This window comes from Anguilla anguilla, chromosome 17 (genome assembly GCF_013347855.1).
Source record: "Anguilla anguilla isolate fAngAng1 chromosome 17, fAngAng1.pri, whole genome shotgun sequence".
Classification (NCBI taxonomy): Eukaryota; Metazoa; Chordata; class Actinopteri; order Anguilliformes; family Anguillidae; genus Anguilla; species Anguilla anguilla.
The window spans coordinates 24,651,669-24,723,265 of NC_049217.1; the positions used below are offsets into that span (position 1 = coordinate 24,651,669).

General features: G+C 45.7%; 4 protein-coding genes across 13 annotated transcripts; 1 reads left to right on the forward strand and 3 right to left on the reverse strand.

Annotated features, from left to right (window-relative positions):
- Positions 1-15,058: 15,058 nt before the first annotated feature.
- On the reverse strand, positions 15,059-34,263 carry map2k6 (mitogen-activated protein kinase kinase 6). 2 transcript variants are annotated; one of them, XM_035398919.1, is made up of 12 exons: positions 33,928-34,263; positions 28,186-28,252; positions 26,859-26,907; positions 25,712-25,825; positions 25,035-25,154; positions 24,191-24,307; positions 23,670-23,721; positions 23,303-23,430; positions 22,755-22,832; positions 21,922-22,061; positions 21,128-21,173; positions 15,059-20,721 (listed from the first exon to the last, which is right to left on the reverse strand). In XM_035398919.1, the coding sequence occupies exons 1-12, from the start codon at positions 34,016-34,018 to the stop codon at positions 20,644-20,646; spliced, it is 1,080 nt and encodes a 359-aa protein (XP_035254810.1). In that variant the 5' UTR covers positions 34,019-34,263; the 3' UTR covers positions 15,059-20,643. The 2 variants fall into 2 exon arrangements, with proteins under 2 accessions (XP_035254810.1, XP_035254812.1); XM_035398921.1 differs by lacking the exon at positions 33,928-34,263 and adding an exon at positions 33,751-33,878.
- Positions 34,264-35,478: 1,215 nt separating this feature from the next.
- btbd17b (BTB (POZ) domain containing 17b) lies at positions 35,479-42,425 on the reverse strand. Its single transcript, XM_035397382.1, has 3 exons — positions 41,925-42,425; positions 38,794-39,079; positions 35,479-37,686 (listed from the first exon to the last, which is right to left on the reverse strand). Exons 1-3 carry the CDS (start codon positions 42,016-42,018, stop codon positions 36,582-36,584), a joined length of 1,485 nt encoding a protein of 494 aa, XP_035253273.1. The 5' UTR covers positions 42,019-42,425; the 3' UTR covers positions 35,479-36,581.
- Positions 42,426-49,618: 7,193 nt separating this feature from the next.
- On the forward strand, positions 49,619-60,100 carry LOC118216191 (G-protein coupled receptor family C group 5 member C-like). Of its 9 annotated transcripts, none has more exons than XM_035397260.1 (7): positions 49,888-50,284; positions 50,634-50,684; positions 52,250-52,341; positions 52,628-53,684; positions 56,330-56,430; positions 58,053-58,178; positions 58,521-60,100. In XM_035397260.1, exons 4-7 carry the CDS (start codon positions 52,643-52,645, stop codon positions 58,551-58,553), a joined length of 1,302 nt encoding a protein of 433 aa, XP_035253151.1. In that variant the 5' UTR covers positions 49,888-50,284; positions 50,634-50,684; positions 52,250-52,341; positions 52,628-52,642; the 3' UTR covers positions 58,554-60,100. The 9 variants fall into 9 exon arrangements, with proteins under 9 accessions (XP_035253155.1, XP_035253151.1, XP_035253153.1 ...); XM_035397262.1 differs by having other exon boundaries at positions 52,320-52,388; XM_035397259.1 differs by lacking the exon at positions 52,250-52,341.
- A 7,778-nt stretch (positions 60,101-67,878) lies between these two features.
- Positions 67,879-71,554, reverse strand: ccdc137 (coiled-coil domain containing 137). Its single transcript, XM_035396964.1, has 6 exons — positions 71,403-71,554; positions 70,741-70,874; positions 70,143-70,371; positions 69,516-69,598; positions 69,262-69,341; positions 67,879-68,722 (listed from the first exon to the last, which is right to left on the reverse strand). The coding sequence occupies exons 1-6, from the start codon at positions 71,471-71,473 to the stop codon at positions 68,522-68,524; spliced, it is 798 nt and encodes a 265-aa protein (XP_035252855.1). The 5' UTR covers positions 71,474-71,554; the 3' UTR covers positions 67,879-68,521.
- Positions 71,555-71,597: the final 43 nt, after the last annotated feature.

Here is a 71,597-nt window from a genome sequence, read left to right on the forward strand (position 1 = left end):
AAGGGTACAGTGAACACTTCTCACCATCAGCCTCCTGGTTACAGGCGCAGCTCCTCCTCCACCCCTCTGTGCCCCTCTCCTCTTGACAGGGGGGAGGGGGCTGCAGGCCGGAGGGAAAATGAGTGAAACCCTGCTCTACCTTCGGGGGGGGGCGACACACCTATGCCCCTGGGGAACTAGGATATAACTAGTGCTCTTTGGAAGCCTGGGGGTTCCCACGGTAACCAAGGCTGCGAGTACCTGAGAGTGGTACACAGTCTCTGAGTGAGTCACAAGTCACAGCCCAGCTCAGCGCACAGCTCTGCACTAAAAGCACTGCAGTGCGTGTCTGTGTGTGTATGCGTGCGTGTGTGTGTGAATGCGTGCATGTTTGTGTGTGTGTGTGCGTATGTGTGTGTGTGCTTGTGCACGCATGTGTTTGCGTACGTGTGCGTGTGTGCGTGCGCGAGTGTGTTTGCGTATGTGTGTGTGTGCTTGTGCACGCATGTGTTTGCGTATGTGTGCGTGTGTGTGTGTGTGTGTGCGTGTGGGCGTACATGTATATGTGCAGGCGCTTGACTATGTAAGGATGTGGGCCTGCGGACATGCACGTGGGCGTCTGTATGTATGTGTACGTGTATCTGAGCATGCATGCTAGCATGTGCGTGTACAGTATGTGTGTGTGTGTGTGTGTGTGTGTCATGGGAAACAGGGAGAGAGATCCTTCACAAAGGCACCAGAGCATGAGAGAGTGGATCATATTCCCGGGTTCGATTTAATTTCATTTGAGGGTAACAGGGATTAGCAGGTCCAATCGAACGAGGACATGGAAGACAATCCTGCTGAGGGAGAAGAGACATGGTCCTCTAATCACCACGGCCACCATGATATGCACTCTGGCAGATGGTTCATATTACCTTGTATTTTATTTAAAAAAAAATTTTTTGCAGTTTGATTAAGAGAAGATTGATTTTAAGATAAAGACCAATAGCCCCAGCTAAGGGAACTAATCATACTCCTATTGCTTTATCAGTGTTAACAGCAATTCAGTAACAGATGGTTATGTGCAATCTCACGTTGCCACTAGTAAAAATGTATCAAGTCACTATAAAAATTGAGTACACTCTCCTCTCATCCACTGTCCCCTCCCTCTTTCCTCTCCTCTCCTGCTCCCCCTCACTTCTTTTCTAATCACCTCTCCTTCTCGCTCCTCTTCATTCTTTCTCACGCATCTCTTCTCTCTGTTCTGCTCTCCTCTTCCCCTCCTTTTTGCTCCTTCTTTCTCCCCTCTCTCAACAAGAGGATTAGTGAAATGCGTCATCTTTGCAATTTCACCCCTCGTCTGTTTCTAGAAAAAGAAACCACCTAACATTAATCTCAGGGGAAACGGTGAGGAAATACAGAGTCCAGTCACTCTTTAAATAATAAATAAATAAACTGAAAGACACATCGCAAGACCAAAGTGAGACATTGGTTGCGAATGCAATCATGATATGGAAAGATTCCCTTATTCTTCTATCCATCCATCCATCCATCCATCCATCCATCCATCCCTCTCTCTCTCTCAGCCTCCTGAACGGTGCATCTTGTTGAGACACTTATTCTTGGTGCAGAGATGACAAGCTTTGCGTTGCTGCATAGATCCGTACTGTGTAACTCAAGGAAGGAGGGTTTCAGTTGGCAGGATGTCAGTACTAAATAGTGCCTCTGCTGTTTTAAAGAATAGTTGTGATCTACCTGCGCTAAATGCATCAGATTTACAGTCATCTGCAACAGCAACCGTGCCCTCTCATGTGACATTACGTTCTTTCAGGGATGAAAAACAGGGTACATTGCTGTAGGAGCATGTTTTGATCAAAGCGCTCAAATAGCTTAGATGTACTTTTTCTTCCCATTTCATTAGTCTCTGCGCTACATAAATGGTTTCAAAGGATCTGATTGGATAGGACTGGATTTTAATTTTGGGGTTAAAATACATACGTTGCAAAAAAAAAAAAAAAAAGCATGCATTTTTAATGAAGCCTTGCTGAGCAGTCTTATTCAAATGACTCGCATTCGCACCGTTTCTCATATAGGCCACCGGCCCCTGGGCCCGTGACCATGTGAACAGCGCAGGGAATCAACGTGACGCGAAAAAGGCACCGTCTTCGATGACACCGGACAGGAGGTGCGAGGAAAGGAGGCCCCGGGTCTGATGCCGTCAAGAGCGCTTGTAAACAGAGAGGAAAGGTTTTTCCATAACCAATCTGAGGAGCAAGGTAACAGGAGAGGACCACTCTGCACCACCACACTGTCCCAGGATGTTTGAGAAGATAAGGGGTGTGGGGGGGGGGGGGGGGTGTTCCTGTTACATTTGACCTCGTGTAATCAATGCCTTTCCATGTCCACTGCTCTTGTCTTTAAAATTACACCCGACGGGCACTTCACAGGACATACAAGGCAAGTGTACAGCTGTAGTTAGGAGGCTGGAAGCATGTTGTGGACATTGAGGGATGAAACTCCAGCGCAGGGCAACTCATCAAATAAAGGAGCACGTTACCTTATACACTTCTGAATTCATGCACCTTGGGTTGCAACACTTGTAAATGTAATCCAGATTAATTTATCAGCCTAGGCTACTTTTTTAAAAGTGTGTCGTATGGTGCTTTCTTTAACAACAGTTTTTATTACTTTACTAAATGCCAAAATTAGAATGGGATGAAATCTTTCATGGATGGTCCATGCAATTAGCATCTTAGAATCTCAGCAGATCAAACCAGGTTTGAAGCGTTGGGCTATATAGGTATGGTGCATGCCCCACCAATCATGACCTGATGGTTGGCATGCCACTCAAATTCAGTATCTGATTATACTGTAATTCGCCCAACCTTTGTAACAAAAATGATCTATAATTTTGTTCGATATTGAAGTGGAAATAAGAATGCTACTTTGTATGTTCCAGGTGTTCACTGCCTCAGTAGTGCAGTTTCCATTTGGAGAAACCCAGCAGCACAGCTGTATTTGAAGTGGTGGGGCTGAAACAAGGCCCTTCACTCAACAGGACAGCAATGGCACAGCCAGCTACTTGCCAATGGGCACTACAGCGCAAGACAAAACAACCTTCGGGTCCAACACTTGGCACAGCCAAAGGCCCCGGGCGGCCATGTTACGTAACCATGACGACCCACAAGGTACCGTATTAAATCACGTCCCCGCACCTGGTTACTGATGCCAACCAATTCCCATTGGAGTAATCCCTCTCTGACTCAATTACATGGAGCTTTGTGACACCACCTGACTCAAATCATCACAATAACAGATTGTCTCAGTTTGCGATTGGGAGGGGGGGGCGGGGGGGGGGGGGGCAGGTGGATTACTGCTGTATGATAGGGCAATGCAGCCTCATCTCCTTTCTTGGAAGTGGGGGAATTAATAATATCTAGATTTAAAAAAAAAAAAGGTGTACACATACTCCTGGGTTAAAGTGGAGATCAGAGACTCACGCCACAGGGACTTATCCCTTTCACCCAGAGGTCCAAGCCACTCCTGATTTACTGTTGTCAATCAGATAGGCATGCCTGCAGGAGTAAGATGGCGTGTGTATATACAAACTCTGTATATATAGTGTCTACAGTATATTAGATCGTGTGTATACACATACTGTGCACATATACAGATACACATACATACAGTATACATATACATAAATATACACACACTATAAACTACTGCGCAGCTTTCTGAAGGTCTTATACTGGATGTGAGATGCAGGTGTCGAAGGTTGAGTGTTGCAGTGGGGGTCCCTTAGCCACAAAAATGTAAAAAACTGTGGGCCTTGAGGCAAGCAGGTTTCGGGTACCCCTGCTCCAAACCCAAACCCAGGCCACTGGCGAGTCTCCCTGTCGCCCCGGCTCGCTGACCCACAATGCTTCCTGCTACGATGCCAGAGGAGCAGGAGGAAGTGATGCGTTTTGTAAAGAGAAACCTGCCTCGGCTTGATTTTTCCGGTGGCAGGAGTGACACCGTACACCTGGCTGGAGATACACGCCCCCACAGTGAAACCATTACACCTCTCCTCTCCTTCCTCATTCCCATTAGAAACGGGGATTCACCTCTCTGGCTACCATTACACCTCTCCTCTCCTTCCTCATTCCCATTAGAAACGGGGATTCACCTCTCTGGCGAATTCCCAGCATGGGATGATGAAGACAACATAAGAATGTATGATGAGGAAATCGGGCCGTTCAGTCCATCTAAGTGCCTTATTTCGTCTGCCACCTGGAGACCACTCAGCGCTGTGTCTGGCCTGGTCTCCGTCTGCATCACATGACCCAGCAAGCTGTTCCACACATCGACTCCCTGTGCGAGATTTTTTATTTTTAAGTCTCAGAAACGATATCAGTGAGAAATTTACTTTCAACTAATTTCTACAACACCTCCCACTCAAATATGTACACGTGCATGTAGACACACCCATGACTGAACATGCACGCACGCAACACACAAATACTTATGTACAGATCAGAGGCACCCACACATATGCACATACTCATCTAAACTGATATTCATGAACACACACACACACACACACACACGCAAAACACACACACACAAAACACACACACACGTACATTAACACACAGAGGGCATGCATTTACCCTCTCTCACTCTCGCATTCTGCGGGTTTTTAGTCAAGTGCACCCTCTGTAAAATGGTTATTTAAAAAGGGAGTCTTTGTACATGACAGGGACACGGTGGTTAAATTGCACTTGGGTTTCTATCTTTCAAACTCCAGTTGCTCTTCTCCGCGTCTTTGCCACGCATTAGGCCGAACAGCGGTCACGACAGCCGGCTTAAGTATTTGCTCATGGGAGCAAATTGCAGCCTAATCATCTCAATTAGGAGGCATTGGAACAGTGTTCAGGCCTGCTGCTCTTTATGGGTAACATAAAGTAGCTTTATGGGAGGAAGACTGCCTGCTGCCTGCTTAGAGTGGTCCTTTGGTGGAAGTAAGTGATTCTCGTTCATAGGTGGAACACAAGCTCCTGCGATCAGCCCTGTTGACACTGAAATGGCATTAATAATAGCACTTATGCCTGGCATTACATCACAGTAAAGAAAAAGACACATTTTGGTGCAGCTACAGGCCCTGGGTTAGGGTTAGGCTTAGGCTTAGGCTTAGGGTTAGGGTTAGGGTTAGGGTTGCTCCAATAAAGTGAGGAAGACAATTTAGCAAATGATGATGGTAGTGCGTTAAAACTAACAGGTGATTATTCTAACCCATCTGCCCTGCAAACATAGCTCTCCTGTCCTCTGGATAAAAGTATTGATTGTAAGCCATGCATTTAATAACTGACTCATGCATAAAATGGTGTTGCACTGTGGTTGGTACTCACTCAGCACTGTCTATTCACAGAGGCCTGAGAGACAGTGAGTAGGCTCCTGACGTAGGCTGTGGAAATGATGCCATCAGTGAGGGTGTGTATGTAGTGTGTAAGGGGGTGGAGGGAAGGGTGTGAGGATGAACCAAACAACTGGGCCATGCCATCACGGGGGCATCATGCCCCGTTTATAAACTGACATCAACAACAACCCTCATGGGCACCACCCCTCCCACTACCGGGAGGAACATGTGACCCTTGTGTAGGCAAGGCACACCTCTCTTCTCCCATCCAGCTTAGTGTACCCCGAGAGAAGCACGGAGAGGCCAGAACGCCTCTGACCTTACAAATACTGTAAAAATACACTGCAGTGAGTGACAGAATGAGGGATAGTGAGAGGAAGATAGTGTGTGTGAGAAATGGACTGGGTGATGAAAGGAGAGAGAGAAAGAGAGAGAGAGAGAGAGAGAGACAGAGAGGTGCAAAGATAACCTTTTTTTTTTCCTTTCAGGGACACACCCTCCTCCCCCTGACACTTTGCAACTTGGAGCCCCAAGTGCATTTCTCATAGCTTCAGCTCACCACCGGGGGCCCCAAATGTTTCCAGCTAGGACAGCTGTATGCTAAATTTAAGCAACCCCCCCCCCCCCCAAGCCCACCTTTAGGAAAAGACGGCAGCCTGGGATGCCTCCCCCCCACTTCTCAGCTGGCAGCAGGAGACCGGAACCAATTGGAGAAAAATACAACTCGTTGGAGCGGTAACCACAGAAACAGAATTCTACTTAGAGGAGAAGTGTGTCAATTTGCCAAAGCATGAGTTGCTATGAAAGGCCGATGAAGGCTCTTTGTTCAAGATAAGAACATAACTCTTTAAAGGTTAATGACTCTGACATAGTTGCATCAAGGCTGTGCCGTTGACTGTTGACAAACACGACTTTTTTGAACTTTTAAACTTCAAACTTTCATTTGGTTTTACGTATTCTGAGATGATGCTGATGCTATTGGTCCCAGAAATGGTGTAACTAACCAAAATGGTTAATGTCAGATCCTGTAAATTTCCCATGGTGCAATTCATACAGAGAGGATGAGGAAGCCAGAACTGACTGCAGGCATCAGGCCCCTAAAGACACAGGCGCTAACGTTCTCCTGCTCAGATCCCACTTCGCTCCTTTAGCATTTGACAAAGTCCTGTAGCCCTGTTATACGTTCCTGAAGTGTCATGGCTCAGCCACAAATGAAAACTCTTGTGACAATGCCCAGAAACGCTCCTATTTTATTTTTATTTTTAACTTCACAGATCGGAAACGCCGTCTCGTTAATCGGAAATGGCCTAAATCACATCGAGCCACCTCTGGCTCACCTCTTCGCTGCGCCATTAACGTTTTTTTAACGACGGCTGACGCCATAGACAAGTGAAACGTAGACCCGGGGAAGGCAGCTGAGCTTGCGCTCACAGGGACGGCAGTGGTTGGCTCATTATCACCAGCCTCTTTCCTCCTCCCTCAGGTAGACATACAGTAGCGCTTTTGCTTCAGTCCCGCATTTAAACACCCAGTCCAAACCAGTCGGTAAACAACACATGCAGCACATTTATGGAACGTAGATGTGTCACATTACAGCTAACCTTTCATTCTCTGTCACTCGTTAATCTCCGGACAGGCGGCCATATTGAACTCTCTTTAATGGGACCGAGGAGATATTTCTGACTCCGATACACAGCTGCTTTTACCATTGGAGGCCAGCGACATTGGCACATGACTTATGGGTTGCCAGGCAGATTCAAAGTTCCTCCACCGGGAGACTTTCAGGAAAGGTACCTTGGGGCGGAACCCTGCCCATCACTCACCTGGGCGCCCAGGGCGCACACAGCATGGGTCGGCGTGATTGACACAGCGCCTGGCAAGCTGTGATTGGTGCACGGTTAGAAGAAAGGGGCGCGCCTCAGCTGTGGAGGGGGCCTGGATGTTAGCGATTCTATGGACCAGGTCCATTGTGCCCAACATGTCTTTATCGCCTATATCTGCATGTGGCAATATACCCATCTTTCTTTCTCCCTCCATTATTTCTGATTCCCTTCTCGTACGCACTTCTGCATATTTTTGTCTCCTTTAATCCCTCTCTAATTTTGCAATGCCTCCCTTTCCTTTTCCCTCACTGTGATTTCTCTTTTTTTAACCCCCTTTCTTCTTTCTCTCTCCCTAGCTCTCTCTTTCTCTGCCTCGCCTCTCCCTCCATCTTAGAAGTGTTGCAAACGGATCAAATATTAGCCCCCATCACCTACCTACCTCGGCACTGCTCAGCGTAACCTGTCACTGGGTACAGGGGAGGGAGAGAGTCTAATTTTGGCATCCATTTTATTTCCTCTTTTGAATGAGTTTATTGTGTGTGTGTGTGTACGTGTGTGTGTGTGTGTGTGCGTGTGTGTTTGCGTGTGTTTGCATGCTTGTGTGCATGTGCTTGCGTATGTGTGAGTGTGGCTGTGTGTATGGGTGCATGGGTCCACAGCAGCTGTCCACTGTACAGGCTTGGATTGTACACAATCCGAGCAGGGGGAAGCAGCACAAGAGGGTGACACTGGACACAGGGAGACCATGATGTAAACGCGTGACAGCCTTCATTCTGCAGGGCCAGTCCCCGGCTGGCTCACGTGAGCACACACGTGCCGATCAAATCTGGCGCAAAAACTAACCGAATCAAATCCCACCGCCCGACCCGCCCCACCCCGCCCCGCAACGCCCTCCACCCCCCCACCCCACCCCACCCCACACCCACCGTGCGGCCGTCACGTTCCGCGTGGGCGGATTCGCTCCCCGGATGCAGAGTCTGAGGGCCGCTTCGCCAAACCATAACGACCTCGCTCCCGGAGAGGAACCACACTCGCTGTGAGGTGCTGTTGAGCCGACTGAATACGGAGCGGGAATTGTGCTGGGTACCTTCTCCAGATTAACCACAAACCGTAAAAAATTTCACCTTTTTACTTAAATGATGGAGTTTCTAGAGCCTCCATTTTTCCAGTCTTAATTTCTTTAAATACATTTTCTTACTTCTTCATATGGCAAAGGGTAATCAGAATATTTATGGCATTGAAAAACAAGGCCTCAGTATTCCAGGTCTCCTTGGATTTCTTTTTTTTTTTAAATATTGGCACGATACAAATTGGTAGTTGTTAGGTTAATCTTACTAATAATGATGGGACTCATCTGTGGTGACATCACATCCTTGTATTCCTGAGAGTTGCACTGATGTTCTCCAAATGCTGTTCATCACTCTGGCTGCCAAATGGCCGTCATTTAATATCATTTCTCGGATGTGGCCGAAAGGTTAGTCTAGAAGATTCCGCCCGACCCGGCCTTCTGTCACCCACCTCTCTCTGACCCCGAACTCAGCTGTGCCGTCAGGTTGTTGGGTGTCTCTTCCCTCCTGCAGATGACAGCCGCTGTAAAAATAAAAGGTCAAATGTCATTTCAAACCCCCCATTTCTGCTCTGTTACTGGATCAACTGCTGCGCTGCTGTCCCATGTCCAAAAGTGACTGACCTACATTGAGCGCAGTGAATCTCGATCCTACGTGCACACACACACACACACACACACACAACTGTCCTGCCAATCACCATGACTAAAGAGATTAATACTGGCTCAGTGTCTGTTCTCATGGGATATCAGTATTTATGTTCGTAATAGATCATAATGGCTTGAAAGTCTTTTGAAAATTTTTTCTATAAAGCACTGATCCTCTCACTGTTGTATCAACACTCCCCTTCAAAAAAATAGCCTCCTTATTGGATGTAGTGTTCTGTGAGTGTTGCTATCCATCCATCTCGATATCCTAGCGGAAGAGACTAATTTGGGGCGTAGCTGCTGATGACCTCCCATGTGTTGCCTTGTACACAACAGAACTATGCAACTAGCTAGTACGCAAAGCTTGCCTTCTCATTTTAAAAAAAGGCCTTTTTCATAGAAGAAAAATGGATGCTCATAACCCACAGGAACACACAGCTCAGGGACGAGGGAAGCCCTTCGGCCCGGGACGGGTCAGACAGTGAGGACCGCCCAGCCAGGTCCCGATTACAGCGCAGGCACGCCGACGCCCTCCACGGCGGCTCCAGAATGCCGCGCCGGGATCCGCTCGCGTCGGCACCCCCCGAGTCAGCCCGTCCGACACACTGAATTGCAGGGATGGGGATAAATCACGTCACATGTCAAAAAGTCACATGTCCTTAATTAATCCTGCAGGACATCAGGAAAGGGGGCGGGGATCAGGACCCTGCTGGAGTTCTGACCACCCGGTTCTTCATTATCCCAAATGAGTGATTATCCACATCACTCTCTGCCCTCTTTGCCACTGGCAGGAATGTGTTGGCATGGGTGGGATGGGGGTGGGGTGGAGGGAGGGGGTAGGGGTGAGCAACTACAGAATCCCTCAAAGGAAACTGTCAGGGTTAAGCCTGCAGGTTTGTGGTGAAGCCTGTAGAGAACCTGGCACGCTTGCTCAGGGGCCTCATCACGTAGACCTTTTTGCAAAAACACATACGCTCGAGCAAGCTGACATTACCAGCCACTACCTGCAAAGATGTCCAAGGATTTTCTGACAGGGGACAAGGTGATGGCCAGTGTTTTTTTATAAAACAGTTTATGGCAAAGGAAAGTTGCAAACAAGAAGGATTTTTTTTTTTTTTGAGTGATTAGTTCCTAGGTGAAACATTGCTGCTATACCCTAAAACAAGATGGTCTGTTCTAGGGTAGGTACCCACAGACTGCATCCCACACACCCACACGTGTACACTTGCTCCGTTGCTCTCTCTCTCTCTCATTCACACTGGCATGCACAAACACGCACGGACGCACTCTTTGTTATTTCAGTCAGATATCTCAGATACCAAGATCGGGTTTCCAAATGTACAAGAGAGTCTCGAGGAAATCGCTGGCCGTAGACCGATCTGTGGAGAGAGAGAGTGAACGAGGTGGATCCAGATCCAGAGGAGAGCGGAGGCGTGTCATTGGTAATGTTTGTGAAAGGTGCGAATCACCGGAGCACACCAGGGGGTCAGGCACCGGGTGGAGACACACCACCCCCACCCCACCTCAACCCCCCCAGGTCCCAGACACAGCAGACATGGGCTGACATCTATTGACCTCAGCATGGCACTCAGACTGAGTGAATTTCAATAGGCTACACTGACAGTGCTGCGTGTCTGATGTTCGCCACATCTGTGATGAGAGCGTGTGTGCGTGTGTGCGTGAGAGCGTGTGTGAGCGTGTTTGTGTGTGTGTGTCAGTGTGTGAGTGTGTTTGTGTGTGTGTGTGTGAGAGCGTGTGTGTGTGTGTGAGAGCGTGTGAGAGCGTGTGTGAGCGTGTTTGTGTGTGTGTGTGTGTGTGCGTGTATATGTGTGTGTGTTTGTGGGCATACTCGCACAGAAAAACACAGGTTTCTTTCCTCGATTGCATTTTCCCACCCAACATGAACAGCGGAGGTACCAGAAGCTCACCACGTCTGAATGCTCCACCAGCGTCCTCAGCCTCGTACCTGGGTCCAGCTCCATCCGCCCTGATCCATTCTGTGGATAGAAGACCTGAATCACCCGCAACAGCTGCTGCTAATAACTCACGATGAACTAAGATTATTATTTATACCACAAACAATACAAAAAAACCTGTTCATTTGCTGTTAAAGCACTGATTTCCAGTGCGGTGACAATCTACACATGGGCTGGCACCTTACACATCCCAAGACAGCAAGCTAGATCAGATTTCATGAAGTGAAGCTTTCTAGGGCTCCTGTATCAAGGCATTTGCCACAGGACGAAAATGGGCAGATTCACAATCGATGATTCAAAAATGGGGAGAAAATGGTAGAATGTTTTTTTAAGAAGTGTGGTCATTTCCACGCACACAGGAAGAACTCTACCTGTGAGTAAGATGCTACGTGAAGCACAGCGTACGGGTAAAAGGGATGTTATTTTGGTGTGTACGTGGAACTGGAGTGCTCAGTTCCTGAGTATCAGCATCTGAGTGTCTTCACAGCTGCATTACTCAGCAACCATTCAACAGTGCTGTTTAAGTAGAATCATTGAAGCATCACTCCTTCTAGTTCAGGTTATGCAATTTTTTGCTTTTAGGTTTTTCTCCTTAGGGCTTGTTTTGAATATACTCCGTATATGCAGCCAGAATTTGAATTCTGGATCTTTGCTCAGTACAGTTACTTTGCATTAGCAATTCAGTAAGTTTAAATATATGCCTATATTCTGGGAATGTTGTTAGCCAGACACCCGCACACATGCGCACACGCACACGCGCGCGCACACGCACACACACACGCGCGCACACACACACGCGTACACACGCACACGCACGCACACACACACACATACACACACGCGCACACACACACACGCGCACACACGCACACGCACACATAGACACAGACACAGACACAGACACGCGCACGTACACACAGACACAGACACAGACACAGACACGCGCACGTACACACAGACACAGACACAGACACAGACACAGACACGCACACGCACACGCGGAAGGAAAGCCACGCACACTCACAGGGCTCCGGCAGGAAGCACGTTCGGTCTCACATCCTGTTTTCTGCTCTCATCGCCGCGCTTCCCACTGGCACATGAGTGAGTCACATGCGCGCACCATACGAGCCCAAACATGCGTGCACTCTCTCTCTCTCTCGCCGCCACCTCCCAAATTACAAAGCCCGGCCGTTTCCCCCCTTCTGCATGAGCGTCTGGTCCGAATTGGGCCCGTGGCAAAGACAACCCGAATGGGCCTTTATTTCGGGGCTGCAATCACCGTTTCCCTGTTGCCATCCTTTCTCCTCCTCCTCCTCTGTGCGTTTCCATTTTTACCCCCCCCCCCAAAAAAAAGAGCGTGCGGAGCCAAGGGACAAAAGCAGCCGGGGCGATTGAGTTGTCCAGTTCTAGCAGGGACGAGCAGGGCTTTGCGAGGGCAGCACTGTCCCATATGGAGAGCCTTGGTTTGGTGCTACACTTGCACTGAATGCATTCAAGAAAAAGATAAAAGGGAGAAAAGGCTGCATTCCCTCCAAGATTTTCCCCCCTTTCTACAAACACTCAACAAAATCAAACAATGCCTTTTTTTTGTTATGCAAAGGTTAGTACCATACACTGCTTAACGCAAGTAGCAGTCGTCATGGAAAATAAAACGGGGAACTATGATTGGATGTTTGTAATAACAGAATTACAAGAGCATCACAGGGCTAGTTCAGAACTTTTCTTTTGCTAGTTTCAAATGCCCTTTCTCTATATTTCTGGGCACATCAGTTATTTTTTTCCTGATTCATCCCTGAAGAGGCCATCATTTCCTTTTCCCCATGATTCAATGGGGCTCCACCACATGTGATGTGATAATGAATGCTGCCCGCAACACCGGGTAGGATTCTGGGCCTTTGTGACAGGAAGACACTGCACCGTACTTCACAATACAGAGGTAAGACAAACTGCGATGCATTCCATTTACTGGAAGTAAATGAGCCATTAATACAAATGCTTAGCACCAATTTGGCATCGACGCCTGGATGCATTAGTCTTTCTGAAGACAATTTTAATAACATGCCACTGAACAAATTAGCCTTGCCACGAGCACTACTGGACAACTCTCTTCAAATACATTTTGTTACAGTGTAGCACTTTGGGAACACAACTTTTAAATTAAAGGTAAAAACCTCGTAAATGTTCCGAAGCATAAACTGGTAATGCAGAAAACCCTTGATAATGGAGTCTGCTTGGCAAAGGAATAATGTCATCACCATTTCTCTTTCTGCATGTTGCAGTATGACCCCCCAAGCCCCCACCACATCCACTCAATAAAATGTGAGAAGACAAAATGCATTACTGTGTAAAAATACCTTTTGTATTGTTTACATCATCCTCACAATCACACACAATCAAGAAATGACCCTGCCCACCCAACCCTGACCTTGCCCCTCCGCTTCTCACTTTTAGTATCCACAGCAACTACCTTGCTATGAACCACCCCCAACCCTACCCCAACCCTCCAAAACAGTTCACTTGCCTGCAGTCTTAATTTATAGTGATATGAGGGGAGTCAACACAGAATTTGTTCAAAGATTCCTGCTTTAACATTAATAGCATCCCACACAGCGCTGTGGCCTTGCTGTCCAGTGCCTAGCCATTAACGCCCATTTCACTGAGCATTCCTTTCGGCGTGAAGAGCAATTCATGAAGTAAAATCAACGCCTCGTGAACACATTCAGCAAAAATTTAGTTTCCACCAATCAGCAAGAACAAAATGGCAGCAACTGTGTTTACAGGCATAAGGTGGCACAGGTAGAAAATCCTTTCTGAAGCAGGGAATTTCAAGGGTTTGCAAACAACGGTGGGAAGCGAGTGAGTCGGTGGATGAGAAAGAAAAAAAAACTACACATCACCATATCACACCTGATCTCACAACAACTGCCAAGAATTTTAAGTGCCAAATTTTTTTTAAATGAACATACTTTGGGTGGAGGCCAACCAGCAACATGTGTTACAGTGCTCTGAAAAAAGCACTCCTCAACCTGCACGATTTTAAAGTCAAATATGCTTTACAAAACAGCGCAAAGCATGAAAATCTACAGGATGACCTGAGAGAAAATATATATTTTTTTTTGTGTACGTGTGTCATCACATCCAGGTCATCCATCACCAGATCCGGCCAGACAAAAGAAATAAAATAAAAATCCCCACATTATTGTCTCGTTTGATGAATCATCCCAGACCCGTTTTTAAACGTCTAAATGTGAAGGGATTGAGTGAATCACAGAGAGCTCTTCCTCTTTACTGTGGAGACCGGTCCAGTCAACTCCAGTTCATTCCAGGATGCCCAGTGTAGTTCACACACCTTCCCAACAATCAAAGATCGGAAACTGTCGCCGACACAATGAGCAGTCGTTCCCCTGTGTGCGTGCGCAAGTGAGCCTTGTAAAAGGCTTTGTAGTGTAATGTGAAGCAATCTTGGTCCTGGAAGAAATACTCGAAACCTAGGCCATAAACCTAAACTAAACCACAGTCTCAATGTCAAACCCAACCTCAAACCATAACCCTAATCAAAACCAGAACTTTAATCCTAACTTGGACGTCTGCCACAAAGCTAATTCTTACTCTAACCACGACCCTAGGCCTAACCTCCAAATCAACCCAAACAAAATTTTTGACAATCAAATAAACATCACTGTCAGTAGACTGGGTTGCTTTGGATGCACACATTTTGACATATCCATTTCTCAAATTTACAGGAAGTCTTCCTTTCCCCAGCCCCCATTCCTGCCCCCGCCCACAGCTACACAGGGGGCCTAAAAAGGTCGAGGCAGCAGAAGACATGACAGCAGGGGGTATATTGGGGAGTTAGCCGTCATGCACAACGTCGGCCACCATTAGCGATTGGACAAAGGCGGTTCCTTTCAACAAGCCACAGACTCACCCAGAATAAAACATCAAAACCAATATTAGCCCTGTTAGAAGATAGGAAATACTACATTCCAGCATTTTAGCAGCCTAATAATACGTGACAGTAAAACAAAAAACAAAAACAAAGAAAAAAAACAGAAAAATTAAATGAAGGAAAATCAGGTGCTAGTACTGTGAATGCTTTTTGACGTCTGATATACCTACAACGCTGAAAAGGTCACTGGGTTTACCATTTTTTGTTTTGCTTCAGGGATGGTTTTAGTCTTTACCAAGATGTTTTTTTTTTTTTTTTTTTTTTTTTACGACGGGAAAGACAAGACACTGAATAAATATCTTTAGATTATGAGTTTCTCTGGTTTAACAACCATTTCTGGCAGGATTCTTTTTAGTGCTTAGATACATTACAAATGAACAGGCTGCAACAATCTCATGCACATTCAAGCTTACAAATACACCACAAACAAACATCAAATCCATTAAAATAATCTGTAGTGTACAAGAAATAATCATACAAACAAATCTAAGGCATCGCAGGCCTTCTTCATCAACAAATGAACCCCAAAAAAAAACAAAAAAAAAACTGAAGGCAGCAGTTCAATCTATGCGCAGTAAGATCTGTCCATCACTCTGAGGGACAGCACTGTTTCTGGCCCTAACAGAGTATCAAGCATTCAGCTGTGTTCTGTATCAGTGAAATGAGATGTATGGGAGTTGAAGAAAGTTAACTTTCGTGCAGGTTAAGGACAAAGACTTCTGCAGTTAGATTGAACAGAGGCCTACGTTCGTTAAATAAAGGAAAGTCAAAATAATTTTTGCAACGCTGAAGCTACAACATACAGTACAAAGTTTAATTTTACTGCACCACAGTGCAGTGCCAGTGCCCTTGGATAAAAGCAGCAAAAGCAAGCAGCATTAATTTTGCCAGTTAGCAAAACAAAAACAAAAAAGAATAAAAACAATATTTGTTTGTTTTTGTTTTGTTTTTGTATTCATACACCTGGATAGTTTAAATGAGGCACTCTTGCATTATGAAAGAGCAATATAGGTGAATATATGGTAAAATATAATATTCAAAATAAAACACATTTCACAATACATTTATAAGTTCACAAAATACTCTGCAATAAACAGTATGAATATGAAAGCATTGGAACGTGGCAACTGTTTGTATATTTCCTAATACGTGTTGCATATTAAGACACATATTAAAAATATATTCCGTAATATTTCGCATTCTGTATTTGAACATTTTTTTTTCCCCCCAGAAGGTTCTCTCAGAATTTGAAAATACAATAGCAAACACCGCTCGATTCACCGATTCACACCGTGGTTCCAAAAGAAGGGTCTGAAACAGAGCTTTGGCATGAGTGTGGTGCGCTGAAAACAAGCATGAGATCTCTTAACACACAGTGGCCTCTAAGGGCCTTATATTCCAACCTAATGGACTACTCAAAATTAGCATTCCTCCTGTAAAACAGTGGCCCCAGGTAGAAGGGAATATTAGAGGAAAACATCTCTTTTGATATATTAAAAAAAAAAAAAATCTTTCTACATATCATTGATCAGAGCATTTAGACTTTCAGATAAAATGAACATTATCTGGTTAAAACATCCTTAATAAGTCTTTTTGCGCAAGGATGCTACATGGAAAATGAAGCCCGTTTTGTGAAATGCAAATGTTGCTACTTTAGTGGGTCAATAATGCATACCAAGAGTTGCTTGATGCCTTTTCACAAGCTTTAATTTGAATGTTTTTTAACAATTGCGTAACACTTTGCAAAACCGGCTTTCTTATTTGACATTGATTCCACTCTAAAAAAACAATTCCGCGAAACAGAGAGAGACGTTCCAATGAATTGGGGGGGGGGGGGGATGAGGCAGGGGAAACACCAAAATCATAGTGTACACTGTCATTCAAGGGATAAGGTAGAATGTTTAAAAAGGTAGAAACTAAAGATATTTGTTTTTTCTTTTCCATTTCATTTCTACTATTTTTTAAATTTAGCTTTCAATTCAGTTTAGTTTTAAGTCTCTGTTAGTTCTCATTTTGTTGGCGAAGTGCCCATGAAGTTGTTACATAATTTTGTTTCATTTTAGCGTTAGTTTCAGGGGAAGAATGTATGTTTCAGTTAGGACTGAGCATTTAAACTGACAAATAGTGAAAACATTACCATCAAATGGACTCATTAGACACTGAAATTCTTTTAATTAATCTTTTTTTTTTAAATGAATGGTACATCATTGGTATGAATAAGTAAGACAGATCTTCTCACCAAGGTTAAAAGCTTCTAACCAATCAAGCAATGTTACTATGTACCAACCAAAAAAACTTTTGCCACTACTGTAAAGAACAGGCACTGAAATTGAAAGGTACAGTACATTGTTGATAATGTATTAAAAGTCATCCCAGACTGAGCTGCCTTTTTCTCATCACTGGGCTTCAGTGTGCGAAATTTCTGCATGATAGCTCCTAATGTTTGATCGCTGCTTCGTCTAAACTCAAACGTTCTATGGTTAAAGAGATGCTAATAAAAAGGTAGCATATTGCCATCTAGTGGCCATGACTACCTAGAAGCCCGACAAGCAGGACAAAACCCACATTATTTTTGTCATGTTTTGGTAAAGAAATAAATGAGCTAAATTGATCAGAAACTGATGTTGATGTTTCTTTTGTTTTATTTAGCTTTAATTGCAATGATTCTAGTTTTATTTTAGTTTATTGGACAGTTGTTTATTGGTTTTACATTATTTGATGAAAGTTTTTCATGGCTAATTTTCATTTTCATTAGTTATAACCTTGGTAGCATCTTAAAGACACGCCAAATTGCTGATAGACACAGGACATCATTAGGACAAATAAAAATCTGTCTAAATTTTAGGAGCACCACCTTAAAAAGCAGGTCATAACATGTACTCTGGATGTTTGTACTTTCATCTGAAGATGGCAAATATACCATTTGCCATTTTTGAGTGGACGTTTCCTTGAAGTTAGCCTCTATAGTCGGATATTTACATACATGGGGGGGAGGGGATTGAGGAGGAGGCTAGAGAACCCCTGCTTTAAGAAGACTTCACCCTGTATTGCAAGGCATCCTGAGCAGTCGAGGGTTCACTATGTGGCTCCTCAGTGAACTGAGGGAAGTGACATGCGATTACATTTGCAAATTAAGGACGGTGCCTGGCAGGCCACTTCCTGATCACAAGACCCAGAGAGGAAGAGTGTTAAACCAAAATCAGAACGGGTCCCTGGCAGAGGTACCTACAGGGTGAGGACCCATACACAAGGCACAAGGGGAGGGGGAGAAGGTGGAGGGGAGGGGGGGGGGGGGGGCAAGTTGCAAGTTGCAAGACACTCAGATTCTACCAGAAAGTCAGCAAGACTGCGCTACAAACAAATCACAATCAAAAGACCACAGCCTGTCCATGGTAAATCCTAGCTTTCCCGTTCTCTTCAGCCAGGTCACATGACATGGCCTGTATTTTCACTCCTGCGGTTCAAGGCCTTCTCTTATTGCGGCAGGGGAAACGGTGGCGAGCACACAGGTGGGAGACCAGCCCGGGAGGCAGAACGCGAGCAGCCGTGTGAGAGGCCGGCAGAAACAGAGTAGAGTAGCAGCTCCTCAAAGAAGAACCACCGTCAGCTGTCACTACCAAACAACAGCCACAAAACCTTTAGCCCACTACTGCTAATGCTCCAACAACTTGTGCTCCATGTCGCTACAGAAACCACAGATGATTCTCAAAGATTTTTACAGAGAGGGCAGAGGAAAGCCCAGAACACTGCTCTCTGTTACTCTGGTTACCTCTGGGGGTGGGGTGGGGCGGGGGGGAATGGTGGTTCTCGTGCAATCACCAGGACAGACGCGGGGCAGAGATCGACAGATGGCAGGGCGGTGCAGCAAAAAAAGAGGTGGCGGCTGAAGACCGTTTATGTACTCAACCCTGCACCACATCCCAGGCAAAGACAGGCTCGCCCATTATCAGAAGCGCACCGAGCCCCCACAGAGGGAGGATTTTAAAGCAGGGTACAGAAACCTGAGACGCAACCAAAGCACAACCTTACATGACATTTGCACGCCATACTGGCCCAGACCCACAAAGTCAGGAGCGGAGCCAATCAGCTATTCAAGCCACTCAAGTGGTGAACGGGAGGCCACGCCCCCATCCGTGACACAGCGTTCATGACAGTTGAGTTCACAGCACGACGAGAATATCTCAAGTGATCGCTGTTATTCTTTTCCGTTTTGTTTTTCTTGTTTTTTTTTTTTTTTGGAAACACACATCGCCCGTCCCTCTCTGGACCCTGTCTCTCCAGAAGAACCTTGGCGTCCGTTTTCATAGTACAGACCAGCGACTGTAATTTCTGAGATGGACACTCATCACCCTGACCCTTAGAACAACATACAGTACAGATTCACGCTCAGAAACAAACAAAACAAAGAAAACAGCAGTGAGAGCAACCTCAGACTGCATATTTTGTCCAAATAATGCTAATAATAATAATAATAATATGAATAACTATTGTATAGTTATTTTCAGTCCAAAACACAGAGAGATCACAAGGCTCAGAGTAGATGAAACAGTAGATTTAGGTATTTTCCCCCAATATATGTATGTGTGTAAAAAAACAAAAAAAAAAAAACAAAATTGGGTGTGTGCATCTGTGTCTATATGTTTGTCTGTTTTAAACATGTGCTCACAATGTTTACAGCTAGACTGGTTCCGGTTCTGTCCAGTTGAGGCGGTGCTGCGGATCCTGTTCCTCCTGATGGAGGGGCCGTGTCCTTTGGGGAATAGGGCGTGTTGCGTGTCATTAGGGCCTCCGGAGGTCATAGTTCACAGGGGTTTGTCTCGCTCCCTTTCCCCTCCTCCTGCTGCACAACCGTCAAGCAACGGCGCGCAGCCACGGCACACCCCTCGGACCGCTTCGCCCTTTGACCCTTCCAGGACAGCGTATCAGGGTCCAGCAGCAGTGGCGGAGGCAGACCACAGTGACCTTTGACCCTTCGCCGCCCCCTCTCGGCAGCCAGTCAGGCGCACTCTCGCCGCACCGCCAGAAAAGGTCCGCTAAAAAAAAAACGAGCCTGCGCGTGGCTTCAACGACTCAGCATTTCAACTCACAAAATGGCCGACGCGCTAACTCGGCTACCCGCCTACAGCAACGAGCGACTAGCGCGGGCCCGCGCACGAGCGTGCACGCCAAACCGCACACGCGCACGCACATTATAATTACAAACACACGTATGCATACAATTTCAGTTACGTCTTGGTTGGTTTCAAAACCATGCAGAGGATTTCAAGAAGTGTTTCACATACGAACGAAAAACCGAACCCCGCATGCAACTCAATGACAGCCTGTAGCGACGGCCGAGGATGAGGAGCGGGAAGAGAGGAGAGCTCATCGGGACTTCTTAAATTAGCTGAGAAAATACGAATCTCCCGGTTGATTTCCATGGCTAATATTTCAATATACAAGAGTAAGCTTACTGAAGAAATTACGGTTGCCATACCAGGAAATTGAGCTAGCAAATTTCAGGTTTCAAGCCCATAACCATATAATAATTATAATATTAAGTTATTAAATAAAATGTCCTAAAAGAAGGCTTGTCCCCTCCTGAGCTAACCCCTCCTCCCCTGCCCTTCCCCCAGAGGACAGGAGATCAGTGGGAAAAGTCTGCCGTCCATACTACAAACCCCTTGGCATTGAACGAGCAGGTGTCAATCATCTGGACCTTTGGAGGCCCCGCCCCTCTGCTTAGGACTACTGTGGGTTTCCCAGGCGGAACTGATGCATTCCTGGTGCAGTTTCGCCTCCGCAGGGGCACAGGGGAGGTGCCACGTGCCTTACCGGCCTCAGTTACCCAGAATAACTTTGACGAAGGTGGCAACGTCCGTCTCTCTACCATCGTGAAGCGTGAAAAAAGGATGTAGCTGCCCAGAAAAAAAAAAAGACAAGGATGATGAGCGATTCATCCCAGTAGCAGGGATTTCAACAAACACAAACAGCCATGAAACATGCCAATGGGGTTTTTTTTCCATTTCAGTTCAAAATGAAATAGGCAAATAGACAAATAAACAAACAGACAAACAAAGCAGCGAGAGAATTATTATTTTTTTTTATCACTGGAGAAAGTCTACCCTCTACTGGCTGGTTGGAAGAAATGCAGCTCAGACAGGGTGAATTCTAAAGCAGTTTGCAGTTTAGTCACAATTAGACAAAAGTACGACAAACTCAGGTAAGGTACCAAACACAATGTTGTGAGACACTACTCCAGCCGGTTAAAAGCACAACTGAATAGGTTCATAACACAACAGCCAACCAAGAGTCATCTCTCACCATGAGGTCTGTGTATGCCGGTCTTTCTTTGGAATTCTTCTTTAGGCTGACAGAGGGACACACAAAAAAAGCAGGATTGAATCTACAGTGTGGGCCTGCACTGGGCTGTGAAATGGGTTAATGCAGCGGTCGGTGAAACTGAGTGGCTGTAGAATGAGACTTCCGGTTGGACTTTGTAGTAATAAAAAAAAAAGGTAAATGTGAGATTGCCAAAGGTATGCTGCAGTCTCCTAAGGCTAAACCACCCCCACCTGAGAAATGAGGTGCAAGTTAAACTAGTCAGAGGTTCGGTTTTTGCATTGCAGCACCAACGCTGCATGGAGAGGCCTGGAGGGGAATATCAACCCCCCCCCCCCCCCCCCCAGCTATGCTGTAATTACTGTGGCAGTGGAGAGGACATTACATTACAGGCATTTAGCAGACGCTCTTATCCAGAGCGACTTACACAACTTTTTTTACATAGCATTTTACATTGTATCCATTTACACAGCTGGATATATACTGAAGCAATTTCGGTTAAGTACCTTGCTCAAGGGTACAACGGCAGTGTCCTACCCGGGAATCGAACCTGCGACCTTTCGGTTACAAGTCCAGTTCCTTACCCACTGTGCTACACTCCGAGGAGAGACAGACAGAGCATGAGAAAGAGAGAGAGTGAGTAATGGAGGTTCTATATGACAGGGACATGAGTGAGAGATAGGGGGAGCAGGCAGAGAGAGAGAGAGAGAGAGAGAGAGAGAGAGAGAGAGAGGAACGGAAGGAGTGGGGAGAGAGGTGTGCGGAGCTGGGCGCACCACTGGGAAGTGAAGTCCACAAATTCAGGGGAGAAGCGTTCAGCCGGGAGCTGGGGGGACGGCTCCTCCACCACCTGCTTCAGCTGCTGGAAGGGCGTGCCCCAGGACTCATAGGGGAAACGCAGGATCGCCAGCTCAATCTGAGGGGGGGGGGGGGGGGGGGGGAGGGGTAGGGGTGGGGGAGAGAGAGAGAGAGAAAGAGGGAGAGAGGGGGGGAGAGAGAGAGAGAGAGAGAGGGAGGGAGAGAGAGGGAGGGGGGAGAGAGAGAGGGAGGGAGAGAGGGGGGGGAGAGAGAGAAGGCAGAGAGAAAGAGAGGGGGGAGAGGGAGAGACATAGAGATAGAGAGAGAGACAGGGGAGAGTGAGAGTGAGAGGGGGGGAGAGAGTATGAAAGCGGGAGGAGAGAGAGAGGGAGACGGGGAGAGAGAGAGGGGGGAAAGACAAAAAAGATAGGACAGAGTAATTTAGAGAGGGGAAACATTGAGATTTATTAATTTATTCAAGCCTGAATGCAATACCCCCAAGAGATTATTTCACTTTCCTCTAATTTAGAATAAGTTGCACATGCAGATGCGTTTAGATATTACAGAGGGACACAAGCACACACAGACATACACGCACAAACACAAGCATACAAAGCAAGCACATATTGCAATATGGCAGGTGAACAAAACAATCACAGATGAAACACAAAAATTCTACAGAAACCTATCAAACAGGCGTCATTAAAGTAGTGGTAAGCCTGACAGCATGGTGACAAAACACATTTATGAGACACAGCCATGTTTATTTATTATCTTTATTCAATGTCAAAGCTTCTATTGAAATACATACCATAGTGATTCCTAAACTCCAGATGTCAGACTTGACATTGTAGCCCTTTTGGTTGAGCTCTGGATTAATCCTCTCCGGCTGAAATACAAATCAGGCCAACCAGCCAATCAGCAATGTGCATGGTCACTTGACCTCCGACCTCTTCCACACTTTTAACATCTTTAGGGAAATCAGGCTTTTCATTTTAATCTAAGAACTCACCCTCTGCCCCATTTACAGTGTACACACATACACACACACAAGCATACACAAGCACACACAAGCACACACAAGCACACACACGCACTCACACACACACACACTCACACACACAAGCACTCACACACACACACACACACACACTCTCACACACACACACTCTCACACACACACACACACATACACACACACAAGCACACACACACACACACACACACACACACACTCACTCACACACACAAGAATACACACACACACACACACACACACTCACACACACACACACACACACACACACACACACTCACTCTCACACTCACACACACACGCACACACACACATCCCCTCACCGCCATATATGGCTTGCAGCCTGCATCCATGGTCTTGGCCACAGAGTCCACCAGGTAGCCGCTGATGCCGAAGTCGCATATTTTCACCTGGCCCTGAGCGTTGATCAGCACATTCGAGGGCTTCACGTCTGATGGGGAGGGAGGAGAAATACCTCAAACCACGCGCCTGCCATTCAAGAGGATTGTTCTGAATAGGCCTTACACCAGGTACACCAGTTATATCAGGACAGACTGAATTAGCAGAGGTAAAGCTGTATAAATGTCTTACACCATAACTGCTCGAATCGACAAGGAGAAAATGGTGTAAACAGATCACGTAAACGATGATGACGTAATCTGTCACTACGACAACCAGATCTCCGCTCACCTCTGTGGATCACCTGTAAATTGCTGTGCAGGTACTCCAAAGCCTTTACTACCTGGACAGGGAGGTACAAAATGGGGGGATGGGGAGAGAAAAGAGGGAGAGGGAGTGAGTGAGAAAACGGTTGACAGGAGAGAAGGGTTGACAGTTCCCCTAACACCAGCAGCACCGGCTATAGGAAGCTATACACTGCTGTAACCGCCTGATGGCGCAAAGTGTAAGGGGAACATCCAACTGAACAATGTTTTACTTCAACTGTACAGTAACAGCTGGAAACTGTCTGCAAGTCACACGTTCCCATACAGGCTTTCGCTCTTAAAAAAAGTAACCTCACTTCATTTACCTGCAATTACCTGCAGTAAACGCCCTGTCATACACAGGAATAGCAACAGACTTATAGTTATAGTAGTTAAAAGTACAGTTAAAACTACTGTAATTTGCCCTGGACACATTTCACTGATGAGCTAAGAGGGAAGACTGCTGTCACCATGGTGACCAATGGCATCACCACGACGGTCACTCACGGAGACGGTGATTTTCCCCAGGATGTCCTCTGGGATGGTCATCCCCTTCTCCAAAACCCTCTTGTAAAACTTGTCCAGAGACGTGTCCAACAGCTCCATGCAGATCCACACATCGCCCTGGCGAGACACGGAAAGGTGACCAATCAGAAGAGAGCAGGGCAGAACCACTGAGTTTCATCACCACAAAGCAGTGGTGGGACAGCGAGGCCTCGCGAAACCCAAAACGGGTGAATCTCCTGCTGACCTGAGCAGGTCACTGTTTATGCTGCGAAAAGCAAATGGTTCAAACAATTCAGTGATTGCTGTAAGATTCTAGGGGCCTACCTCTTATATAAAGTGATGGTATAAGAGTCTAGGGGTCATCCTCTTATATAAAGTGATGGTATCATGATTTAGAGGCCTACCTCTTATTTAAAGTGATGGTGTAAGGGTTTAGGGGCCTACCTCTTACATGAAGTGATGGTATCATGGTTTAGGGGCCTACCTCTTATATAAAGTGATGGTGTAAAAGTCTAGGGGCCTACCTCTTATATAAGGTGATGGTATCATGGTTTAGGGGCCTACCTCTTATATAAAGCGATGGTGTAAAAGTCTAGGGGCCTACCTCTTATATAAGGTGATGGTATCATGGTTTGGGGGCCTACCTCTTATATAAAGTGATGGTGTAAAAGTCTAGGGGCCTACCTCTTATATAAGGTGATGGTATCATGGTTTGGGGGCCTACCTCTTATATAAAGTGATGGTGTAAAAGTCTAGGGGCCTACCTCTTATATAAGGTGATGGTATCATGGTATGGGGGCCTACCTCTTATATAAAGTGATGGTGTAAGGGTTTAGGGGCCTACCTCTCGGAACAGAGCGCCATAGAATGTGACGGTGAAGAAGCAGTCCACCGTTCTCATGGATATGTCCAGGTCCATCAGCAGCCTCTTCTGTTCCTGCGTGTTCACCGTGGCACGGATCCGCTGGGGGCAACAGGACACACACACACACACGCGCGCACGCACACGCACACACACACGCACACACAGACAAGTGTCATGCACTATCAGGGCCAATGGGGATGCTCATACACGTACAAAAGATCTGATGTCCCTTTATCCCGAAATTTGTCCTAATTTATCTGTATTAGACGTCATTTGTATATATTCAGGCCATGTATTTTGGTCGTTGCTTGATTCATTTCCATTGGTGACATCGCACATACACGCACTGATCTCGGAATGTTGCTCATAAAGCCTCAATCAGGTGACTGTACTCACGTTCCCCTACAATACAAGTCCCTCTGGATAAGAGCTGCTGAATGAATGGAGTGTAACATAAGGTAGCACTCCAGAGCCCAGTCCCTGCACTGGAGTATTTCCTGCATGGCTGACTCACATGGATATTAAGACAAATTATGAAAATACATGGATTTTTAGAAGCACAAAAATGCCTCAAATGTAATGTCTTTTAAAAGCAGTCTGATAAGGGGGAGCCCTCTTATTTATATTTTTTTTATGAAACCACCCCTCCCGCTCACCTTCACGGCCATGATAAGGCCGCTGGGCACGTGCTTCATCTGGTCCACGACTCCATATGCCCCTCGCCCCAACTCCGCAATCTGCTCCAGGTCATCTGCCTTCACCACAAAGTTCTGACTCAGAGAAAGAGAGGCAGAGGAAGGGAGAGAGCGAGAGAGAGAGAGAGAGAGAAGCAGAGAGAGAGAGCGAGAGAGAGAGAGAGAGAGAGAGAGAGGCAGAGAGAGAGAGAGAGAAGTAGAGAGAGAGAGCGAGGGAGAGAGAGAGAGAGAGAGAGCGAGCATAAGAGCAAGGAGCTGCTGTTACATGTTCTTGAGCAGCAACATTTTTCAACCAGTTTCGGGTCTTTGATCCTCAGTTGCACAGGGTGATCTACACTTTTTTTTTGAAGCTTAATTTTGCATATATTGAAGTATCTTGGATACCCAGCAAACAAGAGGGTAAAAGATGGAATGGAGCCAGCTGCTCTAATGCAAATGCTCTGGGAAACGAGTCTATTCCGCAGCCAGGCGAGCGGCAGGCAAACACAATTGGTCATCGTTCGCCAGGGAAGAATAAGAATATGGCTTATCTGATAAGTGCTAAATTAGCAATCTGTTGCAGAGGCGGGGCTTGGAGAGGATTCAAAGGCAGCAAAGAGCATTCCATGCTGCCTACAATCAGCGTTCGGCGATCTGGACCCAGTGTGGGCTGCGGCTCGATCTGCTGCAGGGGGTGGACTGACTGAAGCAAGCTTTCAGGCCGACACAAACGGCGGCATCGCCGCGCAGTCGAACAATGCTAATGTTTCCACCCATGCTAATTCAGGGTTATAGAAGCGCTGTTGTTGATAATAAGATGGAGATAGAAGCCTATGACAAATGCACAAGACTAACACATTTGTCTGTGTGTGTGTGAATGTTTGTGTGTGTGTGTGTGTGTGCGTGTGTGTCTGTGCATGCGGGTGTGTGTTTGTGTGCGTGAGCTAACAGCTTTGTCTGTGTGTGTGGGTGGCCCAACACCATATTAATGCCCATAATTTTGGACAACATACTGTTGGCCATGTAGTGCATGCGATCGATGTGAAGGCATCTCAGAGGGAATGTCAGGGGCATTTCAGGGGAATCTGAGAAGGGGAAGGCCAGGGCGGGACTCCAGGGCGCTTCTTACCTTCTCCCCGATGGTCACACAGGCTTTGGAGTCCAGGTCCCGTGGGGGCCTGCCAGGGAAAGGGGCAAAGGTACGACGCAGCGGGTAAGGGAACCTTCCGGAACACAACTCTCATTACACGTATCAGGTGAAAGAGGGAGAGGCCTCTCGGCTCACTCCCCTCATTCGAGGGCCCCCATTTTTTTGCCCTAAGCCTTACCAGCCCCGCCTACCCCCAGGTGCACGTGCACCCATTCGCTCCAATATGGTTTATCCCCGGTCGCTGTGTCACTGCGTCTGATAGTTTCTATGGCAGTACTCACTGCATTGCATCGAGAAGCCATCAGAGCATTTTGACTGCAGCGTTAGTGCACGCCCTGACCAGCGGCTATTAATACCCTGTAGCAGGGGAATGGAACTTCGCCACTGAGTGACACTGCTGCTCTTACCTACTTAGCAGACACACTAATCCAGAGAGTGTACCAACCTTACGGAATATGCCACCCCATTTACACCCTCTGAGCACTGCTATACCACTACCCAATGTAAAGAGACCCCTAAAAGAAGGATCGTCATAAAAATTAACATGCTGTGGTTCATAAAAATAAAAAATAAAAAAACACAAACATGAAAGTGACAAGAAAAGCACTATGAGCAATGGGCATTTTAAGAATGAACTGCTGTGTGGTGAAAGCACATCTTTACCTTTCAGAAAGCCTTTTAACAATGCATATCTGATTGGAGAATTAACTGCATTTTATTATTTTAAAATTGAAATGATATGTGAAAATAAACATTAAGAGAGCTGGGCTAATGGCCTGTGCAAGGCTGATTCATTAACACATTATGTTCAGATCATGTGTTAATGAAAACTTTGGGTTTTGTAGCACCAGCTGCAATATTGTTTTATCAGCTATGTGTGATTTAGTAAGCTTTTCCCTTCGCTGGAAGATTAGCGCTAAGGCACTTAAATTCACAGGACCCAACTTCTACAAAAACAGGTAATGTATGACTCATCTACATTTTACACAGCCAGAGCAACGTGCACAGTGTTCAATCTTAACTTACCACCTATTTATACATCTAGATATTTACTGAAACATATCATGTTCAGTACCTTCCTAAAGCGTACAACAGTACTGCTCTACCTGGGAATCAGTCCCACAACCTTGTGAGCCCAGTCCCCCAACCATCACACTAATCTGCTACCATTTACCACAGGGTCTGTGGAAGCTTTTTGTTGTTTTTGGTGCAAGGACATAATGCCATATCCATAAGACTACAAGTCAGGAGAACAGAAATATTATATTGTGCAGGTTTAATCAGTCATTGTACAGAATGATCTTACGCAGCAGCTGGAGCGGGTTGCTCAAACACCTCCTTGGAAAGCCTGAGCCCTGGATTCTTCTTCTTACCTGAGAGAGGAAAAGCAGAAAATAAATGTGTGAGACTAGGTTGGGGGGGGATCAAGAACTTGGCAGCCATTTTGTCATCTCCGACATTAGGCCGGGACTGCTTTGGAACAAAACAGGTGCCTCAATAAATGTTCCATCCCATTTGCATTCAGTAAGTAACCATTTTCTCAGTGAGACCATCCCTCTAAAGAATTCCTAATTCAGGAGAATTCTTGCTCTTTCTGGAAGCCCCCCCCCCCCCCCCCCAATTTTTCAATGACAACTACAGAGAGAGGAGATTTAACCAACTTGATGAAATCAAGACTAGACAGAAAAGGGGCTAATTCCATGGGGAATTTAGCTTATTTAGCATTGTCAGATGGAATGCAATAATAATAATAATAATCAGTTTTAGGGACAGGTAGTTAAGAAATATGAAACACTTCTGGGCCCCCAATGACAGAAGGGGGCAGGCTTCTTCACCTGCGTGCACACTGCACTCACAACATGGCCACTGCGACCACAGCCGATCAGGGCCTCAAGAGCAGGCTGAGCAGACCGCTGTCATGCTACTCTGGTGTACCTCGTTAGCAGCAAAGACGCACAGACATCTGGGTCTACGGGCAAAGTAGGTCACTCTTTCCCCTCACTTTCTCTCTTGCATACACACCGTACACAAAATCCTATACACATACATGCCACATGAGTACATATTTAGTTCCTTTTAAAGTACGTGCAAAAAGGCAAAAAAAAAAAAAAAAGGTGGGGTAACCAAATTCTTGCCTATTGTGTGTATACAGCCTCTCTTAAAAACAAAAAAAAACACACTCACACCTTCGGCTGAATTCATTCCACTGCTTAACCACAGCCAGCAAAAATAACTTTTATCTAAAAGTTTCTTTCACAAATAATATCCAAATACCATTACACAGAATAAAAATTTTGCCAATTGTTTTCTCTGCAATGTGTTTTACAGTACACTTAAATATGAAACATAAAGAAATTTTTAAAGATGGACACATTCCAGAAGTGGGCAGAGACGTACACTTATACAGAGCAGACTAACATGATGTCAGTGTTATTTCAGTAGTGCCACTCCAAACCATAATTAAAATAGAGAAAAGTTGCAAGGAGCTCACAAAAGCTGTTTGGCAGAGTTCAGCTGCTATTTAATCGTGATTACCGGCAACTTCTAAATGCAGAGGGAATGGTTCACGGATGGGCTGCTGGCTGTGATGCACATTGCCTGTGAGTCACTGCATAGGGCTGTCATTTTACTCATCAATTTTATCTGTGTGCAGTTGCCCATGCCCCAGTTTACACTGCCCATGTCTGCACTCCTTAATAAGTACAATCTCTCTCAATCGGCTCTCTCTTTTCCTCAGGACACTGGCTACTGTTCTGCCCAGAACTCCAGGAATGCAAAAAATGTTTCAATGGAATTCCTGGATTCCTAAGGGAATGAGCCAGAGGAGAGAGACAGAGAGGAAAGGGGGGGGGGGGGGCAACAGAGAGGGACAGCACGAGAGAGAAGGAGAGGAAGAAAATGCGAGAACATGAGAGAGGGGAAGAGTGCATGGGAGCTGAATTGAACTGATCAATTGAATAAGAGAGAGAGAGAGAGCATGAGAGGAGAGGAAGAGACAGAGGGACAGGAAGTGAAGGAGAGAGCAAGAAAAAGATGGTGCCCAAATTAGCTCTGCTCTCTCACAATAACCTGCGCCGTGGAACCCAAGGGGCAGCTGTGTTTCAGACGACTTCTGCTCCCAGCTCTAATCTGATGAGTGTGTTACTGTGCATGCTTGAGTGGCTTTAAACACACGTGTGACGGGAGGGGGGGGGGGGGTGGGGGAGATCCTCCACACACCCAAACATGGCAGGTCCTTCACCTACAGCTGTCAGGAGATCTTCTGGGAATGGAGATGCCATTCACTAAGCACCAGCTTCCGGCAGTCCAGTGCAGTGATACTACAACCCTAACCCTAACCACTGCTGGGTTTTCGTACGGAAAAACAAAACCCAGGGAAAATGCCTCATCGGCCAAAACCAAATGCTTATAAACCTTCCATTAAAGTGTGCTCCCTGTAATTGATAACTGCTTAGTATATCTTCAAATGCTTTTCATGACGTTAATTTCTATTAAAACACTTATTAATTTATTTATTTAGAAAGCGTAATAAAGGTATTAAATAATGGCTATAAGGTCATTTTTTCCCCTGTGAAATGGCTTCATACAGTGGCAGTGTCCACCCTGCAACAGCGGGGCGTGTCACGCTGATGAAGGCGCCCTTCTCAACATGGAAGGTGCGAGGCAGGGTCCATCGTGAAAGCAGTCACAGAACAGGCATGCGCTCCCCCCTTTCCTTTAGCTTTCGGCGTACCAAAAGGAGACGCTCACTCTATGTCCCAGCAATAAGAAGACCTTAGGATAACCCCTCCAAGCGCACACTCTTCCCAGTCTTCCGTGTAATGAGAAGCCGCAGCGGGCAAATGTTTCTTGTGCACTTGGGACTGTCGATATCAGGCAGGACGTACCACAAGATCTGTCAGGTTCTCACGTGTCAGATCCTGGTCAAGGATTGCCAGCAAAATATGCACAGGATTGGATGGCAAAATGCTATCTGAACACCAGGGACATGAGGACAAGCTTTTTTTTTTTTTTTTTTTTTAATCAAGGAGATATTAAGACAAAGACATGAATAAAACATCCAACATTAAGTGATACAGTGCCAATCCAACAAATAAAGCAAAGGCTACCTAAACATCAAAACTCGCAGGGATGAAGGGGAATGCCTTTGGGCAAGAGAACAAACGGCTCCTGGCAACGCATGTATTTAACCTATGAGCTACCCCTGAACACACAGCTGAAGATGAGACGGCAGAACGTCGAAAGGTAATTAGCCGCCTCCCTTTTCTCCTCTTACCCTAGTCACATGTGAGCCAAGCGTCTTGATGTTTTATTCAGCACGGTCAGCTCATCAGCAAGCCTACGCAACCCACCCACCCCCCCCCCCCCCCCCCCCAATTCAATTGGTGCGCTAGACAATTCAAATACATCAGAACTCAACACGTTGTCGGTTCCGCTACAGTTCTGTACGTCGGATCCGGACGTCGGATCCTGGCTCAGCGCAATTTAATAATTTTTCAAAACAACTGGGGGCAGTTTTGTGAGGATTGAGAGTCTGAGCTCATTGTTTGAAGGCTGCAGGTTTTGATTTGGTTGGGCACTACTCTTGTATCAATGAGATCCCTCTGAAACAGATTCCTTTCACAACAAAAGGTTGTACAGAAGTATAAAAATGTAAGCTACACAAGTTGCCCTGATGGCTCGCCACGCCATTTAACAATTCAAGTTATCAAAGTTAAATTGACTCTGCCGAGTCATTGTCACAAAGTTGTAAAGACTGAGATTTAATGTAACATTGCTTTCATAAATCGCGGGTAGGCTCAACCTTGGCTATTAGCATAAAACTGGGATTAAGAGCAGTGCAATGGGGCTGATGGAGCAGTGGGTTCTGGGAGGAGCAGACACTGGACTGATCAATGCACCTGTCATAAGGAGGGCCACAGTGCCTTGGTATGGAACTCATCTGAGCTGCAGGGACCACGGGAGGGAGGAAGGTTCTGCTTCCATTCTGACCGAAGATTCCACTGGATATGAGCCGAGATGGTCAATCCAAACTGATTGGGGTTTTGATATATTCAGGAAATTATCCCCTCCAAAGCCTTTTATGGAATATGTGAGCTGTTGGAGGTTGAGCTTGAGCTAATATTTTCTATCCAAGTTAAGGATTTTTGTGGCTTATTTTTTTAAATTATTATTTTATTTCATAGTAAAACCAAAAAAATAAAAATTTTAAGATACAATTGAACAAATTACTAATAGCTCAAATCAAAGTGGTAAAAAAAGTTTATGAACAACAGGGATCATGAACAACAAGCTCTGTGTTAAGGTCGGTTTAGGCCACATTACAACAGACAAAAGGATATATTACATCATAATATATGCATTTTATGTGAACCTGTATGCTCCAATGCCACTTAGTGAAAAGTTCACTTCCTAAAGTTTTTTTAATTTTTAATTTTTTAAATACTGTTTCAATGTTTGTGGATGTTTCCATTTGGGCACAGTGCAATGAAAACTTTTAGAAAAAGTTTCCAACAACCTGCAGGATTCATGATGGCAGTCAGGTACTGTGGAACTTGTGAGTTTGAGATCTAAAACAGGAATGAACACTTTGATATATATATATAGTTAAATTAAATACCATTAACGTGAAAATGTGTCTTCCTGACATGACCATCATCCACAAAAACAAATCTCCTTAACAATTTACAAATATTACCAGGTGTAAGGGGTTGCGCTTTACCGAGGTCCGAACGTTCTCTACCCTGCACGCAATCACCCATGCCACACATTCCCCAGGGAACATTAGAGCAATATTCCAAGTGGAACACAGGAATCAGTGGTTCCATGCATTTACCTGGCAGGTGTCAATAACACTGTTTCCCGATTTGTGAATAAATTAAAGGAACAGTAAAGGTAGTCATTAATTTAAGTACACTTTTTATTTACATCAGAGGTTTATAGGGAAAATATTTTTCAAAATGAAATTACTTGCACGTGAAATTGTCAAATCCCGTTTTCCCACGAGACGCTGCACGTTGGCCACAAAATGTAGAAAGAACAATTAGCTAAACTGTGCGAAGGTTCATGCTTCCATACACTCTTTGGAAATCCGTTCACGTAACGTATTAATTTAATTTTTCAAATGATGGAAGCATTGCAAGCACGCAACCGAGCATTGTTAAAACTTTTAACTTTTTTCCCCGATACAGTTCGGCGTTCTTTAAACGTAGCGGACTATTTACTATTTACTGCGGGCTGCGTCATAATATTTTTCTTGGAGACATGCATTTTTATATTCTGTTCTTCGACTTGTTTTGTAGCACAGTGCATTTGCAGCAAATCCTCTATTTTTAGGGTGTTATATTTGTAAAGACCACTAGTGTAATGCCACCAGTACAAGGCTTGGAAGATGAGACGTCTGCTACAAAAAGAAATATTTTCCATTACGCGTCCCGACAATGAAAACAGAACACGAGCGAGCTGCTAATAATATTAAAACATATTTGGCCATATACGAACCGATTTCTCTCGACAGTGTGGAAGTGCACATTAACGAGGTCATGTTCCTTACATAGCCCACACTTTGACGTTGATAGGTAAAATAAATCGATAAATCGACAGCAATACAAATAATCGATGCACCTTGCAGGAAAATTTAAGGTGCATGCCGTGCATACATTCAACTCCATTCTGTTCGAAGGATATGCATTACGCAAACTCTAAAACACGTTCAACGTGAATATGTTTCCGCTACGTACACTTCTGAGAGTTCTAGACAGGCTATGCAACAGAAAAAAAAAAACTGAACTAGCTGGCATAACTCCCGGGGAAAAGAATGCACGTATCGTAAATACACAGCTCAACCAGCCTACTGCGAGCATCGTCTTACCGGGAACTCTGCAAAAGGGCAGATCCAAAACAGGAAATGTAACCGATCCCTTTAAAAACCCAGCAGTTCTGCATGCAATGCATTGGCGAAACCCCGACTTGCAGCAATGCACTTTGCAAAGAATGCAACCCAGATTGCATGTCCGTGGTTATGCACGGATCGCACGAATAATCTTACCTCCCTTTGGCAGAGACATTTCCCCTTTGCTTTGATGGGGGGGAGGGGAAGCACAAAAGACTTTGCCTTCTCTCTTCCTCCCTCCCTCCATCCACTCGCCCTGGAGCTTCAGCGGCTTGATTTGCAGAAAAGATGCAAAATACGAATTCAGACCTTCATGCAACTGCAGAGTTTTTGCCTCAGGGTTGTAAGTTTCCGTGCAGTGAGCGAAAGTGTAAATGCACGACTTGCAAAATGGTCCGGCACGCAATTTGTTTGCAATTCCTCTGCAAGCAAAGCTCAGCTGCAGTTACATGATGGGCCAAGGCTAGCAGCTGAAGGCTTCTAACTTGGATCAGTGAGAGTCTGACTGAAAAGACGTTTTTCCTGCCTGGAGCGCAAGTGATTGTGGGATGTGTAGTCTAAGGCGTTTCGGAAATAAGGCGGGCATATTTTGACGGATTTCATGCTCATTTTTTACCTCTGCATTGAATGTTTTAAAACGTGCAAACGTGAGGAATATTTACAGGAATATTTTCGAGTATTTAAAAAATATTGAATCCTTCATTGATTGGAGCCTTATGTTTTAATAAGAGTGCTCTCTTTAAATAGCTAACAATGACAGTCAGTAGGCTACATGTAGCTATGTCTATTTTCGGCAGTGTTTCGAAGCACTGTTTGTGACACGTTTCCATTCAGTGCATGTATTTTTTGCGTCAAATTTTTCGTGATAATAAGCTTAACAATGCCTAATTCAGTATGCCATTTTTATGGTTTCATACCATACAATTCATTAATTTGGTTAACAGGTCAGTCTGTAACACTAAGAACAGCACATCAGAGTCTACTGTATTAAAAAAGTATATAAATATTATATGTTAATATTTATAATTTAGTTTCAATTGTGGTCGTTTACCTTTTTCTGTTTCTTTATTTTTTAACGAAACCTGGCCTACTCATAATCGGGAAATGACCGAGTCGTGCACTTTGTATGTTGATTAGACATGCAGAAAAATATGTTTCCTGCACTCATTTAAGATTATCCCTTTGGGTAAACTATAGTTACCATCCTCGCAATGTGGGACAGGAAGGTGCGCGGGCATCCCAAAGCCACTGCTGCTTCCTGTATAGTTAATTGTGCAGCCGAACAAGTCTTTCCAGTTTCCATGCGCCTCGCGGCAAAGCGTTGAAAGCTCGTGCACATTTCTGTTTACATAACAGGGGCAAGGAGCACCACTTTATCCACAGTGCGTGCGGCATGAAGTTGACGAACCGTCTTATCTCGGATGTGCGACAATCTAGAACCCTCATATTTTGGGTGATACATTTTTGAGATATAATTTAAGACATATATTTTAGATGTCTGGAGAGCAAATCCTCATTATTTTTTAAAACATTAATCACAATGAATGGATTGCAAGATAAAATAATAATAAATGTAATAACAGTCTGTTAGATTGTACATTTCACCCCCTTGTGCACGCACACAATATATAACTCTACTAATTAGTACCTTAATGAACGGGTTACTGAATAGTGTGTGCTATCAACAAAGCAGACAGCAGACCGAGGGAAAAGCCTCATTATCTTTATTTAAGGAGGGAATGGGGCAGAATAAATTAATAGCACTCAACACCAAGTTGCAAATAATAAAGGACAGACTCCTTCCTACACCCTCCTACACTCTCCCAATCAACGTTCCCACAATTCCACCCTCACACCACAAACACACAGATCTTCACTTCCATGAAGCAGTGTGGAAAGTAAATGAGCTCAACAAATTATTACAGTAATAACCCTAAGTGCTATCATTATGACATAATAGAAATATTGCAACTATGGTCTAAAACTATAATGACTACTGCACCTTAAAAAAAGGCTGGGTAGTGAGCTTGTAAGGGGAACCATGGAAATGGCATGTGACTAGAAAAAATGAAAATAAATAATTTTAAAATGTACATATTTATTTGTGTGGATGATGTATTGTTACTTTTGTAATATACTAGTATGTATACAGCAGATTTGAGGTGTAATGGAATGTTCTTGCAGAGGTGTAATAGCACCTTCCAGAGTGAGAACTGGCAACCATGATGAACAAAATAAAATTCCCATTGTGTCATGTACATAACTTCAATTGCAGCTCAGGATTTAACAATAATACATGAACAGGGCTGCACGCTACATGCATGTGCGCCTGAAGTACAAAACGTAAATGTTGCAGAATGAGAAAGGAAATGTTTCTGCATTCACCTGCTTGGAAGAACCAGGCGCCGTCAGATCTTACGCAAAGATCATGCAGTGCTCATTTCGCTGCTAAAACTAGTCTGTATGTTCCTTCACTGGGTTCATTTTGGCTTTCCGTCTTGTACCAAGTGATGCCAGGACAGCAGGAATTTCTACAGTGTGAACAGACAGTGGTTGCGACAAAAGAAAGTAAGGGACTGCAATAAAGAGGGGAAAAACAAGAGCATCTCTCTACTGTAGAGACACTGGAAAGACTTCGGATCCCACTCCAATTTTTAATTGATAAGGATGAATGACAAAAGGAATGGAGGGAGGTGGTGATATGAGTGTGTTATGTGTGTATGTGTGTGTGTGTGTGATGGGGGGACGACACACGATTAGGGGGTAGACTGGGTTCAGTCTCAGTGGAAAAATTTTGTCTTTTTTTTTTTTTACTTCTTGGCAATGACGAGGGTGTGGTAGATGGGCTTCACCACGATGTGCAGGTAGAGGGAGTTGTCGATGAGGTACTCGGACGCGCGTCGCTGCAGGTCAGCGTTGGCCAGGAAGTCGCCCGTCTCCTCGGTGCTCTGGTGGAAGTTGTAGACGTGCCGCACCACCGCCTTCCCCTGCTGCCGCGCCGCCACGATCACCGTCTTCTGGAAGCTGACGCCGGCGAAGTCGGCGCTGGAGGTGGCGGGCGTGACGATGATGCGCGGGTGGCCCGCGCTGCCGCCGACGCCGCCGCCCCCGCCGTCGGCCCGCGCGGGCAGCATGGCGCCCGCGTGCTCCCCGTACGGCGCCCGCAGGTTGAGCGGCAGCCAGCGGGGCGAGAAGAGCGCGTTCCACGTCACCCGCTTGCCCGCGTCGTGCCCGCTGGGGCCCAGCTGCGTCTGGAAGCTGGTGCTGCGGTCGTCGCGGGTGGGGTTGTTGATGACCCAGGGCGCCCCCCAGGCCGGCGACAGGTAGTTCCGGGGGGTGAAGAGGCTGCAGTTGACGTCGAAGTACTTGGCCAGCTGCTGGGGGGAGGCGGCGTGGAACTGGAAGGCCAGGAAGAGCAGGTCGCGCACCGACTCCTGGTACCTGAGCAGCAGCGGCGACTGCTTCTGCAGCCGGAACAGCTGCTGCGGCGGGATCATGGCGTAGCGCACGGCCCGCAGGGCGCTCTCCGCCGCGGCCGCGCCGGGCCGGTTCTGCGCCGCCCAGGCCTCCAGCGCCTCGAACAGCTCCAGCTCGCTGTGCAGGACCAGGTCGGAGCGCTGCAGCAGGGTCAGCAGGAGGCCGTCGCCCATGGCGACCCACTCGCCGCTCTGCATGACGGACGACAGGTTCCAGGACAGGTACTGCAGGCAGCCGTCGCGCAGGGCCGCGTCCCCCGTCTGCGTGGCGTACTGGTACCAGCCCACCACGTGGCCCGCGGGCGAGTCGCTGGCCATGTGCTGCCGCATGTACAGGCTGAGGCCCTGCCGCAGGGCCCACACGCGGTACTTGCTGGCCAGCTTGTGCAGGGGCACGGCCTGGTCCAGGCTGACTGAGATCTCACCGCAGTACAGGTACCTGCGGAGACAGCAGCCGAAGGGGACAGGCCTGCCGGATTAGACGTCGAGATAGGTACCTGAGTAGACGCCGGCCAATGAGAAGAGATGGTTTGCATTGAAGCCAGCCAATCAGATGAGGAAGACAGGCGCATGTATTTAGGCCAGCCAATGAGCTGAGCTGTCTCCCGGCCCTAGTACTACAGGGACTAATTTATCCTCAAATGCTAAGCAAATGCACCATATCATGTTACTCTAGGTTTTTAGACAGACCAAAGTGTTGTTGCTTTTTAAATTTTGGATCCGGTAAACATTTACGCCAATGCCACAGAAGACAGAGGACAATCTTAATCTTAAAATCGTAATGTTAAAACAATCCTAAACGATAAGAACAAGAATCAGAGCAAGGCAGCATAAAGGCCTGAGAACCTCATTACATCAGCATCTCAGCTATCTCACACCAAATCCATTCTGTCCGAGGTGTGCTTCCAGATGACCACACTTTTATCCAGAATCTTTATGTATTAATTGGCCTCAGCCCCTCATAAGTGTGATCATAACCAGTTTGTCATCAGGGGGCTGGTGTAATGACGTGATCTGCCACTAGGTAGAGCATGTGGCCTACAATTTGATTTTCACTCTTGGCTCTTGTTACTGTCAGTGACCACTTAGGATAGAATATTATGAATTTATAACAGAATTTATTCAGGGTAATCAAAACATCTTTTGCGCAGCAATGAGAACTGGAACCCCATGTATCACATACTGGGGGCTAAGTAAACTGACCTATTTTTGTGTTTAGCCTAGCGTGATATATATAAAAAATTAGCCTTGACAAAGGTGAGGTCCAGGTTTGTTCATATTCATAATTAAATGAATGTAGGCAGATTTCACTGTGTTTTGATTGGTGAAGCAATCAAAAGAATCTTTGGCCAAGTGGGCCAAAAGTAATGCAATCGTTTTGGCTCAATTTAGTGTTAATGGAATACAACATTATCAAAAATAAATGTATAATCCTGGGAAGCCCAATCATTATCTGTTCCAGCCTCCTAGCCACACGTCAACATCCACCTCAAAAAGCCGTGCCCCTCCGCACCCCGCCCTGCCTCTCCCTGCCCCGCCCGCTCACCGCGTGAACTTGTCGAAGACGGCGGCGCATTCGGCCAGCTCCGTCAGGACGAGGGTGCTGCCGTTCCGGGCCTGCAGGAGCTCCTCGAACACCTCGCTGTGCAGCGACAGCACCAGCGCGTGGGCCTGGATCACCTTCACCTCGTCCGAGTTGACGGTCTGCACCCGGAGCACCACGTCGCTCCCGTTCCCCTGCGCCAGCAGGGCCTCCAGGCGCTGCACCAGCGCCATCGAGTGGTTGATTGTGGCCCAGCCGCTCTCCAGGCCGGCATCAAGCTTGAGTGCGGCTGCAGGAAGCAGATCAGAGCAGGAGTTCCAGCCGCGCCCTGATATCACCAACTCCCATCATACTGCTGATATCAGCCACTCCATCACATTGCTGATATCAGCCACTCCATCACACTGCTGATATCAGCCATTCCATCACACTGCTGATATCAGCCACTCATCATATTGCTGATATCAGCCACTCCATCACACTGCTGATATCAGCCACTCATCATACTGCTGATATCAGCCATTCCATCACACTGCTGATATCAGCCACTCCATCACACTGCTGATATCAGCCACTCATCATACTGCTGATATCAGCCATTCCATCACACTGCTGATATCAGCCACTCATCATACTGCTGATATCAGCCATTCCATCACACTGCTGATATCAGCCACTCCATCACACTGCTGATATCAGCAACTCCATCATACTGCTGATATCAGCCACTCCATCACACTGCTGATATCAGCCACTCCATCACACTGCTGACATTGGGCACCCATTTAGAGAAGAAATAGAAAAAGATTGACTTTTTTTGCCTCTTTTTTAAATGGTCAGTGGGTGCTCATATGAAGATGTTCGCATCTCTTATTGGTAGAACCAGCATGATGGCCTGAACTTTGTATCACAGAATTGAGCAGTATGCGTAGTGTATCACTGTATTTTGAATCGTAACAGCCTTCACTGTGGGTGTTGCAAACACTCCGCTCTGCATGCAGTTTAATATTGTTTATTTTGTATTGCATGCAGAGCTGTCTGTTTGTAACAGCCTTCTTTGTGGATGTGATGCCGCAATCTACATTTCCCCAAGGCAATAATGAGGTCAGTAAATTAAAGATACACATAGCCCCAAACCCTGCTGTTTGTTTGATCACTCCCTCCACAGTGAGAAACAGCTGAGGCAAGAACACACGCCTGGGGAGTCAGACCAGATGTTGACCCACTTGTTAATTAATTAAGAAGTACTGATCCACTTATTTTGGGTTCTGGGGGTAAAAAAAAGGAACATACATACACAGGTCTGATTTTGTGTTCAATGATCCACAGGAGTCAGGCCATCATACTGATGTTTCTGCACATGTTTCTAAACATGTATGCTCACGTTTCTAAACATGCATGCTGGTATTTTTTTCCCGTACAAAGTTAACTGGAGAGCAGTTAACTTTGAGCTCAAAGGTGAAACTGAAGGTAAATGGTAAATGGACTGCATTTATATAGCGCTTTTATCCAAAGCGCTTTACAATTTATGCCTCTCATTCACCAGAGCAGTTAAGGGTTAGGTGTCTTGCTCAGGGACACTTCGACACGCCCAGGGCGGGGTTTGAACCGGCAACCCTCCGACTGCCAGACAACTGCTCTTACCTCCTGAGCTATGTCGCCCCTGAAGGCACAGTCTTAGCACAGAGCTCGCATAGCCTGCGCACCTAGCTCAGGTGCACAGTCAGGCCTGCGTCTCCTTGCTCAGGTCAGTTCAGTGCTGCTCAGAGCCAGAGCAGGCAGCGCCTTCTAGGTCAAATAACGACCAAAAGGTCCTGCCAATAAATAGTCATATTAGTGGCCTGATGGGTACAGACTCCCTGCAGAGTCACATCAAATACTCAAACGAAAGGTAGGCCTACTCATCCTTTCAAAAGATGTATTATGGGTAATGGCCATGTGATGAACCAGCTTCCTGCCACAGGGGCAGAGAGACAGAGTAGTAATTTACATTCATGAATCATCTTTTCTGAAACGCTCACAACTGATAATTAAACATGACGCCTGCCCCCGGCAATGTTTATTGGTGTGAGTGATTTATTCGCGTAATCGCATCCAGCACGGTGAGGTAGACTTTGTGTTTTTCGGCAAAGCTCTGGACTCGTCCCAAGCAGACAGTGTGCATGAACCGTCCTGATCTTAGGCCCCCCCGCAACGCTGTGGCAGATTGATTTTTGCATTTTTATCGGAGTCTCGAGCCAGGACGTCAAACCAATGCTCGCACACAGGCATATGGCAGCAGTTACAGCAGTGAGGACACTGAGGAAATCGAGCGGAGCCATCTTTCCTGCTTCTGTATCAGCGCAAAATGATAGTTTTCCTCCCCCTAGCCTGAACACGAGGGTTTCTGAACCCACACTGTGAACAGAGAATATATATTTTTAAAAATGAAAACTAAAGAAACTAAACTAAAACAAAACTGACCAGTGAGCTGCTGACAGAAAGCAGCCATCTCACTTGATGCCATATGATTTAACGTGTGTGTGTGAGTGTGTGTGTGTGTGTGTGTAAGAGAGAGAGAGAGAGAGAGAGAGAGATAGCAATAAAGAGAAATACTGAGTCAAAGGATAGCAGAATCAATGGCAGATCGTGCCACATAGGCAACACGCAATAGGACTAATATCCATTAAGATTAACATCCAACAAGTAGTACCAGAATCCATAGTGAGAAATAACGGTAATGATGGCGGCTACTCTCCCGTCTCATGGCAATAAAAAAACCTGGCGCGGGCGGTACTGCTGGGATGACACGCCTCCCATGGTGAGAAACCTGGCTAAAGGAGCAGTGAGCGTGAAGTGCACTGCTCTGGTGATAAGCAGGACAATATTCCGGTCTGCAGCACACAGAGATCACCCACCCCCAACCACCCCCCCCCCCACCCCCACCATAACCTCGCTGCCCTTCAGACACCTCCTCATTTAAAGGCGTACTGCTCCTAATGTGTTGCCCCATCCCTTGACCACCTTTGAGACACGGAGAGAGCTACCCTCCCGCCCCGCCGGGTGGATCGAGGACAGGAAATGGTGATGCAGAAGACGGGCGCGGGGGGGGGGGTTGGAGGGTGGCGTTTCGGCAGAGCCGTCTCCTCCCTTACCTGCGCCGGCCACGGTGACGCAGAAGCCGAGGATGGCGAGCAGGACCCCTGCGCCGATCCAGACGGGCCTCCCTCCTCCACGCTCCGAGCCCATCTCTCCTTCTCTGTCTAATATAAGCTCCTGCGCCTCTTCTTCTTCTTCTCCTTCTTCTTCTCCTTCTCCTCCGCCTCTGCTCTCCTCTGCTCTCCTGCTCTTCTCGTGGCCGTCCCGGGCTGATGCGACGTGGCGTACCTGCAGCAGGCCCCTCCCGTCCGCCCCGGTGCTTCTGGATTCGGGGGTTCGTCCCGTGTGGCGCTCCCGGCTCCCAGTCCCACACTCTTTATGTAGGATGCCGGGCCGCCCTCCGCGGGAGGCAAATCGGCAGCCTCACGGACCCCATTGATTGGTGGAATCTGGCAGGGCCGTTGCCATGGCAACCGCTTTGATTTTTTTTTTTGGTTTTTTTTCTCTCTCCTTCTTTCTCTCTCTAGCATTGCACAGCATTGATCCATGCCCGGTCCAGGAAGTCTGCATGCAGAGAGAGCTTCAGTTAGGCTGAGGGTGGGGGTTGGGAGTGCCTTTTTTTATTAAACATGATTTTTAGAACAGATCAGCTGGTGGCAAGCAATAACACACGCACATGCGTGCTCCACACACACACACACACACACATGTACACACACACACACCCACACAAACACACAGACACGTGCGCACACATGCATGGCCGCACACTCACATGCACCCATGCACACACATACATACACACACATACACACACACACACACACACGCGTGCCACACACACACACTCACACACACACAGTGGGAGTGGCATGGCCGCACACTCACATGCACCCATGCACACACATACATACACACACACGCGCGTGCCACACACACACACTCACACACACACACACAATGGGAGTGAAAATGACCCTGATTAAACCTGAGGAGCTGATGGTGCAGCTCATTATGTGTCCCTCTCCCTGCCCGTCTCTGAGCTCCGCCTGGGACTGAAGGCCCCGAGGCGACAAACGATGGAGGCAGCCTGTCACCCCATCGCCCCATTCATACCAGACACCACAGCCTCCACACGCATCACAGCCCTGAACACTCCTGCCCGTCTAGCACATCTCTGTGGGGACCTTTCCTTACCTTTCACCTTTCACCTTTCACCTTTTACCGTTCAGCGACCGCCTCCACATAAAAAAAACCAGAGAGCGAAAAAGTTGTTTTTTGTTTACTCCATTTTAAAATTCTTCCACCTTTGTCCCACCTCTGTATGTAATTGAGGTGGCTGTCGTGTCGGACATTTTGAATTCAGTGGCTTAATTTACGGGCTATCAGTGTGGTTAATTTTACATGATGTCGCCACGTGCCTTGCACTCTGCAGCCAATGTTGCGCCACTGAGCTTCTGCAGGAGTTTCACCAGGTTTTACCTCCAGGAGGACTCGCAACAAGCACCTTTCTGGCAAGCGCAACTGTTCCCAGATCAGCGCAGCGGCTTCACGGGAGTACGCAACAGAGACGGACTTTCAGATGCTGACAAAATCCCATTGGAAAAAGCTGACAAAAAGAAAGAAAAGCAGAGGGAAGCGCATCGCCGTCACAGATGGCGAGCGTGGCGTGCGGTAACACCGTCTGAAAACGCGCTCTGCCGCCGCGGGCGGATGACACGCTTTGCGGTGGGAAATCGATGGCTCCGCTCTCTCCGCTTCGGTGCCTGCATGACAACCGCTCACACGACCGCGCAGCGATCCAAAAAAAACCATCTCGCCCCATTTTCACGCGGGTCAGCATGCACACCTCTCTGCTTTGCCTGCTGTTTCCTGCCCCCAACGCACAGTCTCTCACCTTGACCATGGGGTCAAAGGGCGTCTTCTGCACTTCCTGACAGTTGGGGAAACTAGAAATATTGACCTTTTAACAGATGTTGTGGTATGTTGTATAACACATTGACTAGCATCATCTCTCAACTGAACATATGAAATAACGGACGCAAAAATGGCACACACCCGAAAGTTGCAGAGTTGCAGACTAACGGAGCGTAAATAATGAAAAATCAGGCCCTGCCAAAGGTACCTTTTGCCAAAACATTTGCTAATAAACACAGCAAAGGGGAACCTGAGTAAACACATAAAATAAATGAATCTGTCATTCGCATAAACCTACAATGACCCATGACTTTTCAGGCTTTATATTAGAGAAATTATCTTATTGAACAGGACTCACAGGTTGTGCCATTAGCTTCGTAGCTCGACTATAGTATTCCCGTAATTCTCATTTAACATGTTATTTTATTTGTAAAATTTCCTACATGTATTTCAGCACCATGACACTCGTGTTCGTGTAATGAAATAACATTTTTATTTCATTATATATCCTACTATATTGAGTATTATACCTATAAGGAAAATAACCATTGTTTTACAGGCATTAAAAAACTTACATTTATTCTCAAGCTGTTTGATACATTGGGATTCATGTCCCTTCTGTTTGTCATCTGCTTCAATAGCTTGTAGGGTAATCTTTCATTATTTATAAAGGTTTTAAAAAAAAAAAAATTTATCTTATAGTTATATGTAATTCTAATTTATTGTTTATAATTTATTATTGTTTGGCATAGTTATTGTTTGAATTGTGAGTGCCATTAAAATAAAAGAAATCAGTTTTATTTAACCATTTCAGTTCTCTGAGAATATTTCTGCCTGGTACTCTACAGATATTTTTATACATTATAAAGCAATGGTATGTGACATGGATCTATGATGTGGTTACATCATATTATCTATTCTGGTAATGTAAGACAATATACGTACCTGAGCTGACATTTTTGTTTTTGGAGATATATTTAAGTGAACAAAATGAAAATGATTTTTTTTTAGTAAGCAAAAATGATTTTTTCCAGCTATAATGGGTCTACCAGTTAATCCACATCATATCCTGACCTAAGCTTGACATTTCCTGTTAGGGGCAAGTTTTGTGAACAAAATGAGGTGGCATGAGGGGTTATCTATTCGATCATTTGTAAATAAAATAAAATAAAATAAAATTTTTTAAAAATTTAAAAAACTGAGGGTGAGGGTAGTGAAAAAACCTCAAAATCACCCAAGAGTTCAATGAGTTTTAATTCATATTTCACAGTAATGAAAGAGCATATGTATTGCAAAATAAATTATACATGAAAGCAGTCCCTTGCTGATGTTGAAATGGCACTAATTTACATATTTTTAAATGCATGCTGCCCCTTTTAATAACGTTGAAAATCTGTGCTCTCTGTTTTGGGCATTGCATTGCACAGTGCATTGGCATGTTTTATTTTTCATCTGGGAAAATCTAAATTATTTTCATGAACATATGAAATAAAAATAAGTCTGCCTTTTCATAAACCTGCAGTGAGCCATGCATTTTCAGGTTTTATATAATGGAAATGGCATCGTTGAATAAACGTCACAGGATGCGGCATCAGATTCACAGCTCAACTACAGTTTTCACATTATTCACATTTAACACGTTATTTTATTTTCCTATATGGATTTCAGTCTGCTTTCCAAAACAAGCAGAAATGGGGTCCTGTTTTTAACCAATACCAACCACTCCATCCACCATCGGGGGGCAGTGCAGATAGCAAAGCTCAAGCTAAGAAGCAGGGAGCAAAAAGCAAAAGGTACATACACAGACGTAATGTACGCAGGAAGAGATATGAAGGGGCACCCGAGACACATCCTCCCACTTCTGCACAATTCGCATCAATGTGATGCTGTATGCATTCTTGGAGAATAACTACCAAGAGTTCCTTGTGTTTGATTGCTCTCTCTAAGAAGGATACCAGGAAATACTGATCGGCTGCTACACAGTTCTTAATTCTATGGACGTAGCACAGAAACTACAACACTGCATAGTTTCCCAATACAAAATAGACTATCTAAAGATATTGACAGCTGTTATTCAATGAATGCATATGACATTGTAACGTGAAATCAATAAATGAGCGCGTATATATTTCAAAATGATTCCCAAAAAAAGCTGTTTGAGGTACCATGACGAAACCAGGAAGCTGGCTCTTCAGGCGAATGTATAAATGTTTGCCTTATTTTCCATTTGCATTACATTATGCATTACACTTATTTGGCAGGCACCTTGATTCAAAGCTTTTCCCCAGCAGAACACAATTCAAAACACTGCCTAAGTGTGTACAGCAATCACTAGCATCACTAGCATACAGGTGTGTGGTCCACAGTGTGCCCATCTGCTCTCTCTCTCTCAAGAGCTCACTGAGCAAAGGGAACAGCATCGCAGCACTCGCAATGCATGCCAGCACAGAAGGGGGCTCCTCCCCCACGAGTCATTCAGAAAAGCCAATGCCCCCATGCTGTCACAGGGACACTGAGGTGCAGGAGATCCAATGCCCAAAGACTCACTGATTGATTGACTGATGGATGCATGGCTGGTTAGACAGAGAAGCCAATAGGACATAATACTCCAGCGCACGAAAATCCTGTGCCTTTTTACCAACGTTAATGGTTCAATAAAAAAAATCTCATCTGTACAACCTTTCAACAGGGTTACGTCTAGCGGGAAAATCTGTCATGTGTAATTTGCAATTACAAAGATGGTGGATTAAATAATAAGATGCCAATCTACCGATCCTAGAATTCTTGTCAAAGAAAAACGGTTCCAACAAAATCCCAATAATCAGGCAAAAGTTTTTATTTAAATTTGATTATTTTGTTTTTATTTTTTGGCATGCATAGGGCATTAAATTCCTCTGAAACCCACACTGTGCGTTCCTCAGTAAATAACACCAAGAGCAAAAAAGGTCACACTGAAACACTGTCAGATTTTTTAAAAGTTGCCCTGGGGAGCATCAATGAAGCACAGCAGAGAGTCTATGACCAGCGCTGTCTATTTCATTAGCAATGCAGTTCACTGTATAATGGAGGGCCGGAATGCATAGAAACACCACTGACCTTGGGCTGACATCTGAAACCAGCCAATCAGCTCCTTTCTCCCATATTACATCAGAATGGAGCACTCGCAGGGTTTTTTTTTTTTTTTCCTTCTGCTTATTTTTGCCTTTTTTGCTCTTATGACTCAACACTATTCAAGAGCACAAAAAGGAGTGGACATTACGTGCGCAGTGTAGGGGAGGCTCTAATGGAGTGATTATATAACTGGATCGATTGCGAGGCCGCTCTGATCCTAATGGCGGCAGCTCCTGTTCAGTATGGTGTTTCACGGGAGTTATGAGAAGTGGTGGGTTAATGTTTCACCTGTTAAAACAGGTCCGGCCAGACAGAGCCTGCACAGAAAACCGATGGCTTAAATGACCAAGTTCTATAATAGCTGCCCGAAAGGTACCACGCTGCCGGTGTGATTGTAGAAAATGTTTGCTCCACTTCACCATCTCTCTGTGATTTCTTAACCATTGAACAACATAGCAGTGTGTGGTGGACCATTACCATAACAACAACAATAGCAAAAGGCAAAGCTGCTCTGCTCTACCACTGCTAGAAATAGCTGTACAAAATACGTATTGTATCTTATTGAAGCTGTGTTTTGTAGTTGTCCATGACCATGAAATGCACTTTTTGTACGTCGCTTTGGATAAAAGTGTCTGCCAAATAAATGTAATGTAATGTAATGTTATGGGAATGGATATATGTGAATGAAGTCTAGTTAACAAAACAGGTTTCAAAAAATGACTATTTCACTTTCTGTATTTTAATATTATTTTAGTTTTACAATGTTTTCATTTGTCCCAAAGTGAAGGATATTTTAGATACTTGTAGAAGTTCAGGATAACCTTCCTCCTTTGCAAAGGCTGGTATAGAAGCATTCTCAAAATTGTGTTTTAGAGAAAAAAAACAAAACAAAAAAAAAAACACTTCAAGTAACATGCTCAGTGATACTAAAATAATACTAAACTAATATCAATTCGAACTAATTTTCACTAGTTTTATCATAACAATCCACTAGGTGACGCTTTATGCTCGGTTTTATTTTGAGGAATTTCTGGTTTTAATGAAAAACGTTCCAGTACCTCTCTTCCAACTGCTGCTGTGCTGGGGTAGGCTAAATATGCAGGCACCATATGTTATTCTGCTTTTGACAAAATACGTAGTGTACATCACCCTTTCCAGCGCGTTGCATAAATTAAGTCGTCTTTCTTCATTAGCTACTTATGTTGCTACGAGATTTTAATATTGTGGTAGCCTGTGTAGCACATTTGTTTGTTCATAATTTGGACCTTACCCATTGGCATTAGGCTTCTCTCCCCAAATCCCTGTTCATAGATTAAGGAGTTTTCTCCTTCCTGTCTTGAAATCTGTTCAAAGAGGAATAGGGTCGTTTCTATTGAGTTCCAGTCCAAATTTGCCCCATTTTCTCAACTTGTCAACTGAATAACGCCCAGGCCAGGGGCTTAAAAGACTGGCATCGGGAACGCATGGTTAGAGCCAGGTACGGGCATGCGCAGGATTTAAAAAATTGCCTGTTATTGGAGTGCAAAAAAAAAGAAGAGATTACCGAATGATCAAACATTGACAGTTTATGATGGTTATCTTGCACTCATTTATAACGCAAATACAACAGAAAGTTGTAATACGACTTCTAAGGCTATATGTTTTCCATAGCATTGCAAAGATGAAAGCGAAATAAAAGAATCATAAACACAACACATTAATTTGTTGATGATCAAGTCCGCCACACTGTGATAGGGTTAGGATAGTGTCATACACTTTTTGCCCTAGGGTTGCGAGAGCATCCTCTTTTTCGTTTGTTCGTTTACAAATTCGTTTACAAATGAAGTGAGTCTATTAGCCAGCCGGGTCGGACAGACTACTTCAGGCTAGCAGTGATAGCTTCCATGGCGTTTTCACAAGATGTCTGCAAGACCTGGCTATAATAACGTTGAACGAGGTTCAGAAGATAATCCATGCAATGACTTGTGCCGCCACTAGTAAAGAACCCCTGGCAGGCTCTGCTGACATTGCAATGTGTGACACTTGGCCACACTAGCCAGAGAGGCTAACACTACATAGGATATATTTTTAAAACGCTTGTATATAGGCTATGTAAAACTAATGAATAAGTAAAACTAATGAATAAGTAATAAGTAATTATTTTTAATTCATTTAAAAGAGAGATGGGGATTCGTGGGGTTGAATGGCACCCCGTGGCGCATATGACCTCGCGCTCCTGGTACCCGGCGTTGGCGCCCTGCAATAATAACAAATAGTTATCTCCTTAATATTTCAGTTCGTGTCCGCTCGTGTCCTCGTAACATTAAATTATTACATTACATTACAGGCATTTAGCAGACGCTCTTATCCAGAGCGACTTACACAACTTTTTTTACATAGCATTTTACATTGTATCAATTTATACAGCTGGATATATACTGAAGCAATTTCGGTTAAGTACCTTGCTCAAGGGTACACCGGCAGTGTCCTACCCGGGAATCGAACCTGCGACCTTTCGGTTACAAGCCCACTGTGCTACACTCCTCCGTAACGCTGTACAAGTTAATGTTTTTTAACGTAGCCTAATTGTTGAGGATTTCTGAATGGTTTGATGAGCGGGTCGTGAACAGTTCGTTCGATTGCCGGAGGTTTTAAAGGATTCCACCCAGTGCCTTCTCTCGTGAACTTTCTTTCTGCGCTTATAGGCTACTACAGATTAATTGCAGATCCATTTAAACCTTAAAGCTGGTCGAGTAAAAGCCCTCATTCACCAAACAAATCGCAAAGCCAGACCTGCATACTTTGCGTAATTGTGCACGACACAGAATCGATTGCGACATGCTTGGAATATGTACATAGACTTGGTTTAAATGTTTGCAAGATAAGCGGGTTAGGGGCCACGAAGGAAAGGTACATGGGAACTTTTCCGTGGGGCCTGTGGTCACAAATAACAGGGGAAAGAATTCCGGTGGACCTACAGGAGGAGGTTACTGAATAACGCTACGGTATGAATCGTTTGAGGCTGGGCTGGAACTGGAGTAGGTGGATGATAACTGGAGGGTGGGAGGGAGAAAAAAAGGAGAGAGAAAAAAATCACCCAGAGGGACTGATAGTTTACCGGCACGATCTGAAAAGAGAAGTCTGCATGTAGCACTGGTAAACCAAAGGAAACGCATTTAAATTCACAAATTATTCAGTAATAATTCCAAATGGTTGCTCTGCCATTTTTAGTAACGAACGGGAACAAATTATTTGGCAGAGCAATAAACTGGATGCCTGTACCGTTTTTTTAGTTCACAAATCGATGACAGAAACGTAGTATAGTATAGGAGCGCAGTTATCTTCATTTAGCCGTTTCTTTTTGGAGGGTGCTCTCATCGGCATTAAAACGAAGAGGAACGGTGGACAGGTAAGCGCCCCCCTTGCTGTTTAACATATTTAATTGCGGACTGTCCACTTTCTGTTATTTCTATTTTTGAGCTTATATATAAAGTTGAACAACTCAAAAACTAGTCTACTTGGTTCGAAAAACCATACGACAGAACCATAATGCTATATTGGTCAGTGTAAAGCTCTTGATAAGAAAATATTCAGAGATACTTTAAAATGCTTAATTTCTAAATCATCATTTTTATTGCGATTTTGTAATGATTTTCATTCCGGCATTTTATTTATGAAATACTCCAGAAACGAATCAGGATATTTATTCGTCTCAAAAGCTATTTTATATTTCTTTGTTGATGGTCTGTTCGTGATAGAGCGTACTCTTACGGGACCTTGAAAGGACTTGAAAATTCCCTGTAATCCACGTAAGTGCATTAAACTTGTACATTGCACGCTTTAGTAATTAACTAAAGATGTATGCTACTAATGGTTACTAATAGTTGTATTTATTATAAATTAATAAAATACCAAAATATCCAGAGCCTGACAGGGCTGCTAAGGAAGGCATGAATATCGCCATGTCCCCGGACAAAGCGTTCATTATGGCTGGAGAAGGTGACGGTGACAACCTGGGGGTTGGGCACGTGCTGGCATATTCCACAAAGGCGGTGCGAGCCAAATCACCCCTGGGGATGCAGCAGTCCCACCACAACACTCGCGCATCAATTAGCCGCCCTATGCAGAAAAAAAACGACGTGACTCAGAGTGGACAAGGGATCGGGCCTGCGCACAGAGTGGCCATGGATCAACTTCGTCACAGACCAGTCGTCTGACTGAGAATGGTTATCAGCCCACACAGGCTGCCATTGTCGCTGTGATTCACAGCTTCGGTTACATAACCCTCAACAGACTGCGCTCTTGCGATAGCGGCGCTTTAAATTCAGCATTTAAGTTTAAGTGTTGTGACTCAGATATTCTGTAACATCTGTCACATCATACACGTCGTAGCATTTCTCAAATAGAACTCATGGGAAGCCTTCAATTACTAGCAAAGGGGGATTTTACAATCTTAGTAGAACTAAAAATAATAAATATAAATAATAAAAATAAATAATGATATGATTAGTACAGTTATGGCTGTCATACTGTTATTATTCATGGTAACAATGTAACAGCATTATTACAAACAACGTCGTCGATATTAATAACGATTTTAATAAATAAAAAGTATGTTGTTTTCCTTTTCTTCTATGTGATGACTCACACCAGACTGAATAATTGTACACCTGTTAAACCTTGGGCATTCTGGCAACTGGTCTGATCTAGCCTTTGTTTGACTTTAATATTTAGCTTTAGGTATTTATGGAGACACTGGGCAGGTCAGAGGTAGATATTATGAGATGTCTTTTGTTTCGCATTACTCATACAGCTCACCTGAATCTGTCATGGGAAGGGCCCTAAGCCTCATATTTGCCTATCATGGAAGGATTTTATAATTTCATCACACGCTGCATACATAACTGTGAAGGACCCGTTTTCTAATCCGACCTGTTGCCTTAATTTGTATTGTATGCATTTTATATTTACATAGCCATGTGCAGACACTTTTATCCAAAACATCTTATACAGCCAGCAAGCTTTTAAAAACGTATATCCAATGCTATTTCTACAGATTTATACTGCAGTTCATTTACCTTATTCAAGCGTACAATGGCAATGGCCTGCATGGGATTCAAACCTGCAACTACCGAGTTACATGACCAGCTCCCTTAACTATTACACTACAGTACTGCCGCATGGAAGTCACATTTTTCAATGGACATGCGTGCTGTGACGGCAGATTAGGGCAATTTACACACTTTACAGCATGTCAGAAAAAACCGTACGGACACAAACCCTATCACTGATTACCAGGACGTGCCTGACAAGCCCTTGCCCTTCACTGCCATTTACTGCTGTTCACCTCTGTTATAAATGTATTGATTTTCAGTGCAGCAGGGGAAAAGGCTACACGTTCTGTTCTGGAGTTTAAAGTACATCGTTATTAACTTGGCCCACAGAAAGCAGCTGAGAACGCGGACGGTACGTGTTTTAAGAGAACAGACGGTTTTCCTGTGGAGAAATTGCCGTTACGCTGATTTTTGTTTGCTCAGATTTGTCTCTTGTTCTGTCACGCTCTGCCAAATTGATTCTCTCCTCTCTGTCTCTTGTGTCATTCACCTTTCAGTTATTAGATTGCTATGCCTTCTGACTCTCCCAAATGCTATGCACTCTGACTGACCCTTCGGTCTGTGTGTGTGTGTGTGTATGCATGTGGATATGTGTGCATGTGTGTGTGTGTGTGTGTGTGTGTATGTGTCTTACACAGCAGTCACTGGTGACCATGGACCGCACACTCCCCCTGGCGCTGCTGCCTTCATTCACAGCCTCCCTGTGGTCTCTGCCCGGTGTCCGAGCAACCAACAGCACCCCCTACGGGTGCAGCCCCGCTGTCAGCGTCCTGCACTACAACCTGTGCGACCTGGACGCGGTCTGGGGCGTGGTGGTGGAGGCGCTGGCGGCGGCGGGCGCAGTGACGGCCTTCATCCTGCTGGTGGTGCTGGTGGCCAGCCTGCCGTTCGTGACGGTGGAGGGGCGGAGGAGCGCGGTGGGGCTGCAGGCGGGCCTGCTGGTGTGCACGCTGGGCCTGTTCGGCCTGGCCTTCGCCTTCATCGTGGGCCGCGACTTCGCCGTCTGCGTGGCCCGCCGCTTCCTGTTCGGCGTGCTGTTCGCCGGCTGCTTCTCCTGCCTGCTGGCGCACGCCGTGGGCCTGAACGCGCTGGCGCGGCGCGGGCGCGGCTACCGCGGCTGGCAGCTGTGCCTGGCGGCGCTGGGGCTCTGGGCCGTGGAGGCCATCGTCAACACGCTGTGGCTGGTGGTCACGGTGGCGCGCTACCCAATCAGCTCCCCCGAGGAGCCCGTGCCCTGCGCGGTCACCAACCCGGACTTCGCCATGGCGCTCATCTACGTCATGGTCCTGCTGCTGGCCGTGCCGGTGGCGGCGGCGGCGGCGCTGGGCGGCGGGCATGCCGAGTGGCGCCGCCCCGCCGCCTTCATACTGCTCACCGGCGTCCTCTCCGCGGGCATCTGGGTGGCGTGGGTCGTCATGTACGTGTACGGCAACCGGGCGCACGGCGGGCCCGGCTGGGACGACCCCGCCCTGGCCATCGCCCTGGTGACCAACGGCTGGGTGTTCCTGGCGCTCTACGTCATCCCCGAGGTGGCCGCCCTGCAGGGGGACAGCAAGGACCCAGAGACCCCGGAGGGGGACAGCTACCCCCCGGAGCGGGTGGGGTACGAGACCATCCTGAACGGGCAGAAGGACCAGAGCTCGCACAATGTGTACGTGGAGAACAAAGGCTTCACCATGGACGAGCCCAACACAGGTAGGAACACACGTCACCTACCAGGCTCAGCTGCATGCGTGTACAAGACACACGTGCGTGTACAGTGTGCATATACAGTAGGTACGAGAAAGTACACACTGTCCGTGTAGCCGCGAAGTCCTCGGCTCTGAGAACGCAAGGTCACGGTCTTCACTCTGATACCCGAAGCCCAAATTTAAATGACAGATCCAGGCCCTCAGGTTTTCGTAGGGGAAGAAAAGAATGAAAAGAATTGCACAAAATTGGCATCCGTAACGTGTATGCACCTATACATGCACGTATGTATTTATGTGTGTACGCATATAGTGTGTACGTATGTTTGTATGTATGAAGTGTCAGAAGGTGAGAAAAATAACCTTCTCGTAACTCTGATGAATACAGTCAAAGAAACAGTGATTGCAGAGCTCACAGAAGTTGCCGCAGTGAATTTCAGCAGTGCAGAGAGAAACACGTCCGCGATATAACCGGGCCCGGCGTTCGATCAGGGAAGGGTTCCAGCGGGCAGCGGCGTCTGCCCTTCCGTCTGAACAGGAGCCAACGTTCCGGTCCCAGGGAAAAAAACCGAGCGGACGCGAAACCCGTGAATCGATTGTCTGAGGTCCCATTTTGACGAGGCAGCCCGAAACAGCCTTTTAATAGCTGTCAGCGATACGCCCGCTGCCCCGATGCTGGCTGTCTCCGGGAGATGGGGGGGGGGGGGGGGCGAGAATCCCCCGGAACAGGGCGGAGAACGCGAGCGCTAGCCCGTCGGCTGGCGCTCTGTCTCAGGCACAGTTACACATATTTGCTTGCTCTCCGGAATTTGATCCGAGGTTCGGGAGCATTAAGCTAGACTTACTCCTCCCATAAGAGCATCCGAGAGACAAGAGAGCTGTAAGAGAGAGCGAGAGAGGGAGAGAGGGAGAGGGAAGGACACACAGCTGTAAGAGAGGGTGAGAAAAGACACAGCTATAAGAGAGTGAGAGAGGGAGAGATGCGAGAGACAGAGAGCTGTAAGAGGGAGAGAGAGAGAGAGAGAGAGAGAGACAGAGAGAGGGAGGAACACAGTTGTAAGAGAATGAGAGAGACAGAGGAGTCAGAGATGAAATGAGAAACAGCAGAGAGGATATGTGAGTGACAGAGGATGTCAGGGATAGTTATAGAGTTGGAGGGAAACTGGAAAAGAGTGAGAGATTGACACGGACAGACAGATGTACAGTAGATTGAATTTGTCCAAAAGAGAGTCAGAGAATTACTATTCTTTTGTGCAATGCCCAGTGCCTTATTTTCTCCCCCCTGGTTTAACGGATGCAGACTGTCATCGGTTGGCTTGCGTAGTGGCCACACAACCCCAGGAAGAATCCCCCGTCTCCACAAACCTGTTTGATGCATCATTTAAACCAGGAGAACTAGACTCAGCCCCAGGAGATGTACGCGGGAACATCACGAGCCCTTGCCACTGGCTTGTCCAGCTTGTTAATAGTTCTTACGCAATTACAGCCCGCAGTATACCGCAGTGCATCTGCAGCATGGGGCCCAGATGCAATTGATGTCAAGAGCAATCCACGAAGTTAGAATGCAATCCAGTAAATAGCTCTCGCTTTTCTGGCTACAGAAAGCCACGTTGCGCCTACTGGCCACAGGGTCGTTATCGCTCCGATCCAGACTGACTTACATCATCGTACGAGTCATAAGACGCATGTACAAAAAACACCCACAACTCAAACAAGGCGTCACTGTAAGAATATGATTTTTTAAAAAGCAGATTCTGTCTTTATCGTGTACGAGTGCTGGACTGAAGGGGAAATATTAATTAACACTGATCATGTTAATTACACAGAGGATCAAAATGAGCCTCATATGCATTATAAGCGATATGGTCATGCCTCACAGAACAAACCTGGGGCTGTGTTTATCTCCTAATCTCGCCATGCGCATCATTCAACGCTTCAGTGTTCTGATTTATTGTGAAAGAATGAGAATTGTCAAAAATAACGCGCATGTTGAACAGCCCCATACGTCCCAAAGAGATCATTAACTCAAGATGAGAGCTGAAAACCAGTCACACCCATCTTTTACAAAGGACCCTGTACCTAATTAAGCCAGGACATCTGATCCTGTCTGCACTAATTTGCCAGCTGTGGACAGAGGAACACACACAATGACAGAGTAAATCAGGGACAGAGGCCCCCAGCGCATACCAGAGGTCATTGGAAATGAATTCCTATACGAGTTACACACGTGTGTGCTGCATGTTAACATACATTAGTGTGCACTGAATACTCTGCTCTGTGGTGATATTGCACGTTGTCATTCCTATACGGGTTACACATGTACGTGCTGCATGTTAACATACATTAGTGTGCACTGAATACTCTGCTCTGTGGTGATATTGCACGTTGTCATTCCTATACGAGTTACACACGTGTGTGCTGCATGTTGACATACATTAGTGTACACTGAATACTCTGCTCTGTGGTGATATTGCACGTTGAGTTACGCTGTTCAATAAAGGCGGTGCGGTTAGCAGCAGGGCAGGAAGAGTGTGGGTGGAGTGTGTGGGTGTGGAGCGCTTTGCTTGTAGCTGGTCTCTTCGTTCTGCTGATCATTGTGGCGGGCGGCGTGCTTCCCTTCCCCGCCCCGCCAACCCGTCCTCTCTCCCGCAGCGGGCAGGCCCGTGTCCCCCTACAGCGGCTACAACGGGCAGATACGGGGCTGCGTGTACCAGCCCACCGAGCTGGCCCTCATCACCAAGGGCCTGAGCAGCGTGAGTGAGACGCACGCGCGCACACACACGCGCACACGCGCGCATGCACGCACGCACGCACAAGCATACTCACACACACACACACACACACATACAAACACGCACACACGCACGCACAAGCATACTCACACACACACACACGCATGCACAAGCATACTCACACATGCACACACATATACAAACACGCACACACACTCACACACACACACACACATACAAACACGCACACACGCGCACAAACACGCACACACGCACGCACAAACACGCACACACGCGCGCACAAGCATACTTACACACGCACACACATACAAACAAGCACACACACACACACACACACATACAAACAAGCACACACACACGCACACACGCACGCACAAGCATACTCACACACACACACATACAAACACGCACACACACACACACACACACACATACAAACACACACACACGCGCGCACACACACGCACGCACGCACGCACAAGCATACTCACACACACACGCACATACAAACACACACGCACGCACGCACAAGCATACTCACACACACACGCACACACACACGCACACACGCACGCACAAGCATACTCACACACACGCACACACAAGCGTACTCACACACACACACACATACAAACACGCACACACACACGCACACACACGCACACACGCACGCACGCACGCACGCACGCACGCACACACACTCACACACACACACACACACACACATACAAACACGCACACACGCACACACATACAAACACGCGCACACACACACACACACATACAAACACACACACACGCACGCACAAGCATACTCACACACGCACACACATACAAACACGCACACACACACACAAGGACACATGCAAACAGTCACACACACACACACACACACACACACACACAAGGACACATGCAAACAGGCACACACACACACACACACAAGGACACATGCAAACACGCACGCACAAACAGGCACACATGCACACAAAGACACCCATTCACATGTTCATAAGAGATACTGCACTATACAGCGTGCGAAGCAGACACAAATCAGACACTGTGCTGTAGCATACATGCAAACTCACATCAAAGCTGCATCAAGCGCATAAAGAACCCTTTACTGCAGTATACAGGACGCATGCACATCAAAGACATAGAGCAATCACACACACACACACACACACACACACACACACACACACACACACACACACACACACACACACACACACACACACACACACACATACACACCCACACATTGAAGACAATGTTATGCACGTTCACATCAAAGATATCGTATTGTAATCAAATCATGAATATAAACCTGTACTGCAATGATATTATTCTGTTGTTTACACACATCAAAAGTACTGTGCACTGTAGGATCATCAAAGAAGGTACACGCCAAAAAGATACTGCACATTATGCACCCATACACACACATCAACGCACACTGCATACAATATGCTTTGCACACAAAGCATATGGCTATACGCCTCTTATTGTTAAACATAATATCTGCACCTGTGAATCACAAGGAAGGATAGTTGCAGGATAATTATTGATGAACCTTACTAATGTAATTTATTTACTGCTGTGTGGGGGGGACACTACAGAGGATGGACAATTCCCGTGAATCGGGTCCCCCCTGGGTCACCTCCGCGTCCCTCCCCCAGTCCAGCTGGAGCTACACAGCACGGCCAGACGAGAGACGTCCTGTCCCAGGACAGTCCCATGGGGGTGTAAGTTTTGTAACCCGCAACACCCCCCCCGCACTTGCACTATCATTTTACAAACCCTGTCACGTGCCATATGCACACACTGTATTCCTGCCATACCCCCCCCCCCCATCTCAGTACGAAATTGTAAAACACGGCAAGTCTCTTTCTCTCGCTATCACTCTCTCTCCCTGTCTGTCTTCTCTCCTCCTCCTCTCTCTCTGTCTCTCTCCCCTTAACTGCTGTCACAGTTCAGTAAGTAATGCCAGTCAGTTTGTCTTGAAAGGTTCTTTGCCTTCCTCCCTCAGCACATGGCTAAAATGGCGGAGCTTCACTTTCAAACCCCGCCCCTTTCTCGTCCTACAGGGGAACGGCTTGCAGGTGCGGCCTATGTGGTGAAGCCGGCTCCAGGCTCCGGCTGCGGAACACGGGTGCCGCTTTTCGGTTTCCCCTCCCTGTATCTCCCCCTCGTCCCGTGGTGCAATTGTCGCTGTGCGTGGACACGGACACGCGCTGTGGGTGTCGGCAGTGGAGGCCATGGGACCCTGACTGTCAGTGGGGGGGGGGAGGAGGAATGTCTGCTCAACAGTCACTGCTACGGTCAAGACACAAAGCCCCCCCCCCCCCCCCCGAAGCTCCCCCACACACACACACATCAATGACCATTGTACCAGAGGACAGTGACCCTACATATTCAGTGACCCTACATATTCTACCAATGATAGTAAAATAGGAACCGGTGTAACATACATGCCTACATATACAATATTCTGACACTAGAGAATGAGGGATTTAATCTGTGTCAGGTTGCAGTGTGAATTAGCAAACTCCTGCAAGCATACGCAAGTGCACGGGGCACACACTTTACTGTAGCAGTCCCAGAGAGTAAAGCCAGGTGTATACTTTATACGAAGGTAAACCCAGCCAAAATCGAACCAGAGCCGAACAGGGCGCTACATGCAAACGTGTGTATGGTCATTGCAGCTTCAAACCGTTCCTTTACTGACACCCCTCGACAGTGAACAGCGCAGATTCAGATTCTGTAATTGTGATAACCATGGGGAGCATGGAAGCGGAAACGTTTTCTGCTCTAAGCGCAGAAACCAACAATGAGTTGATGATGACGAACTTCAGCAAATGAAAGAGGACAATTTAGAAGCCGCTGTAGTTTATTTAGCATTGCAAGAGAAAAGAAAAAGAGAAGGTGGTGTGTTTGCCCGCCCAATCAAATGAGCATACAGGATGAAGGGTATGCTATTTTCAGGAAACAGGTGAGATGATTTCCCAGAAGGCAATGAGGCCATCCATGTGATATTTTAAGCCGCTTGCAGGCAATCTCCGCATTTACAGTGGTATGCAAATCTCTCGGTTAGCTCGCCCAGGAGGCAGGTGCGCACCGCAGTGGCCAAAGTCAGTGAGTTTTGTTTTCTCTGCAAACGCGTCATCATACGTCATTTAGTTTGTGCAACAAACTCGCTAAAGTTAGCTTCCGCAGCAAGTATACACGCAGCCTAAGAGCGAAGAAACTGATGAAGGAACAGAGAAGAGAGAAATGTGAATGAAAGATGAAGGGAATGCATTCAGCTGTCAGAGAGGTGTTGAAGTCTTCTAGTTCACAGCACCACGGTGTTCTCCCTCCCTTAAACTAACTCTGCATTGAACTTTGAACTTTGAACTTTTAAAGTGGAACTTTCAGCAGCTGGGCAGGTGATGTACTTCCTGTTTCAGCAAAGCTGCGGGCCCAGTAAGGCCCGTGTTGAAGTTCAGAAGCCATGTTTGGTGAACTTTTATCTTTGAACTTGAACCAGGCAAATTTAAAGCTTAATGTATGTGTGTGTTTGTGCATATATGCACACACACATATATATGTACAGTGCCATGAAAAAGTATTTGCCCCGTTCCTGATTTCCTCAATTATTTCCTATTTGTTACACTGAATGGTTTCAGATCTTTAGACAAAAAGTAATATTAGACAAAGGAAAAATTTCATTTATTTAATGAAAAAAGTTATAGAACGCTCATATCACCCTTGTGAAAATGTAATTGCTTAGTTACTCAATTAAACAATTAACCAAAATTTCATTGATAATTAGATTCAGCTGATTGCACACAGCCAGGCTTGATTGCAACCAGCCCTGTTGAGTCTAAACCTCACTCATATTTAACCTTACCATCACAGTGAAGTAGTCACCACAAAGTTTCTACAAGCACACTATGCCATGATCAAAGGAAATTACAGAAGAGATGAGGAGAAAAAATTAAATATATCAATATGGAAAGGGTTACAAAGCTGTTTCTAAGGCCCTGGGACTTGACCAAACCACAGTGAAAGCTATCATCTCCAAATGGAGAACAGTGGTGAATCTTCCCAGGAGCGGCCTGCCTGACAAAATGTCTACAAGGGTGTAGCAACTTATCCAGGAAGCCTCAAAGATCCCAGGAAAACATCCAAAGAACGGTAGGCCTCTTTAGCCTCAGCTAAGGTCAGTGTTCATGACACCACAATAAGAGACTGGGCAAAAATGGGATTCATTGGGAGAGTATCAAGGTGTAAACCACTGCGAACCAAGAGAAGCATCAATGCTTGTCTGACACTTGCAAAAAAGCACCTGGATGATCCCCAAGCGTTTTGGGATAACGTTCTATGGACAGATGAATGAAAAGTGGAACTTTTTAGATGACATGGGTCACATTATGTCTGGCATAATGCAAATATAGTGTTCCGCACTAAGAACATCACACCAGCAGTCAAACATAATTGTGGTTGTGTGATGGTGTAGGGATGCATTGTTGCCTCCAGACCTATACCACTTGCCATTATTGAAGGAACCATGAATTTTTCTTTACCAGAGCAGTTTGTGCTGAAAAACCTTTGAATTTGTAAGAATTAAAGCAGTAAAGAAAAGTGGGCTTAAAAATGATCAAATTACAGGAAGTATAGCACAGTTTGGTTGCAGTTAGTGCTGCTGAAGCTGGGAGAACCAGTTTTTACTTTTAAGGGGGCAATTATTTGTCCATATGGGTGTTTAATAACTTTTTTCATTAAATAAAATAATTTTAAAAATGTGTTTTGTGTTTACCAATTCCCTTTGTTTAATATTACATTATGTCTAACAATCTGAAACCATTCAGTGTGGCAAATATGCAATAATAGAGTAAATCAGGAAGGGGACAAATACTTTTTCACAGCACTGTACATCACAATGGTAATATTTTGTTTTGTTTCAGCTTTTTATAATTTTTCAAATAATGTATGAATATTTGAAAAGTGCACTTTTCAATGTATTTATTTTTTAATAAATTAATGAATAAATGAATAAATCTCACGTTTTGGAGTAGAATGTTTCATCCATGCAAAGCAAGATCTGTCCATCTGTTTTAAGTTTCCTTGAAACTGCGCTTTAAGATGTTTTGTCAGACTTGTGAAAATGTAAAATTGTTCAGATATATGAAAATGTACTGTTTAATTTTTTGGAAATAATTTATGCTGCAAAAATGTTTCTTGCAATATTTTAAATGTGTGTAAAGACAAAGCACGTATCTAGAGTATATCGCTAATGACGATACCCTCAAACGGTATAGTTCACTCGATATTTATCATCACAAACTTGGCACGTGCCGCACAAAATAAAGATGTGCTGAATAAAGGATTAGCGGGGTTGAGTCTTTCTGTTTCTCAGGTTTTTAAAACAACATTCAGCCGTCTGCTGTTGTGTCCCTCAAAACAAGGATAAAAAGTTTCAAAGTGATGGGGCAAATGCTGACTGTTGGCAGTGGTTATCTTCTGGAGATACATGTAAGGTTTTACTCACTATATTCTGGAAAAATGTGTAAGTTTTACCTGTCATGGTGAGGACAAACTAACTAGACCAGCAGTACCTCTGGTTTTCTTTACTACCTGATTCGTTCATTTATTGATTAACATCACTCGATTGGCCAGGGATTACACTCAACTGGTTGTTCAGGTCTAAACGAGTCTCTCATGTTAGAGAAGTGATGAAAATCAGCAACACAGCTGCCCTCAAGGACCAACTTGAGTTTCCATCATGGCCTTCATAAACCTCCAAAGTTTTGACTGGCCACACTGTTTGAAAGAGGTTGATTGTTCATTTCTGGATTTAATTTTTTTTTCCCGGACAAAGATGCATGCACATTTGTTCTCTCCAAGGTTCTGCTTGAAGCCGTTATATTCCCACTGAAAAAAAAACAACGTTTAATGGCAACACTTTGACAAGAACCAATTTAGAGCTGAGAATTATCCTGCCATGATTTAAGTTGTACTGTATTGCCATGGAAACATTATGAACTCTTTTGATGACTCACTTATTGTAAAAATGACCAGACAGGTCAAAACTGAAAATGGATCAACACAGAATCTTATCCTAACAATAGCAGACACTGACTCACTGGAAAAATGTACAGAATTTTCTGGGGGTGGGGGGCACTGCTTTGTTGGGGCTAAAGCACATGCACTCAAGTGTAATGAGGGATAACCGTTTTGTTGTATCAATTCAGGCATCTGATTACGCCCTCAAGCACTGGCTAAAAACGGCAGTGAACAGCAAATCGTGTATCTCTCCAGAACCAGGCCACTATTAAATGTTTATAGTGTCCTATCCAGCTGACATTAAATATTATTGCAGCTTTCTACAACAGTACAGTAAGGCAGTTATTATTGAACAATTTGCGATAATTTAAAATTCTTTCACAATTCACAGGAAACTGCCAATACTGACTGCAATATTTCACAAAGAAATCATCCTCATTTCATAGTTGTGTGCTGGTGACAAACCCCTTTAAAGGGATAGTTCACTTTCTGGAGTTTTTTTTATTTTTTTATACATAATTTCAGTTTTAGAGTACACTTTTTCATTTACCAATTTAACCATCTTTGTTTGCAATGAAGGACATTGGAGACATTCACAGAAGTGGCATCACTGCAACATCACAATCATCCCTTATCTGTAAGCATACATCGCCGACTTTAAACAATGTTTTTGATTAACTTCAGGTGCAAACACCCATTCCAGATGAACACCCATTCCATATCGCTCTTCCATATGCAAGAGCCAGAGTAACTGTTTTTGTGTTTTTGTGGGGGGGGGGGGGGGGGGGGGGGGGGCCCACAAAACCCTGTCAGACAGGTCCCACTTTCAACGGAGCTCAAAAACACTGGTGATGGTCACCACTGAAACTGTTGATCATTAAACCCAGCTTCGAGAAGAGCGAGCGGGGCATTTCTGTGGAAACAACCCCAGCACCCCAGCGGCCTAGCCAGCAACACGGTTTATTGAACTTCAAGTTGTGTGGGCGTTACGATGGATAGGGTTGCCAGGTAACCAAACTGAAGCAGATAATTAAACAAAACCAGCGGCTGCACCTCAACGCTCCCGTGAGACATCACACCGTGCTGCTGAACTCACGGCTTGAGTGACAACACGGAAAACAGAGGATAAACTGCTGTCGTTTCGCGACGGAAAGAAAAAAAAAACTCTTGGTGGCAGCCCGTGCTTCTAGCAGTCGACAGTTAAAACAGTGACCTGACGATGAGCAGATCGAATCGACCAACACTAACTTGCGGGAGAGAAGGTCTGTGGCCTGCTTTCTCTCCTCACATTGATCAAAAACAACGTAACTACCATGATTTGAATAATTCATTGCAGTTCCTGGATGGGAAAGCCAGAGCCTCCGGTAGCTCATTTGGTTTTGTTGTCTTTTTTTAAACTCCAAGTACCTGTCCATCATATCTACACAAAGCCTGCTTTGTGTGCCCCCAACACTGGATCCTATCTTTAAGCAAATGTTCTTATCTGTTGAAATGCTAGTGGTACTACAGAGGGAAGAAGTCACGTTCTGTATCGTCATGCAAATACTTTCATATCACAATTCAAAATTCTTGAAGGTCCAACTCGTACCCTGAGCAAGATGTCACGCAGCTAAAACACGTTAAACATTTTATCAATGTGTGGTTACAACACGGCTATGTAAGGACACGTAGACAAAAGATATTTGTTAGATGCAAAGTGGAACGTATGCGTTTGAGAAACATAAATGTAAACGTGAATGCATTGTGGAGAATTGGATACAAAAAAGTTTTTTTTCGTTTCTAACCTCAGTTGTATTACTTGAGTCATCTGCACGATTATCTGAAATGCCAGCGTTTCCCATAGCCGTGCGAAGCATCGCTGTACTGGCTCACTGCAATCTAAACTTCCTGTAGGTCCTGGAATGGGCAGCCACATCACATCAGCTGCATAATTACAGGCTAAAGGACAGCTTAACAATGAAATACTGTACGTTCCCCCAAAATCTTCTGCGACATCAACCTTCAGTAGGTCTCACTGGCATTGTAATGGAAGTATAAACTTTATTTCCAACCCTCTTACACTCTGCTGTCCAACCAGGAACTGCAGCAGACACGTGCTGAAGGTGCACTGGGATTCTGAGGTTACCAAGGTAACGCAACCCTGAGAATCTGACTTGGAGATTGGGATATTTACTTGAATGGGACCAGCACAAATAACACTGACGCAAAGGCAAGGACAGCACCCGCTCCTCCGTGTGTGTATATAGACAGGGCTCGTTTTCAACATCCGTTCCTTTAAGTTAAGGCCAAGAGAAGAGACAGGCCACAACGTGAAGAAGCGCACGAGCACATGCATACACTCTCAACACTCACACGCACAAATACACAAACCTCCAATGCAGATCACTTCCTCCCACACATAAACCTTGGGCTGCAAATTGTTCTGTCCCTCTAACACACACACACACACACACCTCCCACTGCTTCATTCTCCCACCCACACGCCTCCAGAAATGTGTGTGGAAAAACGAGACAACCCATCTGATATGCCTGACCTGCTCATTACTATACTCAGCAGGCAAATGGAACGAGCTGGCTGTTTGCATAACGCAGAGCCGGTGTTAAGTCACCGCACCGCTCCAAATGACTACATACACCACAACTAAATCCACACACACCTGTGAGAAACCCCCCCTCTCCCTGCAAGGATGTTCGCTTGATCTGTCTCTGCATGTCTGGATGTCGACTTGAACTGAATTGAATTGATCAAAGGGGGCGGGGGCGGAGGGGGGGGGGGTGGTTGATGGCTTACCAGAACCAAATGGGAGGCAGACGCACAATGACCATTTGGGTAATGTATTTAACCTCAGTACACATGGCTGTCAATTTGGGACTAACCTGCCGGAGATGGGGGTAAGTACAAGGTGTGTGTGTGTGGGGGGGGGGGGGGGGGTAGACAAACATACAGAGGTAACTATAACCATTTGCTTACCTGCCACCGCAGTAGGACATTTTGTTCTGGGAAAGGGGTCACAACTCTGGTGTGTGAACAACGCTGTATTGTAATTGACCTGCCTTGCTTTGCCTTGGTACGTTTCATACTACAATAAGACTATTTTTGCTTTGCTAATAAACCGTTATTGATCTGTTAATGTTACTGAGGTTTGAGTAATAAAGGCTAGAGTCATTATAACCCTCAATGATTTATTTGCTTAGCTTCGTTCCTATTGTTCTTTTTTTTTAAAAATTTTTTTAATCTTCATTCTTAATACACATTCACACGCACACACTCTGCAACAGCCTCCCACTGTTAATGACAGATGGCCACATATAGTGTCCAACTTATTGCGTGTAAGGATAGAAAGAATAGCTGTGGATCAAATGGGTGTCACCAGGAAGCTGCAGTGTATATTCCAACCTGGGAATGTTCCCTCTCGGCAATTGTAACACCTCTAACCCGGATAAAACCCCTCAGTGGTGGCAGTTCTGTTGAGATTCGGACGAAATGCTCGTACGGGCACCCTTGCGAGTCTCACTTTGTGCATCGTAGTCGAAACCATTTCCAACTGGTAGTTACTTCACTGGTTACCAGTGTGTTACTTCACCGGTCTCAACCTGACTCCACAAAGGGAGAAGATTCCCAGCAGATCTAAACTTTTTAACTACTACTAAGTTTCACGTTACAATGAGCAAAATTCCATCACTCCACTTTAAATGTTTTGTGTCGTAAGCAAAATGAAGTAGTTTAGTAGCTTTCTGTGAATATAGGGTGGCGTAGGGTCAGTGTTAAGTGTACATGGGCACTGGCCAGTGAAGGAAAACTACACCGACTCCGAACGACATCTCGGGCTCTGCGTTTCTAGCGCTAGTCAGGTGACGGCGAGCGATTGCGTGTGCAGAGCGGGGGGGGGGGGGGGAGGGAGCGGCAGGAAGAAAAGGCAGGCCACGGCCACATCATTTCTTTAAACGCGCCGACCTTCAAAGTCACTTTCAATTCTACAGCCACCCCACCCTCCGGAACCGCGCCCCCACCCACCCGAGCCCGACTCATAAAGCATCGCGCAACCCCCGCTCCTTCATAATCAGCTCCGCAAACAAAGCCTGAAAGGAAATGAGGCGCTCGGGTGTGCACACACAAAAAAAAAAAAAAAGACAGCGTGATCTCTCCCTCACCCTCTGGACAAACAGCAGCCCAACACACGCGCGTTACGCCTGCGGTCCTCCGCACGCCCCTGGCTTAAACACAGACGCCGCAGAATCCAGGATCCAAACAGCCGTTTACAATCCCACGCCGATGCGAATCGAGCTTTTAAGGGTGTGTACGTGTCACAGGGTAACAGAGAAACAGAATGCAATGACGCTTTCCAGGGGTGCAGCGACAGTGTACAGTACAAATCATCAAGAAGCCAACTGGTCTGGAGTCTGCATCCCAAAACATTGGCGGCTTAAGGCCCGTGCAAAAGGCAGTTTTTTAGGCCCAAACTCTCACTCAGTACGAAGCTACCCTGCTAGAGCCCACACCGAGTGCATCCGTCATATTGTACCAGACTGGGGGGGGACAAGGCTGCCATGGATTTAGTGAAAGTAGTAAGCTGACTGAAGGACAAAAGGTTCCAAAGAGAAAGGTTCTGGGAGTTGTAGGCCTTCACACCGAATTCAGAGACTGATGATCACACAGTGTGGATAAAAGGCACCGTGAACAAAGAGAACGGCCCTGACAGTCAACAGGTAGAGGAAATGCATACAGATTCCGCTTCTGCAACTCCAGGGCAAAACATCATGACCGCTTTGAGAGACGAGTCGAGAAAGACAAAGAAGGGAAAAAAAAATAAAGAGAAACGCACAGCAGCAATCAATGACGTGCAATATTCAAACTGCACCCTCTCGTCCTGAAGCAGGAGGAAAAGAGCGTAGCGGCACACACATCAGGCACTCCATCGCTCTCCCACACACACACACACACACATACAGGCTCAGACAGCAAAGGTGCCATTGTTTATCCCAAAGACATTATTCCACTGTTAAAAAAAAAAAAACACACTCCACTCCGTTGTCCTTTGACTGGGTCAGTGATGATGAGAGAAGTTCCAGTGAAGATACCTTAACACTTTCGTTGTGATTGAAACCTGAGAGTGAACCCACGCCAATGTCACCCAAACGACCAAATGTCCAATATGTCCAACGATTTCATTCTGCTCGCACAAAGTCTGGTGAAGCAGGCCAGGGAGGTGACACAAATACTGCTGTCAAGCTTGCCTATCCTCTTCAGAGAAATAGTGCCACCTACTGGTCGTGATAAAGCATACACATCACCGCTCTAAAAGCTAGTGTAACAGTACCAACTACAGACCATCCCCCCCAGCACATCCAACAGGTTCTCCCCCCGCTCTTGAAACCACTGACACTCAGAAACAAGGAGAAGGTAAAATCATCTTTATGTAGATTCTCAAACCTATGAAAATGTAATGAAAGCTGGCAGTGTTGTGACCGTCCAAGGGCCGGGGTTGAGCAGCCCTGCATACGCTGCTGCTCCCAGAGAAAAGGGATAATTTCAGCAGAACGCTGCGACCCTTCAGAACAGGCCGAGTACCTCTGCAGGCTCTGTGGCCACCACCAAGGCTGAGTGGGAGAATGAACAAACCCTTTGACTGACTGAGCTCTTCTGTCAATCTTGAAAGCAGACAGATGACTCTGCGCGAGATGCTGCGCTCTGCTCGTTACGGTCATAGTCACTGCCACCTCAGTGTCTTCCAGGCTGCTGGAGGTCAAAGGTCAGGGTCTTCCAGGTCCATGTGAATGGCCAGAACCATATCTGAACAGAGTAATCGTAGGCACCTCGGTCACATACCGAGGAAGGCGTTCTTTCCGGAAAATGCTTGCGGGACGTCGTGGCACTGGAGTTGTGTTCGGGGCGTTCAAGGTGCGAATTTTGGGGCGGCGCGCTGCTACCCTGCCCATGTGCACCTAAACCTGAACTAAGCTGAAGCCAATGCCTCCCACTGAGGTCAGATCTCTGCGAAGCCAGGCCATTTCCTCAATATGCTAAGCCCCACCCACAAACTCACTGTGGGTTCTGCAGCCTGCCTAGCCCCGCCCTCTGGGACTCCTTCCTTTCCTGCTTTGCCTTCTTCAGGAGCCTGTAGGCCTGGACCACGCGCTGCCGTTCTTCCTCCATTATCCTCTGCCTCGCCATGGAGGACTTCGCTGTCGAAACTGGGGTGTGCCCAAGCAGAGAGTTCAGCAGCAGCCCCTTTGTCGCCCCCTGGAGGTAGGAGAGAGGAAAACCCAGAGAAAAAAAAATCAAGCTGTCCCATGACCAAAGAGGCAGCAAATAAATACATGCCATGTCAGGCTGGTACAACATCCTGTGTTCCAAACACAAGTGTGTATGCAACATATCCTGTACTCCTGTACATTCATATCACACACTATGAGAAGAAATACTGGGAATTTCCATCAATTCTCACCCATACATCAGTTTCACAACATTTCTCACATTTAAAATTTGTATTTTTGGAATTTAGCAGAAGAACGTGTCCAAAGGGCTTACACAGCATTCTGCACATATAATGCATGTATAAAGCTGGGCATCCCCCTTAAGCAATTAGAAACTTGGTTCAAGGATGCAACAGCAATTCCTAACCAGGGATCTGAAACAGTAACCTCTGATTTATGTGCCTTCCTTCCTTCCGAGTGCTATAGGCAGTGTCCATTATGGAACACGTGTAAACCCCTCTCCATCGCTGGACTGGAGCAGGATATGACGACATGCAAGAATGCCCCGCCTCCAGCCGCCCCTACCGCTGTCTTGCAGGCTGCCTTCCTGGGTTTGGTTGTCAAGCATGGGGGAGCCATGGCAACTTCGCCAAACTGCACCGTGTCTGGAGAGCAGAAGTTCTCATCAAAGAACGCAATCAAAAGGAATGACAAACCATGTCACAGAACCAAGCTCACATGGCCGCAACTCCACACAGATCAGCCCAAACAGAAGACCAGATGCTACGTTGGCCACAGATGACATCACACAGGTAGCCACGCCCTCCACTCAGGCATACCAGTATATAGCTCCTTCTCCTCCTCCTCCTGTCTTCTCTCAGCCTTCTTCTTTTGCAGCCGCTGTAGCCTCACTTTGTCAAATCTAAAATAAAAGAATTTTTTTTTTTTTTTTAAAAGGGGGGGGGGTGAATCACTGCAATCTTAAACAGATTAAACCTAACATGGTAAACAGATGCTGTACACATGCCCATCTTAGCTCAGTAAGCAAGCATTTCCTGGGGTGCATATCTCCCAGACACGCACAACCCAAAATTAAACCAGCATTTGACTGGTTTTGTTTCAAATATGTGCCAAGGAGCAGTTTATGGATTGGCCGTAGAACGAGGCACTGACCAGTTTAGTCATTTCACACAATCATTTTAATTGCTGACGCAAAAACAATAGCTTTGCAAGTGAGCCACAATAGCAAACAGTCCTGATGTCTTTGGAATTTCATATTCCTAGTCATTGGTTTTACGTTTAGAAGGACAGTGCAGCTTTTTGAAATATTATTACAATTTTGGTGTGTTTTTATGATTTGCCGAAATCGTTTTTGCACGGGCAAAGGATATTTGAGATGTTTACATAAGTATCTGTGAACCCAATGCGGTCCAGAGCTCCGGGAACCGCCCCCTGGCTGCACTCACTCTTTTTTCTTCTCAGACTTCCGCTTGTCCGCCGGGTGCTCCTGCTCCTCCTGCGTCAACTCCGGCTTGCGGTCCAGCTGGTTCTTGGTGAGGAAGAGCACGTGCTGGGTCTCCCGGTTCATGCGCCGCACATAGGCCTTCTCCGACTCCCTCTGACGTCGGCGAAAGTGAGGAACCGCGATCGTGCCGGTCGCCTGGGATCTATCGGCGTTCTGCTTGAGCGCAACGGCTACAGAGCACGAGAGAGAGGAGAGAACAAGTGTAATAACGGCTCAGCAAAATAACATTTTTGCAAGGAAATATAATCAATGACATTATTTTAAAACATTTTATAAAAAGATCCATAGTCGTAAAACCCATCATTTGAATTAACATTTGACTACTCTAATATCTCTAATTTTACATGTACTGTAAATTCATGTACTGTAAATTCCATTAAATATGTAATTAAATATTTTCTACTTTTTTCCAACAGGATTTCCCAAAAAATGTGCATGAATTCGAAACAATGTTATGAATTTCTGCCTGCAGCAATACTGCCCAATAAGGAAGTGAGTGAATACATTTCCTCCAAAAGTTCTAATATCACAGCAGTCACCTTTATTCTTTTTCATCTTCCTTGCGCCAATCTTCATCCTCTCCTTGCTCTTCATGATCTCGCGAAGGCGGAAGGGGATCTGCTGCAGGTGTTCCTCCTGCTTTGGTTTGGCATCTCGCTTCTGTTTTTTCTTGCTATGAACACAGACGACTACCATTTCAGTAACTAGCCAGCGTCATCTCAATAAAGTAGTGATAAAAGTGCGACAAATAACGTCGTCAGTGTCAACTGTCAATGATCAGTTACCACCTGCACTATATAATAGCTTTGTTTTTAAAAGTATCAGCATTACCACAACAAATAACTAGCTAGTTTGTCTACAAACGAGTGGTATAACGGTGCGTTCTGCTGGTAACGACCTCAATTCACAATTAGTTAGTTAGCCTACGCAATTGCATCGCAGGCAAATTTCTTTACGTTAGCCAGTGAGTTTACTTTTCCCGAATGGACTATGCTTCGTTCTAGCGTTTACGTTAAATTATACCCGAAACTGTTATAACATCAGTAGAAGACAGCTACACAGATTACCGGATGCCTCAATGTATCAATGTTAGCGATTTAACAGTGTACGTCTGGTTACGTTATTTCGGGAGAACATGGTAGCATGCTAACTAGGCGTTTTTAAGAAAACAAGGAAAAGACAGAACAATAACCTAAATTACCTGAATGGTTGTTCTTTTTTCGACGTCCGTAGCAACGATTCATCGGGTTTAATATTCTGTTTTTTGCCCATCTTTTATATTTAATAGCGTATACAACTACAAACAAGCACGCTGACTGATAACCACGTGGTTACGATAATCTGAACTCTAACCTCTCGCAGCCCAACCCACTATACCTTTTTGGATGTTCCAATT

Coding starts and splice junctions, on each gene's coding strand:
- btbd17b (XM_035397382.1), bottom strand. CDS start 42,018: ATGGGCTCGGAGCGTGGAGGAGGGAGGCCCGTCTGGATCGGCGCAGGG. Junction 39,080..41,924: donor CGTCACCGTGGCCGGCGCAG/GTAAGGGAGGAG, acceptor TGCTTCCTGCAG/CCGCACTCAAGCTTGATGCC. Junction 37,687..38,793: donor GTCTTCGACAAGTTCACGCG/GTGAGCGGGCGG, acceptor CTGTCTCCGCAG/GTACCTGTACTGCGGTGAGA.
- LOC118216191 (XM_035397264.1), top strand. CDS start 52,643: ATGGACCGCACACTCCCCCTGGCGCTGCTGCCTTCATTCACAGCCTCC. Junction 56,431..58,052: donor TCACCAAGGGCCTGAGCAGC/GTGAGTGAGACG, acceptor GGGACACTACAG/AGGATGGACAATTCCCGTGA. Junction 58,179..58,520: donor CAGGACAGTCCCATGGGGGT/GTAAGTTTTGTA, acceptor CTCGTCCTACAG/GGGAACGGCTTGCAGGTGCG.
- map2k6 (XM_035398919.1), bottom strand. CDS start 34,018: ATGGAGGGAGGGAGGAAGAGAGAAGGCAAAGTCTTTTGTGCTTCCCCT. Junction 21,174..21,921: donor GTGGACTTCACTTCCCAGTG/GTGCGCCCAGCT, acceptor TCCCTCTGTCAG/CCTAAAGAAGAATTCCAAAG. Junction 20,722..21,127: donor CGGCATACACAGACCTCATG/GTGAGAGATGAC, acceptor TTTTCTGGGCAG/CTACATCCTTTTTTCACGCT.
- ccdc137 (XM_035396964.1), bottom strand. CDS start 71,473: ATGGGCAAAAAACAGAATATTAAACCCGATGAATCGTTGCTACGGACG. Junction 70,875..71,402: donor AAAAAAGAACAACCATTCAG/GTAATTTAGGTT, acceptor CTGTGTTCATAG/CAAGAAAAAACAGAAGCGAG. Junction 69,599..70,142: donor AAGTCTGAGAAGAAAAAAGA/GTGAGTGCAGCC, acceptor CTTTTATTTTAG/ATTTGACAAAGTGAGGCTAC.